Genomic DNA, 72,089 nt, shown 5'->3' with positions numbered 1-72,089 from the left:
TTAACTTTTCTATAAGAATAACTGACGATTTCTCTTTTGGAATGAGAGTAAAGTTTATCCAACCAGAAAGAAAAGTATGGTAACTACATTTCTCTCACTGATTCTCTAAGCTAAATATGCTGGTATTTCATCGTGAGGAGAAGAGTGTCTACTGTCAGGGCATCTAATCAGAGCCACAGACCGGCTGCATGCCTTAGATGAAAGCAGGACAGGATAATCATGGCCCACGGCTGAATCCAGCTACACTTAATTCTTAAATGTACTTTTGTGCCTTCTTCTTTTAACCCTGCTTCTTTTGCTAAGAATGTCATTCTCCTTTCCCCATTGCCAGAGGCGTCTGAAGCACAGTAACTCCATCTTGACTAGGAGCTAGGTAAATTGAGCCTGAAACCTACTGGGCTGCATTCCCAGATGGTAAGGCATTCTTAGTCACAAGATGAGATAGGAGGTCAGCACAAGATACAGGTCATAAAGACGTTGCTGATAAAATAGGTCGCCGTAAAAAAGCCAGTCAAAACCCAGCAAAACCAAGATGGCCACGAGAGTGACCTCTGGTCATCCTCACTGATACACTCCCATCAGCACCATGACAGTTTACAAATGCCATGGCAACATCAGGAAGTTATCTTATATGATCTAAAAAGGGAAGGCATGAATAATTCACCCCTTGTTTAGCATATCATCAAGAAATAACCATAAAAATGGGCAAGCAGCAGCCCTCGGGGCTGCTCTAATGGAGTAGCCATTCTTTTATTTTTCTTTCTTAATAAACTTGCTTTCACTTTATGAACTCACCGTGAATTCTTTCTTGCATGAGACACAATAACCCTCTCTTGGGGTCTGGATCAGGACCCCTTTCCTTAACACCATAAGATCATCACTTTTCATCCTTCTAGACCCAGTTGACAAATTGTTTCCATGAAGCTTTCACCAATTTTTAGCCATGTTAACTGTCCCCTGTACTATGCTTCCACAGCCCTTTGCTCAAACTCTTTTCAGTACTGTATTTATTACATTTATCTTCCAAACATACTCTTTCATGCTTTGCAATGTAACATATTATTTATCTAATTTAAACCTATGAATCTCCCAGTTCCCCACAAAACATGAATATCCAAAAACTCCTATCGTATGTAAGAGTGGATAAAACGTTAAAAATTGCAGCAACTCTAGCAAGTGTCAGTAAGGACATCAGCCACATGCTCATGTATCTATTGGAAGGATTGGAACATCTTGGGAAATCAATGGTTTCTCTAAGTAACACTCAGCTTCCCAGAAGCTGATCTGACAAGTATTTCAGAGAAATTAGATGTCAGATAAGAGTGCTCTAAATTTCCTGTTAACAGTTAAACCTATCTACAACCATCTCAATCCTCTTTTCCCTGCCTTTTGTAAAACTAAAGCCCTGTCCTTTGACTTTTATAACATCAATCTGTACCTGCATCTCAAATTCATTCCCTCATCCCTCTCATGAACTCTATACTATTGCTTCATTATTTTTCCACTTTGGGAATTCAACTTTGCCTCTGACTTGAAGATTCTGATCATCATTTCAATATGCTATATTATAGACAAATTTGTGCTAGTCAATACAATCATATACCCAATGTTTATACTTTGTGCTTATATTATTTGGCCACTATTGAGCATTATTCTTTAACATTACTCTACTTTATAGAAAGATCCTGCATGGAGCCATGAGATTCTACAACTATGAGTCTACACCCTCCTATTCTGCTAATGTCATTTTTTGGAAACGAATTTTTGACTGATAACCTCATTTGGAGGTTTGTACTTCTGTATGCTGTCTTTAAATACTGGTAATACCAAAAGTTTCTTCCTAGAATGTCTTCTCAATCTATATTCTTCCGCTGGTAATTTCTTCCATGTTCTCTATGCTATTTATCAAGTTGCTTTATACCTAATCTATAAGATAACATGTCCAATCACCTTCTTGACATTTCTGTTACCGGAAAAAATCCCGATCCAGACCCCAAGAGAGGGTTCTTCGATCCCCTGCAAGAGAGAATTCAGAGAGAGTTTGCAGTGCAAAGTAAAAGCAAGTTTATTAAGAAAGTAAAGTGGTCAAAGGACAGATACTCCATAGACAGAGTAGGGCATTCCTGAAAATAAGAGGAGGAACACATCCACCCTAGGTACAATGCTTGTATATATATCTATAGGATAAAAATAGATCTTGGGGAGACGTGCTCTGCTACAAGGGTTTGTAATAAAGGATTAATTTTCTTAGTTACTGTATTTTGCAAGAATTGATATTATTATCTTTAAAGCAAAATTAGGAGTGCCTTTGTTCTCCAGATGTCGGGATATCTGGACACTCCCAAGTCTGGGTCTGTTTTAGTAAACATTATGAATTTGTTCCCTTAACCGTGAACATCTAGAGGCTAGGAATGCCTCATTTTCTGGGAATGCAGCCCAGCAAGCCTCAGCCTCATTTTCCTAGCCCTCACTCACAATGGAGTCCCTCTGGGTTTGAACGTCTCTGACATTTTTCCACTTGCATGCTTCAAAGGTACCACAAATTCTACAAGTCCAGAAAGGACCTAACAATCTCCCTTTTCCTTGTCACTTCCCCAAACAGGTTTTATTCCAGTTATTTGTATCTCAGTGAACAGGACCATTGTCCATCTAGCTTCACAAGTCAGAAATGTGAATGTTAACTGATTTCTCCCTCTCTCAGCGCCTTCCTATTCTAATCTATCACCAAATCTTGTTGTTTTTACATAACAAATATCTCTTGATTTCATTCACTTCCCTTCCTCTCACTGACATCCTGTCATCCTGTGTTTTAATCTTTTTGTGTGTGTGTGAAACAGAGTCTTCCTCTGTTGCCCAGGCTGGAGTGCAGTGGCGTGATCTCAGCTCACTGCAACCTCCACCTCCAGTTGCAAGCGATTCTCCTGCCGCAGTCTCCCAAGTAGCTGGGATTACAAGTTCGTGCTACCATGCCCAGCTAATTTTTGTATTTTTGGTAGAGACGGGGTTTCACCCTATTGGCCAGAATGGTCTCAATCTCTGACCTCAGAATCTGCCTGCCTCGCCTCCCAAAGTGCTGGGATTACAGGTGTGAGCCACTGTGCCCAGCCATTTTAATCTATTTAATACCATCATTTTTTCATAAACTATTTCCATAGACTCCTCATCAGTCTTGCCTGTCCTTTTATCTTGTCTCTACACTTCAGACACAATGATAGTTCTAAGAATCTCCTAATCTAAACAAGTTAGCCCCTGCTTAAAATTTTCCTGCTTTTTATGATCCAAAAGAAAGGTTACTATTTGTAAAGTGGTGTATTCTGCCTTGTTTGAGCTGTTTTATTCTGATCTCTCTGGCCTCGCTTGGACTACTCTCCCCCAATTTCTCAGAGCTCCAGTCACACTGGCTTCTGTTCATCACATATGCCATGTCTCCTCCTACTACATGGTGTTTCTTTTGCCTGGAGCATGCTTCTTATATTTTTCATTCAATAAGTTCTCACTCACTTCAATCATATCAACTCAATTGTTTTGTTCTCAGGAAAGCTTTTTTTGACCCAGATTACTAAATCTTCCTTAGCAGTATGTCTCTTTTCTTCATGGTTCTTATCACTTTGACATGTTATATTTTTCTATGTGATCATTTAATTTATACCTAAACTCCATGAAGGCTTGTATCTACCTTTTCTCTTTATTATGTGAAAGGGCCAATCATAGTGCTTGAGGTATGGTGGGTATTCAATAATAGAGGTTGAGTGGACACATGTTATTTTGTAATTTTTAATTTATATATTTTTTCTTCCTCCCTTAAGGTCATAGATGATGAAAGTATTAATCTTTGAATTCTGACTACCTTAACAGGTACTCAAATCTACAAAGAAAACATTGAACTTTTCCTGAAGATACAGCTATTTTAAATATTTAAAAAAGAATTGTTTATTCTAGTTACAATGATATCTAACAGAAAAACAGTGAATTTGAAATGACTCCATTTTCCCTCCATTTTTACAATCGCCTTGAACTTTGTTTTCTCCTCCATTACCATTGTTAACTTCTGAAGTGCTTTATACAATTTTCATAGGGCTGCTAATGTGAAAAAAAGAAGGAATCACAGCATTAGAAGCTTATCAATTTCTTCTATCAGGCTCTTGTAAATAACTCTTTTTCATACTGGCCAAGGGTAGGGAAGCATCATTGCCTGTGCTTTTCTCCTGAGCCTATTTATTAACTAACAATTCCTAAAAAAAATTGTTGTAAAGAACTTAAGGAATTAGTTTACCTAGCCCTCACATTTTATTTTCTCTCGTTGAATTTAAAAAGAAATAATTCCTTTGAATGTTTCATAAAGCATATTAAAAAAACACAGTTGTGACTCTATAGCAAAATTGTACTTAAGTCCTGGTCTACAAAATAATCTCATAAATATTGCCCCATTGTATAATGGGACTTATAATATGCCAGCTATGTACATATTCATTTCATGAGAATTGCTATTCTGTTTAAGCTAAAAATGTTTAATGTTTGTATTGATAGGCTGAATGTCAAAGTTTTCTCAGATATTTGTAAATAATGCTGAAAAAATATTTTGACAGTCTGGACTGAAATGTGTTAATTAAAAGACAAATATTATTTTATGATTTAAATATTCACTGCTTTCTACAGCTATTATTCATTTTCCCAACAATTTTCCTTATTGAGTGGAGAGTAAACCAACTGCATCCCTGCAGTTTGTCTCAGAATGATTAAAAAAAAAAAAAAAGTTTCCAATTTGGTGTTCCCCAAGTGTGCATTAGTCAGGCAGAGTTAATGGAGCTATCTATCACTTCCAGCTTTCCTCTGTGAGCAGGGAGCAATAGATGACCCAGCTGACTCAGCTCAGCTGGTTTGTTATTCATAGGCTGACTGTAGTGCCATTGTGGTGGACTCACTTGTAGAGATCTAAGGCTGTGTTGGGCAAAGGTATCCGAACTACCACATCAACTCTAGAAGTGATTCTTGCAGATTAGGTCTTCATTTGGATGATATAGTATAAAAAAATCATTAATTATATTTTGGATGAATAAAAACCTTTAGGCTACTATTTTGTATTATCAAATTGGATTTAGTTATTGCTGTTATAGAATGGGTAGAAATGGGGGAAATATTCAGTAGTTTTAATCCATCGCTGACATCAATAATCAAACAAGACAGATAGTCAACTAGAGCATTATCAGTAGCTGCTGAAAAGATCTTCAGCCAAATTACAATGGTAAGATTACAAAAAGGGAGCAATTGATGTAAAATTTTAGATACAAGATGATTAACTTTTTCTAGTATATTTGTACACTTGTTATTTATTATATACCAAAACTTCACCTAGAAAAATATCACTGACTACTATTGTTAAATGCCAAAAGTTTGCCTTATCCATCTTTTTCAATAGTCTTCCAAGTTTGAAAGTTCAATGAATGTGGGAAAAAGTTGAGAACAAGGTTGAAAAGATATAATGAAATATACTGTTATACGCTCATCCCCCATGCCTAACTCCATATAAATTATACCATTTTCCCCATTTAAAGTATTTAATTCTTGGGTGTAGGACTTTCTGTCATTTCTTTTCTTTTCTCTAGATTCCATCATTTTTGAATAATGTAGAGATCCAGGCATGTACCATCTTTGACATGTCAGAATGATTATTTCTAGAGAACTGTCAAGTTAGATCAACTTTCATTCCTATGTTAAAGCTTGAACTGGAGTATTTAATTCAAGGACTGCCTTTTGGAATTTGACAGTATGACACTAAGAATCTAGTGATAGATGTGAGATATACACCTGGAATTTGAATGATTTACCGGATGTTTGGAATCTGAATATAAATGTTACTAAATACATTAGTTCTATTCTAATAATAAATTAATAAAAGCATTAATTTGGTGTATACTGGCTGAATTTTTGAAACACTTAAATTAGGATTTTTCTTATAGGTTGTTTTAAATTTTTGTGAAATTATTTATATTATCTATATTAAAAGTAAGTAAAATATCAGTAGTCTATAGTTGATTATGTATTGTTCATCATTCCAATAATACATTTTTTAAAAAATCATTTTGCTTTAGAATTATTTTAACTGTTGTATTGAACTTCATGTAATTTTTTTTAAAATCTGCATGTTCCCCATTTTCAAGATATTCCTCCACCTTCTGGGACAAACTATAAAAGATAGTACTAAAGGCCAACTTCAAAGGACTCTCAAACCCATATCAGTTTTGGAGGATGTAGGGTAATAAGAGTAAAAATATCAATTAGTCCATCCAAAGGTTTTATTTTGAGAAATGAGTTAAACACTTTAAAACATTAAACTTTTTTTACATGATGAATATAACAACCTAAACTGCCACTAAAATAAAGCACTCCATGGCAAAATTTCAAATATAACATAGAGATAAAATAACAATTTCACAGCTAATGTTTGCATTGTAGCAATTAGTTTGCATGATGATGTAAAAAATACACTATGAGATTCACTGTAGAAAATAAACATCTAAGAAAAATTAGTAAAATAATTTCCAGAGTTAGTAAATTCAATAAGAAATAGGGGGCCGGGCGCGGTGGCTCACGCTTGTAATCCCAGCACTTTGGGAGGCCGAGGCGGGCGGATCATGAGGTCAGGAGATCGAGACCACGGTGAAACCCCGTCTCTACTAAAAATACAAAAAAAAATTAGCCGGGCGTGGTGGCGGGCGCCTGTAGTCCCAGCTACTCGGAGAAGCTGAGGCAGGAGAATGGCGTGAACCCGGGAGGCGGAGCTTGCAGTGAGCCGAGATTGCGCCACTGCACTCCAGCTGGGCGACAGAGCGAGACTCCGTCTCAAAAAAAAAAAAAAAAAAAAAAAAAGAAATAGGGTTGCCCTTCCATATCTGTGGGGAATTGGTCCCAGGACCCCCTCAGATACCAAAATTCACAGATGCTCAAGTTAGCAGCAGGGTAGCTGAAATGTCATTCACAACAACTGACAAGGGGCTCATATCGAAACTACATACAGAATCCTTAAAAATAAATCATTGACAAACATACAACTAATAGGTTAGAAAACAAGTCAAATCCACATATTCTAAAAACGGAAATCCAAATGGCCCATAAACATGAAAATGTATCCTCTCTCATTATTCATCAACAAAAAGAAAACAAAAAAATAAAAGAAAATCACAGTAAAATACCATTAGATACCCACAAGCAAAATACTGAAAAGCTTGACTGTTGGCAAGTTTGCTGAGCAAAATAAGTTTCCACACACTGCTAGAGAATAGTGTTAACTGACACATATTCACGTTTGTAAAAGTTGACATTATCTGTTTACACAGTCCTTGACCAAAATTTGGTCAGGCTCCTACTAGTTTTCTTTGACCAGGCCTCAACCTTAGCCTACCTTTACCAAGAGTCTTGCAAATCAGTTTAGCGAGAATCCTGCCACTGTCCCTATCTGACCAACTTTGATATCTGATCATCCTTGATATCTGACCAAGCTTCCCCTCTCATTGCCTTGATGTCTAAGTTCTTTATCTGCCCTTAGGAAAAATTATATCAGGTAAGAGTAGCAAGTGGCAATTGTCTTGAATAGTCTTACTATTTTAGCAAGTGTCAGAATGCTTTATCTTCAGTGTTGGTCAGGTAAAATATCTCTGTACCCTATGACCTGGCAATTCCTTTCTAGCTATATACCTTCCAGAAACATGTGCTTATATAGACCAAAATATATGATTCAAGAATACTCATAGAATTGTTTTGGATTACCCCAAATGGAAAAACTATTCAAATACCTATCACCCATAGAATGAATAATTATGTTATTGTTTATTCAAATAATCAAAATTTTAAAAAAACACCAACTGCAAGCAACATGAATATTGAAGAATAATATTGAGCGAAAGGAGTTGAACTGTTTTTTAAACTATTGGTTGTGTGTCAATGACTTATTTTTAGGGATACTGTATGTAGTTTGGATATGAGCCCCTTGTCAGTTGTTGTGAGTGACATTTCAGCCACCTTATTGCTAACATTACATTTTTTAATGCTTTTTTTCATGAGCAGAAGTTCTTAGATTTGATGCATTCATAATTATCAATCGTTTTCTTTATGTTTTCTCCTTTTTGTCATTTTAGAACTTCTCTCACTATACAGATGTCATGAAGTTATTCTCTTTTATTAGTCCATTCATTTCCCTTTGTGTTGAAAAGACAACTTCATTGTGAATCTAGCGTTCATGCCTGTAAACCTGTTTCTAATTTCTCCTCATTCTGTGTCACTGATTTACTTCTTTATATAGCCAGTATTACAGGATTTTAATGAAATACTTGTGTACTATATCCTGAAATCTGATAAAACAATTCTTTTCACCTTGTTCTTCCATAATGGGTCTTGACTCCTCTTGGCCCTGTAAACTTTCATATCAATCTAACAACATTTTAGTTCCACAAATAACCTGTTCAGATTTTGTCTGTAATATTCTTTCATTTATATTCCAGTGTTAGAATTGACATTGGTTTTCTTGGTGGTTCTCACCATTTATTAAGTAGACTTTCACTAAATCGTCCTGTTTTATGCCCTAAACCCCCTCCTTCTGTTGTGTCCCCCTTAGAAATATATGTTAAAGTAATTTCTAAAATAATGTCTTGTAGGTCTTAGAATGTTTGAAAGTGATAGAGACTGAGATTTGTAACTCATAACTCCTTTGATTTTATCTGCCAACATAACTTAAAAGTTACTTAAAAAAGTTATATATTTAAACAATTTGAGAATTAAATTAGATGTTCATCTAAAGTAATTATTCCTTTAAACTATTATAGGTTTTTTATAGGTTTTTTCAAGCCTTTTGAGACTTATTACTGTCATCTCTTACAGACCAAATTGTTCTTTTATGTGATTCAGCTAAACGTGAACCATCAACTTCTTCTCCATTGCCAAATAATTGAAATGTTTTTGTATTCTACTTTAAGAGTGTCTCTTCAATAATACTGTGACAGAATTTATAGATATTACTAGGTGAAGATGTTTCAAAAAAGCTCAGCAAGGCCAAGTGACAGAGGAGAAGGGAAAAAAGAGCAATATTATCACTCAAGGTAGAGAGTAATAAGTAATATGACAATTTGAGGCTAGTGGAATAACCAAGTTGATAAAGTGTTAAGGATTACATGCTCTACAATTTTCAAATCAGTGAAAATAAATAATCCTGCCGTAAATAATTCAAATCTTGTAGCATATACTTCCCCTAAGAATCATTTTGTAAATGGTTTTATTATTAAGATTTTTAAATGTCTGTATAATTGTCATTTTGTCTCTAATACATATTTAAATTTTTCTACCCTTAATTTTATCATTTAAACTTTCCAGCAGCATTTCTTCCTTCTGAAAAAATAGGTTTCTCTTTTAATGATGGGAATTGGTATAAAATAGGATTTGATTAATAGAAATCCACCCTCCGTTAAACAATCATGAAATGTTTCTAATCTGTTAATAGAGTTTGGGGAAAAGCCATTCTGAAATATAACTGTGTTTAGTATTTGTTATAAATTTCTATTTCCTGCCTTTCCAGCACATTATAAAATAACTATAGTCAAGTTATTTTAAAAATGTGAAAATAATTATTTTGTTTCAACGAGAATTATTATTGCTCTTATGAACTATTATAAATGTAAATAACTCAATAAATGAACATGCCCTCTAGTAACCACCTTATTCTCATCTAGTTTCTAAGACTATTACATTTTCCTGTAATGAGGAAGATGGTCATCATAAGTATTATTTGCAAGAGCCAGCAATAAAACCCTCAAATAAATAAAAAATGTTCACTATGTTACTTACTGGTGACTTTCACATTCATTTAACTGGCAACTTATCAATTAGCTGATAAATAGATACAGTAAATATATATCTTAAATTGCAGAATTAATTTAAAAGTAATTGCATATCTTCAGGGCACCTTTAACCATAGTTAATTGCTATTTTAATGTAGAGTTACGATTTCACTGCATTTTTAATAAGGGTCCAAAACCACCTTTGGAATTTGCCCCCTTGTGACTCTTCACCAGATATTTAAATCGTTTTCTAATGATATGCATTATAAGGGGTTTAACAACGAAGGCAAAAATCATTAAACCTTCCATTTTCATTTACAGGGCTTCTCATTTCTAATCAGTGCTTTAAACCATTTCTTTTCTTTTTTTCTTGACTTTCACACACTCTAGAATAAACCTTGAGAAAACACTTACAGCTAACATTTTAGTCAGTGTTTTATGAAAATTACACTGTCTTTTGATTAAGGCTTTATTTTAATAAAGAGATTAAAACAGGAAAAAACTATGCTTCCTTATTCACCTCTCATTCTCCATATAACTTGGGCTGTTCCTTTACTTATTGAATAAAATAAAGTAATGGGGCAATCTGGCAATGGATCTAGTTTGTGAGTTGCCTCAAGAGTATACAATTTGTGGAATCTCTTTAGATAAAAAAAAGAAGAAGAATATCTTAATTTTGTACATTTATGAAAATTTGTGTTTCCTGAAATTACATAGCTGAAGTTCCTAGCAGGGCCTTGGAAAGTGTCTCCTCAAGCCATGCTCCCTGAAAATAATTCATTAGCTTCATGGTGAATCAGTCACTGTGAACAATACAACCTCTTCTGCTTCAACATGAGATCTGTGACATAAACTAACTTTCACGAGACTGGTAAATAGGGGAATGCTCTGAGTATAAAACAGTACTATTTTTGGTTATGATTCCCATATAATTTTTGTCACAAAGTTAATGATGGTTTTATGTATTCTTGTATTTGGTTGGTTGGTTTTGGTCAAGCAAATACTAGCAGCTCAATGTAAAGAACACTAGCATAGTTGAGCATAGAAAGATTGGCGGGCTGAGTGCTGTGGCTCACGCCTGTAACCCCAGCACTTTGGGAAGCCGAGGCAGGCAGATCACAAGGTCAGGAGTTCAAGACCAGCTCGGCTAATATGAAGAAACCCCATCTCTACTAAAAATACAAAAATTAGCCAGACGTGGTGGTGCTCTCCCGTAGTCCCAGCTACTCAGGAGGCTGAGGCAGAAGAATCACTTAAACCCGGGAGGCAGAGGTTGTAGTGAGCTGAGATTGTGCCACTGCACTCCAGCCAGGGCGACAAAGCGAGACTGTGTCTCAAAAAGAAAAAGAAAAAAAAAAAGATTGGAGGAATACTGAACTCCACTCAGCCAAGCTTATTCTTTTGTACTAAGGTGATTCTCCAGTCACCTTCGGTACTTCTTTTTTATTATTTTGAAATATTTAATTAACATTTAAAAATTGAATATATTCATAATGTATGATATAAATATTTGATATAGGTAAACATTGTGTAATGATTATCACAATTAGATTAATTAACACATCCATCACCACCCACGCTATACATCAGATCCCCAGAACTTGTTTATCTTACAACTGAAAATTCTTATTCTTTGACCAATATATCCCCTTTCCCCTCCCTCCTGAACCCTAACAACCATTCTTCTTCCCTCAGCTTTTATGAGTTTGACTTTTCAAGATGCCTCACATTTCAAGTGAGATCATGCAGTTATTTCTCTTTCGGTGTCTTGCTTATTTCATGGAGCCTAATATCCTCCGGGTTCATCTATGTTGTGGCAAATGACAGGATTTACTTCCTTTATTATGGTTAAATAATATTCCTTCATATATATGTACCATTTTTTCTTTATCCATTCATCCATCAGTGGACACTTAGATTATTTGTATATCTTGACTATTATGAATAATGCTGCAATAAACATGAGAATGCAGATATCTCCTTGAGGTATTGATTTTATTTCCTTTGACTCCATACCCAAAAGTAGGAGTGATAAATAATATGGTAGTTCTATTTTTAATTATTTGAGGAGCTTCTATTCTGATTTCCATAATATCTGAACCAATTTACATCCCCATCAGCATTGTACAAGGGTTCCCTTTTCTTTACATCCTCGCCAAGACTTGTATTCACTTGTCTTGTTGATAACAGCCATCCTAACAGCTGTGAGGTAATATCTCATTGTGTTTTTGATTTGCATTGTTCTGATTATTAGTGATGATTAGCACTATTTTTTATGACTGTTGGGCATGTGTGTGTCTTCTTTGGAAAAATTCCTATTCAGGATTTGTCTATTTTTAAATTAGGTTATGTGTTTACTTGTTATAAAGTTGTGTACATTTCGTATACACTTTGGATATTAAAACTCTCCATAGATTAGGTATAGAAGGAAGGTACCACGAAGTAATGATACAGAAGTTAAGAAGAAATCAATTAGGCCGATAGTAAGGGTATGGGAGTCTTCGGTAAGGCTTTTCATTTTAATGAAAAGCAGCCCCAAATTATCTTCCTCTCTAATGAAGAGCAGCCTGTAAAATTGAGCTGCAGACAGCAGCTGCGCCAATCATGTTGAAGATGGAGGCTCCATCTTCCCTTACTCTTTGTCAGCCGTGTGTGCAGTGAAGAGCAGACAAGATGGCTTCCATCACCTGGAAAGCCAATTTGCATAATAAGACTAGGATGGAGCGACCAGCCTTCCCCTTGCACTACGTAAAAGTCATACCAATCTGTGAGCCTTACCTAAATCAGACACCGCCTGCTCAAACCGGACTATAAAATCTGGCACATTTGCTGCCAGCCAATCCTTTTCCACTTGTAGACCCCTTTCTTTATGGAGAGAGCTGTTTCTCTTCCTCTTCTCTTCTGCCTATTAAACCTCTGCTCCTAAACTCCTTGTGTGTGTCCATGTCCTAAATTTTCCTGGCGCACAAGGAGGAACCCCAGGGTATATACTCCAGACAAGTAGCCACTTCACTAATAAAGGTCACCGCTAACAAGCCCACCGCTAACATCATAATCAATAGCGAAAGACTGAAAATTTTTCTTCAGTCTTTTCTTCAGGGTGCCAACTCTTATCATTTCTATTCAGTATGGTACTAGAAGACCTAGCCAGGGCAAGTAGGCAAGCATAAAAAATGAAAAGGAGAATTTAAGTTGCCTCTGTTTGACGAAGACATGACTGTATGTGTAGAAACCCTAAAGATTCCACTCAAAAAACGGTTAGAAGTAATAAAAAAAATTGGTAAAGTTTCAGAATACAAAATTAACACACAAAAGTCAGTTGTGTTTCCGTACACTAACAGCAAACTATCTGAAAAAGAAATTAAGAAAACACTCCTGTTTACAATACCATGAAAAAGAATATAGTACTTAATGAATTTAACCAAGGAGGTAAAAGATCTGTACGTTGAAAACTGATGAAGAACGTACAAATAAAAGGAAAGATATCCCATGTACATGAATTGAAAGAATTAGTATTGTTAAGATTCCCATACTGCATAATCTATTGATTCAATGCAATCCATATGAAAATTCTAATGACATTTTTCATAGAAATAGAAAAATACACTAAACATTATGGAACCACAACAACAAAGTAAATAAATAATCAAAGAAATTTTGAGAAAATAAAGCTGGAGGCATCACACTGTTGGATTTCAAATTATATTAGAAAGCAAACATAGTCAAAACAGTATAGTAGTGTCATGAAAACAGAAACATAGATCAATGAAACAGAATAAAGAGTCCAGAAATAAACCCACACATATAAGGTCAACTAATCTTTGACAAAGGTGTTGGGGATACACAATCGGGAAAGGAATGTCTATTCAACAAATGGTGCTGGAAAAACTAGATATCCACATGCAAAAGAATGAAATTAAGCCTTTGTCTTACAGTATCTTAAAAAAAATTAACTCATAATAGATTCAAAGTTTAAATGTAGTATCTTAAACCATTAAACTCTTAAAATAAAGAACAGCAAAAAGCTCCTTGAAATTGTTCTTGGCAATGATTTTTTTGGATATGATATCAAAAGCACAGGCAACAAAACCAAAGATAAAGAAGTAGAACTACATAAAATTAAAAACCTTCTACAAGACAAAGGAAACAATCAACAGCATAGAAGGAAACCTACGAAATGTGAGAAAATATTTGTAAACCTTATTTTTAGCTACTTAATTTATTGAAGTGCTGTGTTTTAGAAGTGCTTATTGCGAGTTGCTCTCAGCCATCATTTGGCCCTTAAACTTTGTAATCTAGCAGACTCAAAGTTTTTTAACACTCATTGTATTTTTATCATTTATAAAGCTTTGTATTACGGTTTAACATACACACAGAATTTCTATGTAAATGTTATAAAGACAATTAAAATTTTAAAATGAGAGGTTTAATTTTTCCTATTGAAAATAAAGGAAGAGACTTATCCCCACATTTTTTTTTCCCCTTAGAACATTTTCTTTAGAAAACCTGTAACTATTTTCTCCTCCTTTTGTAATATCTATACATTCTTTTGAAAAGTAGGTAGGCCTATTGTCAGCTTTAATACCCAAGAATTTCTTTCTCAAGGACCTGGGAGCCATCCCTTTGAAATGTAAAGATCAAGGGAGATAGCAACCCTATCTCCCTGTTTCTGTGGAAGGGTGGGAGCCTAACTTTGGTGAGCTGGGCACCGCGCTCTAAGTTGCAAAACTATCTATAATAAAGACATAAGAAATTTGTTCCTCCCATGGATAAAGTCATTTAGCTAACAAAGATGGTCACCGCAATTACCAGGTAAAGTTCAGATGAACTATGTATGACAAATGGTGCTGTCAAGACTTCCTACTTGAGCACTAGTTATTGTTTATCTTGAAAACATAACCAGGAATGGAACTGCATGGTAATAAAATGCATATATGCTCAATGGTAGTAGAAAACGGCAAACAGAAACAGCATGATTCTATATTTAGAAAACCCCATTGTCTCAGTCCAAAAACTCCAAAAGCTGATAAGAAACTTCAGCAAAGCCCCAGCATACAAAATCAGTGTGCAAAAATCACAAGTATTCCTTTACACCAACAATAGACAACCAGAGAGTCAAATTATGAATGAACTCCCATTCAAAATTGCTACAAAGAGAATAAAATAGCTAGAAATACAGCTAACAAGGGATGTGATGACTACCTCAATAGATGCAGAAAAGGCCTTTTATAAAATTCAACATCTCTTCATGCTAAAAACTCTCAATAATCTAGGTATTGATGGAACATATTTCAAAGTAATAACAGCCACTTATGACAAACCCACAGCCAACATTATATTGAATGGGCAAAAGTTGGAAGCATTCCCTTTGAAAACTGGTACAAGACAAGGATGTCCTCTCTCACCACTCCTATTCAACGTAGTATTGAAAGTTCTGGCCAAGGTAATCAGGCAAAAGAAAGAAATAAAGTGTATTCAGATAGAAAGATAGGAAGTGAAATTGTCTCTGTTTGCAGACTACACGAGTTTATATTTAGAAAACCCCATTATTTCAGCCTCCAAACTCCTTAAACTGATAAGCAACTTTAGAAAAGTCTCAGGATACAAAATCAATGCGCAAAAATCACAAGCATTCCTTTACACCAACAATAGGCAAGCAGAGAGCCAAATCATGAGTAAACTCGCATTCACAATTGCTACAAAGAGTAAAATACCTAAGAATACAGCTAACAAGGGATGTGAAGGACCTCTTCAAGGAGAACTACAAACCACTGTTCAAGAAAGTAAGAGGACATGAACAAATGGAAAAACATTCCATCCTCATGGATAGGAAGAATCAGTATCATGAAAATGGCCATACTGCCCAAAGTAACTTTTAGATTCAATGCTATTCCCATCAAACTACCACTGACATTCTTCACAGAATTAGAAAAAAGTACCTTAAAGTTAATATGGAACGAAAAAAAGAGCCCACATAGCTAAGACAATCCTAAGCAGAAAGATCAAAGCTGGAGGCATCACACTACCTGACTTCAAACGATACTACAAGGCTACAGTAACCACATCAGTTGTATTTCATTTTGGTTTCAATTTATGTTTGTTAATTAAATAAAATTGGGTATAATTTCATATGTGTATTGTACATTTTAATATCCCCTTTCATGAAATGTTTGTTCAAGTATTTTATCTGTTTTTCTTGAGTTGCTTGCCTTTAATTTTTAACTTGTAGGAGATCTTTATCTATTCTGGATATGACTTCTTTATAGTTTTTTAAGGATTTTATTTATATTCGCAATTATTTAATTGAAGCTAAATTCATATTTTAAAACTTGTTAGTATTTTATTAACTTGTATTTTTTGATAATACTCTTTAATGTTTGCATATATTTAGATCTGTCTGCCCTCTAAACAAATTTTTCCTAATTCTGTAATTTTTTAGGCACAGTTCTATAAAACAAGAGGCTTTTCTGGAACTTATATATGGTATCATAGTATAAATGTCTTTATTTGAAAATTTGCACATAAAATAACTATATATATGATCTGTCACCCAGGCTGGAGTGCAGTGATGCGATCTTGGGTCACTGCAACTTCTGCCTCCCGGGTTCAAGCAATTCTTCTTTTGCCACAGCCTCCCGAGTAGCTGGAATTAGGATTGCAGGTACCCCCCATCACGCCCAGCTAATTTTTGTATTTTTAGTAGAGACAGGGTTTCACCATGTTGGCCAGGCTGGTCTCCAACTCCTGACTTCAGGTAATCTGCCCGCTTCAGCCTCCCAAAGTGCTGGGATTACAGGTGTGATCCACGGTGCTTGGCCTGATAATTATAATGGTCTTTCAATTAAGTTTGGTTATATGGGCTAAAATTTATATAAAATAGTTTTTTATAGAAAGATATATAGGAAAAAATATATTTTTCCCCTAAATGAATTAGGAAAATAGAAGAGAAAAACAATCAGTCATTTCTGAATTATACTTTTCAAATAGTATCTGTAAACAATGATTGCTTTTTGTCAATATGTACCACTTCGTTTCCCTTATAGAATAATACTACCACTATAACCAAGTCAAAATTTTAATGAACAGCTAGCTCATTAAATTAGCATGAGCTAGTTTAAAATTGTTTATAGGAATTTAACATAGGATCTCTAACGTAACACTAGATTACCATAAAAAAACAAACATGATTAACACAAAAAGGTATGAGACTACTTCAGTTAAAGTGTGAATGGGGAAATAAATGTAATGCCACTTACATGTTCCAATTATACATATGTAAATTTAATGAATTAGTATCTGGTATCTCTTGGGCATATTACATATATAAATAACTATAATGTCATGGATTAGTTATATATAAGTGTGCATGTATGTATACATAATTTTTGTATATAGTATAGCGTTATATACATATATATGTATACCAAGTTGCTCAATTATAAAAGGTAAGAGAATAATGTGAAGTTTAACAATTATTTTCACTACTCCAAATATTCTAGAAACAGTAAAATGGTCAAAGTTTCCAGTTCAAGATAGCAGACTTAGCATATTTGCTTGTATAATACCTTCTTCTTACTAAGCTGCCATTGATGTGACATTATACATTTATAAAAAGGAAAAAAGCTATTAGCATAAACAAGGAGTAGAAAAGATCATGAATGCTTGAGGCGATTTTAATAGATCTCAGAACTGGACTTTACCCCTATTCAAGGTATCAATGCCTATGACAGAGAAGCAGAAGCTGCAGCCTAGGGTAAGTGCATGAGGGGTCTGCAGTGAAGATGGGTGCTCTAGAGAAGACCTGACCTCAGTGCTGGAGTTGGTAAGTACCCAGGACTAGACTGAGAATGGTGAGGAACAGGAATTTCTGTTCATAGACACCCCTAGCCTTTACTCATCTCTTTTCAGTACTTCCCTCTAAAAATGTGATGATCCTCACACCCAAAAAATGACTGAGAGCCTGATTTTCTTCTGAGTTAAGAATGAAGAAAGATTTCTCTAAAGAAAATGAGTGCCCTGATTTTGGACAATAAAGGCTCCAAGGTCAGGTATTGACCCAGGTAGGCATAGAAGTGCTTACCTTCAGACAGTCCTGCCTTCACAGCCTAATGCCTGTGCTCATGCTCCCTAAAGTTGAAGATTTCAGCCCATAAGCTCCACCTAAATCCCCAGATCTCCCTCTCAGCCTTCTTTTTCGGAGGAAATGTAACATGGAAACAGATCCAATAACTCATCAGGGAGCTCATACCCCTTACATCAAACTATTCACTTGTCCTATTTATTCATTTATGAAATGTAAATTTGCAATGAAGGACTTATACAAAAAAATTAACAGTTATTAAAAAGGAAGATCAAAATAAAGCAGTGGGCCTTGGGATCAATGGAAATTATGGAGAGAATATTTACAAAAAATCTATTCTAACTGTCATTCGAGAAAGAAGGTATTATGCTAATTAAAATGTTTAAAAGATACGAAAAAGAAACTAGCAGAGAAAAGAGCCATCAGCTATCACAAATATAATAAATAAAAATTATAAATAAATATCAGAAGATAAAATTTAAGTTATCAGGGAAAGCTCAGTAAAACAAACAAAAAATGTGAAAGAAAACTGAACATGGGGGGAAAAAAGTCAATCCAGCAGGTTCAATTCCCACCAAAAGGATTTTCAGAAAGAAAGGTCAGACAAAATGGATCAAAAGGGAAAATTAAAACAGTGTCTTCTAAAACTGAAAACAGAGACCTAACTAGACAGATTGAAAAGCCTCACCAAATGTTGAGCAAAGAAAGTTTTAAGCCCACACAAAGACATATCCTCAAGAACTTTTAGAATACCCTGGTTGAAAAGGGAATTTAAAAATCTTGAACAAAAAAATGTCACCAGCAACGGAAAAGAGTCAGACTGGAATCTGCTTCTCATTATTAACACAAAATATTTTAAAAATAATGAAGCAAAGCCTTGTAAGTTATGATAAAATGATGATTTGAGTTTCAATATCTATATTAAAATGTCAATTAATTATAAGAGCAACATGAAGATAACTTTAACAATCAAGTACTCAAATAACTTATACTCCATATGTTATTTCTGAAGTTACTTGAGGATATAGAGAAAGAAAACATATGGGAGTTCAGGAAAACGTGACTCTAAATATACAGGGATTCAGAAAACACTCCTTCTAACTCAGAAATATGATATCTGAGCAATAATCCTGAAGAAAGTGAATCCATCCTGGGAAAGGTGGTTTAAGGGCACTTGTGAATGGGGGAAAATTTTCTGTTTTATGTAGAATATGACAGTGAGGTGGAAAAATTTAAAGTATAGTTAAGGCACATTATTCTTTAATCAATATTCAAATAAAATAATTTGACACTGCTACAAAAACAGCAGAATAAACAGATTCATATGAAGGAAACTTTCATATAGCAATTTGTTCTTTCCAACTTTTAGGTTCAGGGGGTACATGTACATGTTTGTTACAGGGGTAAATTACCTGTCAAGGGGGTTTGAGGATTTCGTGTACGGATAATTTTGTTACCCAGATAATCAGCATAACACCCAATAGGTTGTTTTTTAATCCTCACCCTCCTCCAACCCTCCACCCTTGAATTCAAGCCCTAGTGTCTATTGTTCCCTTTTTTGTGTTCATGTGTACTCAATGTTTAGCTCCCAGTTATAAGTGAGAACACATGGTATTTAATTTTCCTTTGCTTCATTAATTCACTTTGGATTATGACCTCCAGCTCCATCCAGGTTGCTGCAAAGGCTATGATCTCATTTTTTTATAGCTGCGTGGTATTCCATGGTGCATATGTACCACATTTTCTTTATCTAGTCCATTATTGGTGGGCATCTAAGTAGATTCCATGTCTTTGCTTTTGTGAACAGTGCTGCAATGAACATACATGTGCCTGTGTCCTTAAGGTAGGACAATTTATATTCCTTTGTGTATATATCCAGTAATGGGATTGCTGAGTCAAATGGTGGTTCTCTTTTAAGTTCTTTGAAAAATCTCCAATCTGCTTTCTAGAGTGGCTGCACTAATTTACATTCCCATCGGCAGGGTATAAGCTTTCCCTTTTCTCTGCAACCCCACCAACATCTGCTACTTTCTGACATTTTAATAATAGCTATTCTGACTGGTGTGAGGTGTTACCTCATTGTGGTTTTGGTTTGCATTTCTCTCTCTCTCTCTCTTTTTTAAATTATTTTAATTGTATATGTATATGTAATTATAATATATAATTCTGATATATCAGATTGTAAGCCTCCTGAGGACAGGGACATTTTTGTTGGTCTGTTTTTCTGTTTTGTTCTCTGCTGAATCCTCTTTACCTAAAACAGTGTCTGGTATATGGCAGATACTAAATGAATATTTGTTAACTAAGACAGTGACAAGTAATCTTAGCATACTGCAGGGCTCTTTAAGAAAAGAGGTATATACATTTCATGGAAAAATAAAACACATTTTAAGAATTTATGTCTTGTCACAAAAGCCATTAATAAATCGTATCATAGTTTAATGATGCCCATCAAAATGTGAGTTGAATGAGGACTATTGAATGGTATTAGAAGTTGAATATTCTTTTCATTACAGAACACCAATAGTTAAATCTAGAATTATTGATGTAATAATATTTTAAGTACCATGACCTTATAAACCTCTAAAATAAAAAAAATCTAGATAATTAATATGTTTTACCAGGATACTAGACTAGGTATAAAATAAGAAATTCTTTTTCATTATAAACTTTTGCACTTTGATTTTTTTATCATGTGCATCTAATATTTTGATATTGAATAGGAAAAGAAGGAAAAATCAGGTAAATGAAGGCAATGAAAGCAGAAAAATCATGGGTAAAATTTTTAAATCAAGTTTTTTTAATATATTTAAGTACAGTTTGGTCTGTATCATAATGGTTGTCTTTATGGCTTGAATAATGTTTTAAATCTAAATAAATCACATTTTTAAACTTTTTCATTTTCATATTTCAACTTGACATGTGACAGAGTAAGAATGTTATTACCTTTGGAAATACGACTGCTGCTTGTCTCATGCTATTTCTACTTCTTCTTTTTCAGAGTTCCCTGAGGAGGTACCTGTGCATGAAGAACCATATGGAAGGAAATTACTCATTTGGTAATCACTGTAAGGTAATTTAATGTCATTCATTTAACATTTTCTCTAGCTTTTGATGCGGGTTATGATCTTAGGCCTGAAAATTGAGTGGAGCTGTTTATTCCTTCCTTCACATTCTACCTTGCTTCCTTCAAAGAGGACTTCAGTTTACCTAAGCAAGAAGCTAGATAAGGGATGTGAACTGACAGATCAAGCCTTATGGGACCAGTCACAGTCCAGGGATTGTTTATATCGTGGCACACAAAAGTCTCTGCATCTATAGTCAGAAAAAAAAAAAAAAAAAAAAGTTGTGTATGGCCCCAGTTTGTCTAGTGAAAAAAAAATTCTCATTCTTTGCCACGGAAAATTAAAGTGAGCCTACTCACAGAGCAATATCATCCTTAAGTGCAGAAACTTCTTACTAAAGGCAAGACCCAACAACTAGCATTCTGAGACTTAGAACTGCAACTCCCCAGGATAGCACTAAAATGAAGGCAAATAGAAGTAAAAGCTTGAATGGATGCATCTCATCCTTGCTTGTTGTGTTGACAATAAGAAATGGCAATATCCACACCCTTCTCAAAACTGAGGACATATTATTTGCCTAGTACTGAGTTCAAAGCCAGGGTTTCTTTTCCTCTTGTAAGATAACAGTACCTGCTCCAAAAAAAAAATATTCTAGTTGGTGAAAGAACTGCTAAATAAATAATGTGAACTCTGGGTCGGCAGGATCAACCAAGCATTGTGGAAGTGGTACCTCAACTAGTACCTTCAAAATAGGTAAGATAGATAAAGGAGGTGTGAAGGAAAATGTAGGCCCAACATTATGGAGAAAAAACATAAAACAAGGGCTTAGAGTAGAAATGAACATGATATATTCAGGGGGAGCAACTTAACTTGTGCTAAGAAGCAGTGAGATTTTAAAATTGCATGTATAAAGCATACAGCATTTTGAAGAGACGAGTGAGTCATGGCAGTGAATACCCTATAGGTTCTTGTCTGCTCTGAGAGCCACTCATCTGTTATGATGAAAATGTTCTGCATGTGTGTTTCTGTATAATCCTGCTTGTTATGTTTGTAGATTGATGTTAGGTTTAAAAACAGGCTCCTGGTGAGATGGAAGAGCATTATGAATCCAAGTGTTAAACTGCCAGTGCTCTTTAAGTGAAATGCTAATCTACACTCTGAATTGTGTGACTCTTAGTAAACCCTAAAGTGGGTGACGTAGAAAGTAAATGTGAGAATAGTTGAGAACATATAAAAGTGTGATAATCTGTTCTCACAATAGCTGCATGGTCTTCACATTTAGGAAAATACATGTTTAAACAAGTGTGGAAAAATGTGCTTAGGAATCAGTAATTGATTAAAACAACAAAAAAAGATGCAAATACAATTTCCTCAGCCTACTTGTAATAAAGGAAGTGAAGACTGATTTTCGGCCATCACCAGCCGAACAACCAAAAGTTCCTCTGTTGCCTAGTTAGAGCCAGAAGTGGTCAGCTGTCACACCATGGGAGCATAGACAAGAGGACCCAGGACCAATTACAATTAAGTGATTTTTTACAATGTTGAAAGGGAATCCTTATAATTCCAATTAATCTGGAAAAGCATGGATAGATTGGGTTTAATAAAAATTGCTTTAGTTAGAAACAGATTTTTCTTAGAAGTATTTTTTAATATAATTTGTTTCTTTTTCTTTCTATTTTTAGGGCGCAATATATTCGGCTAAAATAAATCTAAACATTTTCGTCAATTTTTCATCACAAGGTACCAGCGGCATGCGGTAGGCTTTAGTGATATTACAGACATCCTCATGACAATGATAATTGTTTGGAAAATAGGTGATGAAACCATTTAACTATGTTTAATTTCAATAAGTATTAAGCATCAGCATATCTTCTCACATAATTGATAAATTAATTTAAAATTCAAAGATCCTAAAAAGGTGATTCCGCTCATCTCAGACCCACCTATTCTGAAATGGCAATCTCTGCAAAGAGTTTCTTATATAATTTTTAAACTTTATAATTATAAAAATATGTTACAGTTTATATTAGGATAAAATTTATATTAACTGAATGTATATTATTTATTAATGAAAAATTTTTTAATCATAAAATAGAACTCACTATACTATATTATATTTGATAACAAGGAGGCAGACATGCTATAGCCATATAAGGCCCTTGCAAACAAAGCAACTAAGCGAAATCTTAGGGCATGTTACCATCCAAAGAGGAAGTAATGACGCAATTTTCAAAAAAGCTCAAAAAAATTTGATATACATTAGACAAAGATGAAATTATTCTGATGTATTTTAACAACCTTAAGGTATCTTCACATGAAAGTAATAAAACATATACTTAATTTTTTATTATTGTGGAAACAGAATTTCTAGGAGATAATATTCATATATTTACACATCTGATTTTATAATACATTTATTTCATCCAAAGAACAGGTTATAATTATTTAATCCATTCTCTGGCATAGACAAATCGCATGATAAATATATATTGAGAGAATCTATATTATGCTATTGATAAAGCCAAGGTTCAGATAGACCATGCCACAGATCTAGTAAATGGTAGAGTTGGGACATGAATGAAGGACTGCCAGGTTCTAAATGCTGTGCACTTTCCACTATAAAATATCTTCTTTCTCTTCTCTTTTTACCCACTTTGAAGTGTTATTCCATTATTTTCTTTACTAAAGGTAGTTTTCTTGGTTGTCATTACTCTCAGATGGGTTCTAAGACTTCTCTGGTTATCCATTACATTTAGAGTAGTTCTCATACTGAGAAACCATCTAAATTCTTTTTAGATTGAGTTTCAGTTCATAATTTTTTCACCTTTAGTGACTTTTATCTTCTCTCAGTGTTTTCCTACACTAGATACTATCATCACCTGGCAACTCTTAAACAATTAAAACTTGAACTGAAAGATTCTTCTCCCCAATTATCAACCAGCTTATTCATCTTAATTATTATCAATATACATTTTTTTCAACTGCATATAGTCCTCCTGTTCCTCGAGCCCTCCATTTTCATTCTTTATACCCCTTTCCATAATCTCTTCATTCATCATGTCTCTTAAACTTGGTGTATCATTTCAATCATTTTCTGATTCTATTTTTTTCAGTTCTCTTTTTTTCTATTGCTCTTTAGCCGCACTGCTTGAAGAAAACAACAACAATAACAACAACAACAAAAGCCTAACTTTACTACACATACACCTGGATACTAAGCACCATTAGAGATACCTGAGGATTTATGTAGATTTTTGCCAATACTAATTTATGACATTCTTCTTCACCTGGAACCTTGCAACCTTTTCCAAATTCCGTCTTCATTTCTTGCTCCTATTTCTTATACAAACTATTTAAATATTTTGCACAAGTCTCTATAAATTGCCTTAAACTCTCCTTAAATTCCCCTCTCCACTTTTCTCCCACATTCAGAAATATCAACAATAGTGTAGAAATTGTTGAATTAATGCATATTTACATTGAAATAGGAGCCATTTAACAAGATGAATCTCAACTTCTGCCACCAGACAAGTAAACTTACCTGTGTCTGCCCTGCCCTGTTCTTTAACTCTCCTTTTGCAATGGAAGCAATATCACTTACCAATGTTATGCCACTTTTTCTCCTCTCTCCTTTTATTGCTGCCCTCCTTGCTAAGGTCTATTCATTAGTGTATAAACATTAAGTTACCAAGTTATCTCATTAAAGGTCCGCAATCTGTTGGCTCTCTATCCTCTATCCTCCACCATAGCATTCTTCTCTTCAAGGTATTTTAAGAGTTTTCAACACTGTTACTTTCTTTACTTGCTCATATTCTTCACTTGAACCACAGCACCTTGACAATTGCCTCATAATCACAATAAAATTTATTTCAATAAATATTTCTCCATCTTATTACCAATAGAAAAAAATAATATTCTTTTTACTTGATCCACTGGCAGTATTTCAAATTGCCAAACATTTTTTATACAATTATCTGTCTTCCTCTAGTTTTCTTTCTAATTATTTTTCAATTTCAAATGTGGGCTGCCCATTCTGTAAAAGTTTTAAATACTTTTTTTTGGAATTTTTATTGATTTTTTAAAACTGTCACCATAGAATATTTACTGCTCATTTATATTAAATAGGACAGTGGCTGTCATATGGAAAGGACGTGGTAAATATTTATTGAATGGATGAATTAAAATTATTTTTTCTGTTAAGCCTTGCTGTGTGCAATGCCAGTCTGCTTCGGTTTCTAATGCTTATTTTTAAGTTATGTTTTGAGATGAGTTTCTTTATTTTGAGGTATATACGGGGAATCGTGTTTCTTAGATTGTATAGATATGCTCTGCTTAATTTTCTTCTCTTGCATAGTTAGTATAAAAAATAAGTGGGACTATAAAAATCTTTGTAAAAATTTAGACTGTATCACAAAAATTTATTTTCTTTTTTGATACAAAATTTTGATGAGTATTAGAACCTAGTTTTGTTAACATAAACACAAGAAGGAATGGAATTTTACATTTTGGCCTAGTCAGATTTATCCAAACTTGCTAGAATCTATTTTCTTCAATATATTTCTAGAAAGAAACCCATTCATGATCGTTTGTGATATGGTTAGGCTGTGTCCCCACCAAAATCTCATCTTGAATTGCAACTCCCATAATTCCCAAGTTGTAGGAGGAATCCAGTGGGAGGTAATTGAATCACGGGGGCAGTTTCCCCCATACTGCTTGCATGGTAGTGAGTAAACCTCACGAGATCAGATGGTTTTATATGAGGAAATCCCTTTTGGTTGGTTCTCATTCTTGCTCTTCCCTGCTGCAATGTGAGACATGCCTTTCACCCGCCATCATGATTGTGAGGCCTCCCCAGCCATGTGAGTCCATTAAACTGTGTCCACTAAACTTCATGAACTGAGTCCCCAGCCATGTGAGCCCATTAGACATCTTTTTCTTTATAAATTACCCAGTCTCATGTATGTCTTTATTAGCAGCATGAAAACAGACTAATACAGTAAATTGTTACTGAGACTGGGGTGCTGCTGTAATAATACCCAAAAATGTGGAAGCAACTTTGAAACTGGGTGATAGGCAGGAGTTGCAAGAGTATGGAGGGCTCAGAAGAAAACAGGAACATGTGGGAAAGTTTGGAACTTCCTAGAGGCTTGTTGAATGGCTTTGCCCAAAATGTCAATAGTGATATGGACAAATAAAGTCCAGGCTGAGGTGGTCTCAGATGAGGAACTTATTGGGAACTGGAGAAAAGGTGACTCTTGTTATGTTTTAGCAAATAGACTGGAGACGTTTTGCTGCTGACATAGAGATTTGTGGAACTTTGAACTTGAGAGAGATAATTTAGAGTATCTGGTGGAATATATTTCTAAGCAGCAAAGCATTTAAAAGGTGACTTGGTTGCTGTTAAAGGCATTCAGTTTTATAAGGCAAGCAGAGCATAAAAATTCAGAAAATTTGCAGCCTAAAAATGCTATCAAAAAGAAAATCCCATTTTCTCAGGAAAAATTCAAGCCCGCTGCAGAAATTTGCATAAGTAATTAGGAGCTGAATATTAATCCCCAAGGCAATGGGGAAAATGTCTCCAGGGCATGTCAGAGATTTTCATGTCAGCCCCTTCCATCCCCGGCCTGAAGACCTAGGAGGAAAAAATGGTTTCATGTGCTGGGCCCAGGGTCCCCCTATTGTGTGCAGCCTAGGGACTTGGTGCCCTGCATCCCAGCTACTCCAGCCATGGCTGAAAGGGGCTGATGTAGAGCTCATGCCATGGCTTCAGAGGGTGCAAGCCCCAAGCCTTGGTAACTTCCATGTGGTGTTGAGCCTGTGAGTGCACAGAAGTCAAGAATTGGGGTTTGGAAACCTCCCCCTAGATTTCAGAGGCTGTATGGACATGCCTGGATGCCCAGGCAAACATTTGCTGCAAGGGCGGGGCCCTCATGGAGAACCTCTGCTAGGACAGTGCAGAAGGGAAATGAGGTGCCAGAGCCTGCACACAGAGCCCCTACTGAGGCACTGCCTAGTGGAGCTGTAAGAAGAGGCCCACTGTCCTCCAGACCCCAGAATGGTAGATCCACTAACAGCTTGCACCATGCACCTGGAAGAGCTGCAGACACTCAATGCCAGCCACTGAAAGCAGCCAGGAAGGAGACTGTATCCTGCAAAGTCAAAGGAGTGGAGCTGCCCAAGACCATGCGAACCCACCTCTTGCGTCACTGGGGCCTGGATGTGACCCATGGAGTCAAAGGAAAACATTTTTGAGCCTTAAGATTGGGCTGCCCTGCTGGATTTCAGACTTGTGTGGGGCCTGTAGCCCCCTTGTTTTGGCCAATTGCCCCCATTTGGAATGGTTGTATTTACTCAATGTCTGTACCCCCATTGTATCTAGGAAGTAATTAACTTGCTTTTGATTTTACAGGCTCATAGAGGGAAGCGACTTGCCCTGTTTCAGATGAGACGTTTGACTGTGGATGTTTGAGTTAATGCTGAAATAAGTTAAGACTTTGGGGGAATGTTGGGAAGTCATGATTGGTTTTGAAATGTGAGGACATGAGATTTGGGAGGGGCTAGAGATGAAATGATGTGGTTTGGCTGTGTCCCTACCCAAATCTCATCTTGAATTATAGCTCCCATTATTCCCACATGTTGCGGGAGGGACTGTGGGAGATGATTGAATCATGAGGGCAGTTTCCTCATACTGCTCTCTGGATAGTGAGTAAGTCTCAGGAGATCTGATGGTTTTATAAAGGGAGGCTTCGTTCACTTGCTTCTCATTCTCGCTCTTGCCTGCTGTAATGTAAGATGTGTCTTTCACCCTCCTCCATTATTTTGAGGCCTCCCCAGCCATGTGGAATCATGAGTCCATTAAATTTCTTTTTCTTTATAAATTACCCAGTCTCAGGTATGTCTTTATTAGCAACATGAAAACAGACTAATACAATTTGTAGAAACCAAATCCATGAAACCAAGGTAGAATTTATTGTTTATCATTTGATAACATTTTGATTTTGAGTATACTTAATCATAATATAAAATTGGATCAAAGGTAAATTGATTCTCTAGGTACATACACGAGGGTTTTCTGAAATGCTAATATGCTGTCACATAATAAATGTTATCTGTTTCTCAAATCTCTTATGAATTCAATTACCAAGAGATACTCAACAAAACAAGAACCAAAGAAATGATTCTAGCATATAAATGCCTTCTTCAAATGAGCCTTTGTTCTTCTACAAGGCTATGGATTAATTATCATCCTTATTCTAAGCATCTGGTTCACTGCTTTGATTTAATGAAAGGTTAGTTTGACCCCACACTCAAGCAGTCTTTATAAAGCAGTAGAAATAACAATTATTACCTGGAAATTATTTATCAAAAGCAGGGTTTCCCAAATATGAAGTGGTCACTATTTATTTATAACTGACCTTCACATGCTAGATAAAGTTGACCTGAACTTTAGCTATTGCAGATATATTAAGGATACTAATTTTTACTTCAAAATGAATGCTAAATTACCCAAGGAAAAAATACATTGTTTCTTTAAAGTGTTTACATGTTAACATTTTGCTATGACCAAGTGAAAGCTTGAAGGATCTGAATATATACTCTAATAGTTTCTTATTTCCCCTAGATTAATATTAATATAGTAAATGCCAAGTTACTGGCTCTTTGGTGTCATTCTAATGCCTTAGGCACTTCTAAGAAACAGAAGTTGTGGGTTAGAAGGTGCCTGAAGAAAAAACGGAGAAATCTTTACTGTTAACTGTTCAATATTTGACTGTACATAGATATATACATACATATGTGTGTTTCAGAAACAGACTTGAAAAGATTTTTGGAACAGAATCACACTGAAAAAGAAAAATAATCAAATTAACATTGAAAGTATCTTCTCTAAGGAAGAGATGAACTTACTGAAATTTCCCTTCCCACACCCACTAGCAAAAGAAGGAGAGAAGAAGCTGCCTTTTGAAAGCCTGTGGATATTTTGCACATTCTGGATGCTATAATCTGATCCTGATTAGAAGGGAAATACCATAAAGTTAGATCAGGCGTACATAAACCATAGAGTAAGGAGATCTTGCATCTTTTCTTCCCCCCATCATTTTTGCTTGGTCTGGAAGCAGAAGAACTGAAGGATCAGAACTTGGCAGGGAGAAGCCATGAGCAAGGTACTGTGTCCCTTGTTTCATGCCAGTGTTAGCAGAAGTTATTTTCAGATAAGGGTATTAGCTAAGGTGTTAGGATAATCAGCTAATTGATGATTTTATTTGTAGTAGGAGGAGGCAGAGTTGTACCAAGCTCTCAAGTGCAGGGATATTAAGCTTCCAAGTCCTGAAACACCTGAGGTTATCTATCAATAAAACTCCCAGCAGCTAAAGGAATGTTTGCAACTCTGAAAGTCCCAGAATAAATATTGTAGTTGTAGGATGGTTGAAACTGGTGTTATTATTCTAAATGATAACTGGCTAAAAATATAAAGACTGAAAATGCCCCAGAGGTTGAGAAATCTATTTACTCATGTTTCAGGTAAATGTTTCAAAATCAGTTTTGAAATATGTTGCTCTGAAGGGAAAGCTCTATTTCTACTAACAATTAAGAACTACGTCTCTAACTTGTATACTTATATTTTGCCACTAGCAGTATTTCCAAAAGCAGTGGCAGTCCTATGTTCTCCAGTCATCATTCAGTAGCAAGGCAGGTTAGAAAGCTATCAAATTGTCTATCTATATTAAAACATGCACAGCTAGGCAAGTTACTAACAGAGTTCACAGACTCCACATTGACTGAATCCAGATAGAAAGATTGAATTAGCGTACCATTCTGTATTCAGTTATTCCTTCTTCTCTTAGCAAATGTGCGTTGAGAGGCTACTAATGCCAAACACTGCTGTAGCACACTTAGAATGCCTCCTAAGCTACAACCTAGGCAGGATTTCAATGTGCTAATTTGATGCTTCTCCTTTATTGTGACTGACTATCTTGGAACTATGTCTTATGAAGAACACTAAAGGTGGAGAGGAACAATTTTTTTTTTTTTTTTTTTTTTTTGAGACGGAGTCTTGCTCTGTCACCCAGGCTGGAGTGCAGTGGCCCGATCTCGGCTCACTGCAAGCTCCGCCTCCCGGGTTCACGCCATTCTCCTGCCTCAGCCTCTCCGAGTAGCTGGGACTACAGGCGCCCGCCACCACGCCCGGCTAATTTTTTTTTTTTTTTTTTTTGTATTTTTAGTAGAGACGGGGTTTCACTGTGGTCTCGATCTCCTGACCTTGTGATCCGCCCGCCTCGGCCTTCCAAAGTGCTGGGATTACAAGCGTGAGCCACCGCGCCCAGCCGAGAGGAACAATTTGAATGAACTCCTTGGCCAGTTCCACCTCTCTAGAGATTGTAGAGATATTACCAGCATAGGCCAGTCAGAATATCCAATGACTACCTTCATAAACAGAAAATAAACTCTTTAGTTAGTGTTAAACACAATGTATGGAGTAATATGTGTTAGCAAATGCGTTGATGTAAAAGAAATACAAGTTCTAATCAGAAAAGGCATTGAGTAATGATGATTAAACTCTGACTTGGAATTTGGTTTTATAGTCTAGTTTAAAATGAAGCAAAGTAAAGGATTAAGATCAAGCTTTCAAAAGCTTTCATAAGATATTACGAGACAAATAAAAAATTTCAAGCTTGTTTATATTCATCTAAGTCTTCTTTTTGATTTTTCTGTTTTGAAATATTAGAACATGTAATCTATTAGCAATCATTTTAGTTTAAAGAATAAAAAGAATACGCAAAGCATTCATAAATGTATTGATAAAATATTCTTAAAATACAAATCTTATTTCAGAAATAAATATAAAATATTTACTTCTATAAAAATGTTATAACTTATGTCCCTATTATGTACATTGTGATAACTATACGATCATCTTGCAAATGCGTGTATTTGAGAAATTTCATTTATTATTTATATGTTTACATACTGAATGACACATCAAAACTATAATACACATAAATCAAAGCTTTTTTCTTATTGAATAATTTTTATGTAGACTTTTAAGCCAATTTGGTTGTAAACCTTTATCTTTAAAAATTTATATTTGTGGCTATAGGTTGCACTAAATGCCTCGTTGGGCCTTGACGGAGCAATTGAGTCTTTCTGGAAATTGCTTCAAGACACTATCATAATTATTAACTTTCCTCTTCTTGTGACTCCAGCAGTCAGCATAGATCCTGTCCTTAGTAACTTAGTATTTCTTGAATAAATGAATAAATAGCAAACATGTCATTTGGTGGAATTATTAGCTCCGGAGACGGTTAGACATTTTTCAACAGATTTTTTAAAGCATACCGTGTACCACACATTGATACAACTTAGAGATATTTTATCAGCAACCCCCAAATTAGAATAAATTGACTCACTATTATTGACTTTTTATTTTATAGTTTTTAAATTACAAAGCAACAAAGATGTTTTAGCATGAGGTTACTCCACTTGAATAACTGAGATGCTGTAGAGTAAACCCGCTGATTTTTCTTTTTTTTTTCCGGTGATCTATATCTGCATTTTAGAATTTAGTAAAAGTAACTGAATGGCATCTGAAGGTTCACCTTACAATGATTCTCAACGAGGAGGCATTTTGAAACTGTCAGGGAGTATTTCGCAATATCTCACGTCTGAAAACATTTTTGGTGGTCACAAGATATTATGGGCACCTACAGAGTAGAAGTCAGGAATACTGCTAACCATCCTACAAAATGAGTATACTCCTACAACAGAGAATTATTCAGGCCAAAATGTCAATAAATCTGAGGTTGAGAACCTCTGAGTTAGAAGAAGCATTCTTTCAGGGAATAACACACTGTATTAAAAAAAAAAAAAAAAGAAGAGGCATTCACATTTTTGAGACCTCAAAATAGGGGAAAAAATTTGTGTCTAATAATGGAACCTTAATTTCTTTCATTGTTATTGCTGAAAATAACAGAATAATATTTACATATATCTATATTAAGAAAAAAATCCCAGATGACTTATACAAGTACAGGTGCTGGTACATACAAAAACTTTCAGTACAATTAGACTAGCATTCATTCACCTCTCTCAATTCAGATTCACAGTATCTCAACAAAAAATGAAGCTGTATATTTTATCTTTAGGAAGTCATCTTTGTCTCTGTTGTATCTATGCTGTCTTTTAAACAAATGGACCACCATATCCCAATGGCTTAATCCAATAGAATGTTATTTCTTGCTAAGCCAAAAGTCTAATACGGCTGTTCAAATTTGGAAGTAGCTTTATGCCATTTGGTGATACAATCTAGATCAGCTTTGTATTATGGTTTTACCATCTGCAAGATCTCAGAATATCTATTTTCAACTTGCAGAAGAAGAGAGCACAATAAACTTGCTTTTTAAATGCCCTAGCCCAGAGACTCACTCATTATTCCCACTCCATTCAATTGGTGACAAGTGGTCACCTAAACGCACCTGGATTCAAAAAGTCCTGAACAACAATGTTCCATCATTAGTTTCACATTATACAAGGAACAGGACTCATTTTTGTCTGTGTACAGCTAGTTTTCACTGCCACAATCCAACTCATTTATCCCATCATCAACTTCAAAAATCTATTAATTACTGGACACTGTACTAGTTCGGGAGACACTTAAAAATGAATTGTTCTTGCCTTCAAGGGATGTAAAATCTAGTAGGAGACAGCCTTTAATCATCTCAGAGGTTATTCCTCTAAGTTAAAACCCTTTTGTTGAAAAAATTCAGAAGAGTCCTTTGAAATACCTCTAGAGTTTGTTAGTGTAAATGTTATCTCAGAATCATTTATAGTTGTGATCTCTAAGCACATTGAATTTTAGGGAATGAATATAGGGGAAAATTTCCATAATCAGCATCTTTGCTGGAAAGTTATAGCAAGAATTTCTAAAATCAAAGAAACCTATCACTAATAGGTGTCCCTACTTACATAGAGGTAACTTTGGATTCTGATGTATTTCAAAAAATTTGCAAAAGCTACTTTCATGTTTAGCTTTGCAACTATGCAAGGAAATGTCTTTTGTTCTATATTTTGCCATTTTTTTCTGGACTTGGATAAATAAATAAAAATAAATAAAATAAAACTTGCAAATATGGCCACTTAAACATGTGTTGTACAAAGACATATGCCACATTTTACTATCCTCTGTGGTTACAAATAAATCACTTCTATTCTGCTTCAAAATCAGTCCCATCCTTTCAAGCCGGTGTTTCACAAAAGTAGTCCCTTGGGAATAACCAGTTTATTATTCTTCACTGTGGCAGAAAACTTTACCTACCTACAATAAAATCCTTTTTCCTGTCTTAATAATAGGCGTTCATTTTAACTCGGCACTTTACCTCTCAGAATGGAAGACTGCGTTTTTCAACTTCTTTATAGGATAAGTGTGATCATGTTGAGAGGTGACAGCATGCTGGCAGTCCTCACAGCCCTTGCTTGCTCTCGGCGCCTCCTCTGCCTCTTGGCGGCACTTGAGGAGCCCTTCAGCCCACCGCTGCACTGTGGTAGCCCCTTTCTGGGCTGGCCAAGGCGGGAGCCGGCTCCCTCAGCTTGCAGGGAGGTGCGGAGGGAGAGGTGCGAGCAAGAACCCGGGCCGCGTGGGGCGCTTGCGGGCCAGCTGGAGTTCCGGGTGGGCGTGGGCTTGGCGGGCCCCGCACTCGGAGCAGCCGGCCGGCCCTGCCGGCCCCAGGCAATGAGGGACTTAGCACCCGGGCCAGCGACTGCGGAGGGTGTAATGGGTCCCCCAGCAGTGCCAGCCCACCGGCGCTGCGCTCGATTTCTCGGCGGGCCTTAGCTGCCTTCCGGCGGGGCAGGCCTTGGGACTGCAGCCCGCCATGCCTGAGCCTTCCCCCGCCTCCATGGGCTCCTGTGCGGCCCGAGCCTCCCCGAGGAGCACAGCCCCCTGCTCCACGGTGCCCAGTCCCATCGACCACCCAAGGTCTGAGGAGTGCGGGCACACGACGTGGGACTGGCAGGCAGCTCCACCTGCAGCCCCTGTGCAGGATCCACTGGGTGAAGCCAGCTGGGCTCCTGAGTCTGGTGGAGATGTGGAGAACCTTTATGTCTAGCTCAAGGATTGTAAATACACCAATTGGCACTCTGTATCTAGCTCAAGGTTTGTGAACACACCAATCAGCACCCTGTGTCTAGCTCGAGGTTTGTGAATGCACCAATTGACACTCTGTATCTAGCTGCTCCGGTGGGGCCTTGGAGAACCTTTGTGCCCATACTCTGTATCTAACTGATCTGATGAGGACGTGGAGAACCTTTATGTCTAGCTCAGGGATTGTAAATGCACCAATCAGTGCCCTGTCAAAACAGACCACTGGGCTCTACCAATCAGCAGGACGTGGGTGGGGCCAGATAAGAGAATAAAAGCAGGCTGCCCCAGCCAGCAATGGCAACCCAGTGGGGTCTTCTTCCACACTGTGGAAGCTTTGTTCTTTTGCTCCTTGCAATAAATCTTGCTACTGCTCACTCTTTGGGTCCACACTGCTTTTATGAGCTGTAACACTCACCGCGAAGGTTTACAGTTTCACTCCTGAGCCAGCAAGACCACAAACCCACCAGAAGGAAGCAACTCTGAACACATCTGAACATCAGAAGGAACAAACTCCGGACACGCTGCTTTTAAAAACTGTAACACTCACTGCGAGGGTCCACGGCTTCATTCTTGAAGTCAGTGAGACCAAGAACCCACTAATTCTGGACACAATGTAACAAATGAGACGGAAATGTGGTGGAAATGTAGTGTGGCACCTATTAGATAATAGTTTCAGGGGAATGGATTCAACTCCAAAATCCATTGTTTGTCCTTTTATATTGTTTTCTTCTACCAGTCAACACCTTGGCTCTGATATCTGCATCTTCAGCAGTCATATTGAACCATAAAGATCTCAAAAGTATAGCTGTACATATGGTATCATGATGCAGTGGAAAGATAGGAGCCTGGGTTTCTGATGAATGCTTTGGATCTGCCATACCTCACCTGAACATATCTCCAAATTTGTTTTTCAGTGAGAGAAATGCATTTTATCTTGTTTCAGCTACACTGATTCATTTGTTCATTTTCTGTCTCTTATTTTCAGTTGAACTTTATCGTAACAGGTACTCATAACAAGATGAGTAATGCTGGATTATACCTATACTTTCAAGATTCCAGTTAATCTTTATGTCTCTTATAAGCCATTTTTCAGCTGCTATAGAATTGGGTGATCTTTTCTCTGAACACTTGTAGAAGTTGCCATTTTTAATACTCTACTTTATGACTCCTTTTTCTGGTTTCGGTAAACTGTTGCAGGATAACATACAACCTGAAAGGTGCACATATTATCATTGCAGAGCTCAATGCATTTTCCGAAGGTAAATATACCCAAGTAACCATTATCAGTATCCAGGAAGACCCCTTTGTAATAACTTCCAATTGCTATAGCCCACCAAAGCATAATCATTATCTTGGCTTCTATTTGTACACAGTTCAGACAAATCCAATCTATGTTGTTTAAAATATGGTATATGATTTTGAGTCTGATTTGTTTTCTGCAATACTATGTAAGTGGAGCTCTTTGCTATAATCTGTTAGTTTGTGTTCCCCAAAGTTTATATGTTGAAATCCTAACTCCACAATGATGGCATTAGGAGATGGGGCCTTTGAAAAGTGATTAGGTTATGAGAGTTTCACTTATGGATAGGATTAGTGTTCTTAAAAAGCAGGCCCAAGGGAGCTTGCTCACCCCTTCCGCTATGTGAAGCTGCAGCAAAGATTGGAATGTGGACATTCATTACATACCAAATTTCTTGGCAACTTGATCCTGGACTTCCCAGCCTCCAGAACTGTGAGAAATAAATTTATGTTGTTTATAAGCTATGGTATTTTGTTATAGCAGCTCAAATGAACTAAGACACTCATTCCGGTTTTTACATGTTGTATTCATTTGTGCATTCATTACTTTATAACATTTTCTAGTATACTGTACCACATTTAAAAGAAAAATTTACTCTAATAAACCATTGAGCTTTTTTCCCTTAGTTTGTGACTATTACAGTGCTACTACTTATATTATTTTACCTGTCTTTGGCAAAGTTGTTCATTTCTTCTTTGTTGGGTATAGCTAGAAGTGTAATTGGTGGGTCACAGGATATAGAAGTGTAATAGTAATGCCAAGCCGGGTGCGGTGGCTCACACTTGTAATCCCAGCACTTTGGGAGGCCGAGGCGGGCAGATCACGAGGTCAGGAGATCGAGACCACAGTGAAACCCCGTCTCTACTAAAAATACAAAAAATTAGCTGGGCGAGGTGGCAGGCGCCTGTAGTCCCAGCTACTCGGAGAGGCTGAGGCAGGAGAATGGCGTGAACCCGGGAGGCGGAGCTTGCAGTGAGCCGAGATCACGCCACTGCACTCCAGCCTGGGTGACAGAGCGAGACTCTGTCTCAAAAAAAAAAAAAAAAATAGTAATGCCAAATAGTGTTCCAACGTGGCTATGCCAATTTACACTCCCCACTGGTGGCCTGTAAGTAGTAATCCATATGTCTCACTGTTTATTGGGTAATCCCCATAGAAAGCTAACTAATCTAGGTTTTATTTATGTCTTCACTCTATTATGTATTGAGAAAAGGGGCACATAATTTCCATTTGCATATCTCTGTAACCTACCACTTTGGCAGTATTCAGAAATATTTGTAATGATAGCTACTGTGTTACGCTGAAAAAGTCTATTAGTTAAATTATCAAACAAAGATTGCCAAAGTTAATAAGTTAATATTAATTCGGTCATTTTTACCAGTCTCAGGATATTTTTATATGACCTGTTATTGACTGCACAGAGATACTTTAGTTGTTTAAATATAACTAATACATTTAAACAAATAAATCTTATGAAATTATTAAAATAAATTTAGTATTTTCAGGGTAATAGATAATAGATGTTTGGATATGGCATTCATGCTAACTAAAAATATATTACAAATACAAGGAAGTTTGAGCTGGTAATGAAGACATTTCTTTATATGACTAAAAGTAAGAAAGAATCTCCTACAATATAAACCATTCTTTACTGAGCCATGAACGTCACTGACCTCAGCTGGCCTAACTTGTCGCTGGCAACTTGCTAGGCTTTACCTCAGCCCTTGAGACTCGTGGTGACATTATATTACCTAGCCATCTTTGCTCTCATCACTTCTGGCTTTATATGTACATACTATAACTTCATGGCTTTGTGGTGATAGCATAGCCTTCTGGAAATGTGTAAGTGCTATGTGCTCGAGAGAGATGTTGCTCTTTGGAGTAGGAACATTTATCTTGGTGCTAGCAAGAAAGAATTTGGATCAAAAGTGGAAATTACTAATCATTAACAATCAAGGTTAGCAGATCTACAGTAGAGCTCCATACCAGGCCTATGCTGGGAATTTAGAATAAAAGGCAATGTGATTGTGGGAACATGTCATAAGCAATGAATATTGGAGAGAGCAGGACCATAGATAGAAAGCTGAGTTATTTTGGAAACTCCCTCCCAAACCCAGAACAGTGAGAACAGATACAGGGCTATCAGCAGGAAAGAGAACCTACCAGATCTAAGTAGAAGGCAATTATCAGGCCACAGACAAAGGAAGGAAGTAAGGCTCTTCCTTGGATGACAATATTCTGTGGAAGTGGCGAAAACATGGGTAGCCAAGAGCGTTGTACCAAATAATTTCAGATAGATCACACAGCCCTTGAACATGTGTATTTCACATGGCAAAGGGAGGAAAGAAAAGGAGGAAGGGGAAGAGTTGAAGGAGAGGGAAAACATGTACACTGCTAAGCACTGAGGTTAGCAAAGTGAACTCAGTATAGTTACCACCATTACAGAATTTATAGGAGAAGGCAGAATCTTATATTATAGACTATAATGTTATGGGATAAGTTTCATATTAATATTGCCAAAGGTACGCTGATAGAAAGGAAAAACATAAAAATCAGATTCAAACAAACTTGAGATTCAATGCTGAGGCTGCCACTTCTTTATTCTGTTTATCTGTAAAATGGGAAGGATAATAGCAAGCTGATAAACATTTATGTTATGATTAGAGGTAATGATCAATTTAAGTGGCCAGCTCTATAATCTTAATAAAACCTAATATTATTGTTTTAATGGTTTTTATTATCTTGTGCCAGGCACTTGTCTCCTTTACATATTTTAACTAATTTAATATTCATAATATTCACATGAGGCAAGTATGGTTAGTACGTAATTATGTATAAGAGATTTAAATCACCGAGAGGCTTAGACAAGAGACCAAGATTGTTTACTTACGAACTGGTTGAGTTATATTCAAATGCAAGCAGTATACATCTTAAGCAATTAATACCTAGTATGTTAACAAATAACAAAGTCAAGTGGGAATGCAGATGTATGTTCCACAATTCCTTTGTTTATAGTAAACTATCACAGACCAGAGCAGGTTGGAAATAAGCTTACTTAACTGAATCTCAGAACGATCAATGGTACATATAGCCTTAGGATGACTGGACTCAGAAACTTGAATAGCATATTTCCATCTCTTGCTCTTTCCTCAGTTTCCCTCTATGTGTTAATCACTCAGTGATACTTGACCTACAGTCAAGGTCAGTGCAGTGTTTGTATCTTTATTGCCTTAAGGCTGTATAGGAAAATGACACTTACTTTCTCCAACTTTTGTTTGAACAATACCAAGGCAGAGCTCTGATTGGCCAAGATTGGGTTAACGGGTTCACCACAAGCCAATGTGAGGTGGAATTTATGTCAAGAAAAGTGCAGACAGAAGGAGCAGGCCAAATAAGGTTACTGGGTTTTGGGGTGTGAGACATTTATTTGTCTTATTACAAAGTTCGAACTGAGTAAATTTATGTGGTTAGAGAGAAGGGGCTGGTGAATTCTAGGATGGCTTTGACTTCCTGAACATTATGCAAACTTCATTTTTTTCTATCATGTAACTTTAAATAAACTTATTACATTATTAATTATAGTTGTATTTGACAAATTTTAGACACCTTCAGTATATTCTATATGGCATCCTGATAGAAGGAATTTGACTAAAATGAAGATTTCTGCTTAGAAGATAGATAGGACAAGAGATGTAAAATACCTTGAAAGGAAAAGAAGTCTTAATTCTTTACAAAAGGTTATCTGAATGATTTTCTTGATTATTTCCAACTTTTAAAAAGGTACATATTATGCGGTAATTGTTCTTTTAACTACCGACACAATTAATGCCTAATGCATGAGAAATATAATTTATGGTTTTACTTGGCATGTACTTAAGCACCTGCACAGCAATTACTGGTGTGACATTTTTGTCTGCACTATAAAGCATTGCACATTTTCTCTTTCATCAGTTCAAAAATGAAGCAAAGAGCCTCGCTCCTTGGGGAGTACCTGCCCTGATCTTATCTGGTAGAATGAAAATATGATTGCCTCCCTGACACTGTAAATTATTCTTTCCCAACGCTAGGATCCTTCTGAATAGAAGTCTACACCATTAGTGTGACTCTTCTGCTCTATAGGAAGTTGTTTTACCTTTGCAATACTTAAATAGAAGAACTTCCTTCTTTTTTAAAAATTTTAAATTATATGGCAAATGAGCATCACAAAGGAGTATTTCTCATGAAATACAGGATGAAACATTTCTCCCTATTGTAATGACTAATATGAGGATCTCATTCAAATGGTGAGTGAATATCAAAACTAGAGTTAAATGAAATTATATTCATTTCTTTCTTTGAAACAAGTAGTTAAATGGCTCTCTCTGGTGAACTTTTTCTTTGGCTTTTTTTCCATTTACAATGAATTGGAAACACAAACAGCCAATAACTGTCACCACCTTAAAAGTAAAAGTGAAATCCTTGTTTGTGTGGTCTCTGTAGACATTTTCATGCCAAAGGTTGTGATTTCTCCAAGATTCTTATTATACCCAATGACCTCAGTTGCTTTTGGATGAAGTTGTGCACTTGTATCTGGTTTTTTTCTTACCTGATAACATTCAACTTCTTTTTATTTTACTTTTTATCATCTTTACTGCTTTTCTTTAATGTCACTTGATTTTTCCTTTTAGCCATTAATTTTTTTGAACTAAAACGAAAAAGACCGCATTTTTAATACACCTCAAAATGTTTTCTATCAAACTGCTCTTGTAGAACCTATTTTTCATGACACAATTGCAGAACAAACCTATGGTTAATACCTTATTTACACAAACAGAAGGCTATTATATCTGTGTTTGGTGACCTTGAAACTGTATTGTGCTCTGTGCCCTTTTTATAACCTTAATTACTGGGGAATACAGAGCTTTAAAGAAAGACTAACATTTCACTTTAACATCCACAATAATCTATTATAAAGCCAGCTAAGCCAGTCCCAAAATACAGAGAAATGTTATTACATGCTCAGCTAGCTGTCAAGGGACCATGAGTCAGTGGCTTACAGTTATCAAAAGTAACAAGGTTGTTCAGAATTTCCTCCAACAAAGCCAGCCAGCTTATGGAAGGATTAAGCTCTCTTTGATTAGAACAACTGGAACATGTCCTACCCCTTTAATTAGCATTCCCTTTTGCTTGGTGGAGGCTGGTAATTTGACACTCACATTAGGCATCTCAAGAAATGATTTGGTATATTGTCTCATTCATGAGCATTAGAGCCATGATATATACTTCTGCATCAACTAAAATTGGAGCTTCCAAAGGATTTATGTTAAAAACCCTGTAAAATCTCAAGAGTACTATGCCCCTAATAGACAAAATGTAATAACACTCTAATATAATATGTAGCTGGAGACTTGGTTAGCCTTTAGGCATAGTATATTACCCCAAGGCCATGGTCTTTTTGCTTTCTATCTTTGGGAACAAAAAGTTTTATGTCAGCTTTATTGATAATTTACCAGTTTACATTTTAATTCATACCTTAAACCATTGCAGCAAGAAGACCTCTACTTATGCTGCTGGGTTACTTAGTTGGTGAGTTAATATAATTTTTCAGTGACCACACTAAACACAGAAGAGCAGAGGCTACATAAAATCAAAGCAGGAGGTGACATGCTGCCATTCCTCCAGGAGCGCATACTCTATGGAAAGCAGATTTAGGCATAAATATCTGCTTTCCCCAGTTTACAGGCTGTTGCTACTTACACCATTCTCTTTTTATGAACCCCTGTTTGATTTGCTTCATTTTAATATACTTTCCTACTTTTTTCCATACAGTATTTCTTTACTCTCTCCTTCCCTCTACACCCCCTCTTCCTTTGAATGGGTAAGTATTGAACAGAACATTGTTCCATTGTGAAATTTCATACTGTTTGTTTATGTTATATGTACCAAAAATGATAAAAGTAATAAGCAACTTGTGGAAATGAAACCTTGTTCATTCCTATAGCTTTCAATGCGATTTGGAAAGAGAACTGTAAGAATGTGAAAGAAATGAAACAGTTTAATTGGAAAAAGGAAGATCTAATTGAAATGCTTTCATGTTTAATACATTCTATTCTATAATCGAGTAGCTGTTGCATTGATTTTATTTCTAAGGGGATAGCCTATGTTTTGCTTCTAAGCTACACAATTTAGATTTGAATTTCATATTTTCTTCACATAATTGTCAGAGAATCATATACCAATGAAAGATTGTCATATATTTTAGTCTTTCAAGAATGCATCTAAGTACTCTGGTACTTACACGTGTATACTAATCTATTCAGCCAAACATTTATGAGATGCCACTATTGATGAGTGGTACAGAAAGTATTTGAGAATTCAAATGAAATTCCTCTCTATCCTCAAGGAACAGATAGGCTAATTGTAACTTCTAATAAAAGGCACCTCACTTAATTTGCAACCCAGTGAGAAGCTTTGTTATTACCTCTTTATTTACAAGCCATAGTTCATCTTTAGTCTCAGTTGTTTTGTTAGTGTGGTTGTGTTTTGGGGTGGTTTGGGGAGAATGTGACAGATAGCAGAGGGTTTTGTTTATTCTCTAATTAAGATTCATAAAGTTGACTAGTCTTTTCTGAGAGTCTCTTCTTTCTTTATGAAGTAGAAGGTGGAATCTCAAGCTCAGAGTAGAGACATGGGTTTGGAGATATAATGAGGGTGGAGGAGGTTTTAAATGGCTGTTGTGGATAGTGGGAGCTAAGCTGATTCTGGAAACATGGAAGAGTTTCTATGTCACACCGAGAGCCTAAATTTCCAACTGTGACATTTTTCTCCAACAGCTCTGAGCATACCGGGTATACACACAGAAAGACTGAAGATTATAAATTCTCCATGCTTATCTATTGGATGAAAAAGTTGCCTAGGAGTTGTTAAGATTAAAAATAGACAGTTTAAGAAAACTGTAAGAGCAAACTCATTTTCCTGTAATAAGGAATGCCTCAAAATTGTATTCTAATAAATATTTACTTTTGATATCAGGGTGTGATGTGGAACATGACATGCCCTACTAGGCTATGACAAGCATATCTCTCTGCTGCTTTTCAGTTTTTTTCCTTAGTCTTGAACTAGGATTAACCTCAGAGGAGCGTGCACAAAATTCTTTAAAGTTACAAGTACAGATATAGTTTCCTTGTGTGTTTTATTTTTAATTCCCACTGCAAAAAATGGTGTAAGTCACCTACCAACAACAGTTCTTCCAAAAGTTACTATATAGATTTAGAATCACTAGGTGTGTGATTTCTGAAATTATTTTTAAACCTCCAGGGCCATGCATCTTTGAAGAATATACAACCTATGTTCTAACACATGGAGGCATTTTCCCCGGGCCAAAAAGAAAAAAATTACTATAGAGAACAAAGTTATTTGTTTTATACTCTAACTCCCTCGTGCACCATGTTAAGCCACTTAGAATGGGACCAGTGGGTCAGATTAGTCCTACAGGTTTGATTTGTTTCGTCCAACTAGCATTTAAAACTTTTTCAATTTGGAAAGGTTCTCTGTGGGCATACACGTTCCAGTTTATACACTGTTCATCTCCTTTTGTATTATTTTGTTTCAGATTCACCTATTTATGTTGCTTGCCTCCGTAGGCATCTGAGACAGGAAATACTGCTTTCAGACTGCATTCTACCTCATTACATGTTAATAATAGTAAGAATAAATGAGAGTGAAGAAAGTTGCTTGATTTTAATTGAATAAGGGTCATAATTTAATGAGTACAGATGATTAACAGGTTTTTTTGAAAATGTATTTCTCAGATTAATTATACAAAATAGATACTTTTATCTGCATTTTATAGGTAAGGAACTAAGTTTCATTGGGTTTAGAGTATCTTCTCATAAACACAGTCTATAAGGAATAGAACCTTAATTTAAGCACTTTGGAGTTTGTCTCATTCTAGTTCTCATAATATTAATCTGAGCTCTGCCACACAACTTAGGTTTTTGTAAGAACATTTCTGTAGTCTCATAAAAAAAGAGAGGAATTATTTTTAACTGCCCCTATAAATCTGAGGTGGAGAAATTAAGATTATATTATGTTCTATAAAGGTTTTAAATTTTATCTTGTTCAATCTTCAAACAAACTATGAAGCTTAAAGAGGTTAAATAATTGCTCAAAAGTTACATGCCACTAGGTAGGCGAATTTGTATTTAAATCTGTCCAAATGCAGAATGCTAACCCCCATAGCACCAGTGAGCTACGATTCAAGAATGTTTCCTTAGACCTATTGTCATTAAAAGAATAGGTTGGCAGATCACCAACCTATACTTTCTAATCTGGTCTTTGTCTTTTGTGATATATGAGAAATCTTAAAAAAATAAAGGAATTTGGCTTCATATGAACCAAACTTGGGTATACTTGTGATCGTAACATTTATAGTCATTATGTGCTAAATTGTTAACACAATTTTCATTGTGATTTTGTGTTGAGTGTCCTATATTTCCAGTGCTTAGCCCACAGCCTGTCAATGATTAGATATTCAGTAAGTACTTGAAGAAAAAAATTGTTGCGTATCATCAGGTAGCGTATACTGTGTATAATGACTTCCTTACTATCAGGCTTTTTTATCATTCCTAGATATTATATGCCTTATTATCAGGCTGTAAAACAAGTAATAACACTACAGATCAAGTATCAGTTATAGTCAAATGAAACAAGGGGTTTTAGATAAACATCATCTAACTAAAAATAACCTCAGATGAAACGTGTTTATTTCATAGTAACTGCACATATAGATAGCAAATTTTTTTCACATGTGTGGCTCATGATACACCAGTTCAAGAAGCAAATTCTCTCATTTTTCTTCCAGATGCAATCTCTGATAAAATTACTTTGTGTATTGAGCAATACCAATCACACTTTTCTAAAATATCCACACAAGCCTGTATGTTTAAAACATATTTTATGCCACTATTTTAGTTATTCTGTTAGCCTAAGCCTTACCAAGTCAGCATCCTAAAGTTAACTCAGTTTCTGATTTATAGCAGAGAGAAGGTTGAATATTTTGGAAGATCATATTATATGGAGCTTCTACTTTTGTTTTATATATCTATCTTGTAAGTACTTTCTAAATTAATGCTGTTTGCTTATGAAAATGTGGTTGACAAGAAAATCCCATCAGTTCCTTCTTCACTTGACCATGCCAATTTCATTAGGCAAAACATATTCTGTTCAGATTTGCTTTTGAATTTGCATCTACCTGATATCTAGCTTCAGATACTACAATTATGTTATCATATTTCAGGTGGTCAGTCTTTGTCCATTTCCTGAAAATTGACATTATTCATATATGAAATATATTTTATGAAATTCTAGATTTTTTGTAAGAATATGGTTATTGCTGTTGATAGAACTGTATTGAAATTCTAGTTTACTCACTTTCTATGTGCATGATCTTAGGCAAAGCCATTAAAATCTCTTGGTCTTTAGATTTACATCTGTAAACATAGACACATTGTGAAAATTAATGAGATAATATGTGCAAAGTAAGTAGCATAGATTTCAGGTTATACAAATAACTCAATGTTATTTTTCTATCTTCAGGTTCTGTCTTCTACTCTTCTTCACAAGGGCAAATCCAATGTTAAGTGAGAATATAAGGACCAATATCCCTTCAGAAAAATGTGAGTTAGGTTGGGAAATGGTAGGCAACAGAATTAAATAAAAAATAAAACAACAACAACTAATAATCGCTGAATGTCAACTATGTGTAGTGATTTTGAAGTTTTAGATGCATTTTCTAATATAATTACAAGACGCCTGTAGAGTGAAAATATCAATCACAATTTACAGAGGACAAAGCTGAAACATCTGTCTCCCCCAAGATCACACATTAAATTGGTAGTCATAGGCTGTTGGATTTCTATGCCTGTGTACCTTCAGTGAAAACAAAAAGTTATTTCTCTTGTCCCTCTAGATTCATAAACATCTTCTCAACAAAGAAATGGTTGTTACAGGAGAAAAAGTATTTCTGTATCTCATCTCCCCCATAAAAGGAAAAAAATATTTTTATTTGTTATTTTCAAAGATTGAAATGTTCTTCTTCCTTCTGCTCTTTCTATATCATAAATCTAGATATGATTTGTAAATAATAGCTATCAATAGAGTGACTTCTCTTAGCAGAATTCTCTAGTGACTTTTCTCAGTAAATTTAAGAGAATTTTGTCTGCTTTAAATAGCATAAAAGATTTCTAAAATTGTAAGTATTCCCAAAAGAAGAATTCTAAGGTTTAAGTGTGTCTTGTTACCATCACCTCTAGGAGGTACTTTTAGAAACTGTAAGATATAGGTAATATATATTCAGCCTTGACACTGCATAAAAATCGAAGAGACTTTTAGCTTCAGCTATGGCTGTAAAGAATTGGAAGGTTTTCATTTTCATTCTCACAAACTGAAAATCAACAATTTTTCTTTGTCCCATTCTTCTTTGAGGTCACAGAACAAACCAACACCCTCAAATCTAGAAAGACAGGCAAATGCATGGAGTCACAGTCAAGATATGCCTACAGGGAGTAAAAGGTGCTGAAACCATAAACTGGTAGAAAAACTTACATGGTACTTTTGACTAAAGTGGGAGGCTGATTGTAAACTAGTAAGAGAATGAGAAATTTGTGGGTCTGTAGTCTTGGGGATGGCATATTTTTGTGAGTTTTACCTCCAGAAACCTCATCCTGGTTCTCATATGCATGACTCTGGCAGGAGGATGGTAAGAGTGTAATCATTGTGAAACAAAAACTGAGCTCTCTCTGTAATAAATGTTTACTCTCTAGATGAAAGAACTTTGCAGGTCTTTATCCCACATGGGAGAAGGGTATTTCTTCCACTTTATCTCCTTCTATCTTCCTGTCTCAACTAAAGGGGAAATGTCAACATGTTCGAGTATTTAAAGAAACAGAGCACAGTAGCCACGGAGAAAACTAGAGTATTGAGGGAGCTGAGGGGGAGAAGCTATTCCACTGGATAAACATGTTTGAAGGTGACAGAAGTCTACTAAAGGACTGACATTTAATTGGAAGATTATATTATACTCTCCATCTTTCATACCTAAACACTACATCAACCAGGCTCCAGTAAAAATAATTGTGGATTGTAGCTGAGAAAGCTGTAGGGCACAGAATCTCTCTGAGGAGTCCTTAGGAAACCCAGAGTAAAGAGAGGAGATATAAACAAGGACAGTAGAGGAAACTGAAGTTTCTAGAACCTATAGCCACAGCAAGCATGACAGCAAACTAAAATGCGAAAACAAACAAAACCAGATCAGATACCCAAATTGTGGAAAATCTTCAAAAGGAATTTTATGATTCCAGTTGTGTAACTGGAATATCAGAAGTAGAAGAGAAATTTGAGCAGGAGAAATATATGAAGAAAGAATGGACAAGAAGTCTTCAAAATATCGACAAAAACCAAACCACAGATTTAGCAACCTGGGAGAACACTAAGCAGAATAAATATTTAAATCAAAGACCTTTAAAGTAATTGAAAGCTAATTCATTTAAAAGATCAGTGAAATTGATAAACCTCTCATCATGCTATCTAAGAAAAAATCGAGAAGACACAATTTAACAACATCACAAACAAAGCAACTGTCATCAATCCTGATCCTATAGTGCACATTGAAAGGAAAATTACAGAATGCTATGAACAATCCTATGGCCAAAAATTAATGCCTTACATGAAATGGATCAGTTCCTTGAAAGATATAAACTATCCAAACTCACAAAATTAGCAATATGTAACCTGATTATCACTGTATCTATTTAAGAAATTGAATCAGTGATGATAATCTTACAAAGAAGTAAGCACCAGGCTCAGATGGTTTTACTGGTCAATTCTATCAAACATTCCAGGAAGAAATGGTGTCAAATCTTTACAATTTCATCCAGAAATTGGAAATAGTGAGCGTGTTTCTTAACTAAATGATAAATGAAACAGAAAAAGAGCCTGGAGATAGACCTACATAAATACAGTCTACAAAATTTTGATAGAGGAACAAGGGCAATTCAATAGAGAAATGACGGTCTTTTCAACAAAGAATGCTTTGTTGAAACATGTTTTATACCTTTCACAATACAGGTATACCTCTGACATTATGTTTTGGTTCTAGACCACCACAGTGAGATTAATACTGCACTAAAGTAAGTCACATCAATTTTTTAGTTTCTCAGTGCATATAAAAGTTAAGTTTGTACTACAGTGTGGTCTGTTAAGTGTGCAATAGAATTATATCTAAACTGTATATACCTTGGTATACACAAATATATATATTATATACCTCAGGTATATCATCTGATAATTCAGTAAATCATAGTTGTTTTGTTCCTGGAGGGTCTTGCCTTGACATTGATGACTCTTGATTGGTCAGGTTGGCAACTGCTGAAGGTTGGTGTGGTTGTGGCGATTTATTAAAACAAGTCAACAAGGAAGTTTGTCACATTTTTTTGGTTTTTCCCTTTCAAGAAAGAGTTCTCTGTAGCAGGCAATGCTGTTTGATAGCATTTTATCCACAGTAGAGCTCCTTTTAAAATTGGAGTCAATCCTCTCAAACCTTACCACTGTTTTATCCACTGGGTTTATGTAGTGTACTAAATTCTTTTTGTCATCTCAACAATCTCCCACAGAATCATCACCTAGAGTGGATTCCATCTCAAAAACAACACCTTCCTTGCTTATCTACCAGAAGCAACTCCTCATCCATTCAAGTTTTATCACAAGATTGTAGCAATTCAGCGGTTCACTGTTAATGAACTATCTTCAGGCTTCACTTTTAATTCCAGCTTTCTTGCTATTTATACCATATCTCCAGTTGCTTTTTCCACTGAAATCTAATCCTGCAAAGTCATTCATAAGGGGTGAAATCAACCTCTTCCAAATAATTGTTAAATTTTCTATTTTGAACTCCTCCCGTAAATCACACATGTTCTTAATGGCATACAGAATGATGAATCTTTTCCAGAAGTTTTCAATTTCCTTTGCCAGATCCATAAGAGGAATCACTCTCTGTGGCAGCTATAGACATACAAAATGTATTTCTTAAATAATAAGACTTGAAAATTGAAATTACTTCTTAATTCATGGGCTGCAGAATGGTTGTTGTGTTAGCAGGCTTAAGAACAATATTAAGCTCCTTGTACATCTCCATCAGAGCTCTTGGGTGACTAGATGCGTTGTCACTGAGCTCTATTGTTTTGAAAGAAGTCTTTTATTTCTGAGCAGTAGTTTTCCCCAGTGGGCTTACTATTCTATAAAGAGGTATGTTGTCATACAGGCTTTGCTCCATTTCTAAAATACAGGCAGAGTAGATTTAACACATTTCTGGCAGGGCACAGTGGCTCATGCCTGTAATCCGGGCAACTTGGGAAGCTGAGGCGGGCAGACCACTTGGGGTCAGCAGATTGAGACCAGCCTGGCCAACGTGGTGAAATCCTGTCTTTACTAAAAGTACAAAAATTAGCCAGGCATGGTGGTGGGTGCCTGTAATCTCAGACACCTGGGAGGCTGAGGCAGAAGTATCACTTGAACCTGGGAGGCAGAGGTTGCAGTGAGCCAAGATCAGGCCACTACACTACAGCCTGGACGAGCAGAGCAAGATTCTGTCTCAAAAAAAAAAAAAAAAGAAGAAGAAAAATAATAATAATAATTAAAAAAAATTCTTAATGGTCTTAGAATTTTTGGAATGATAAATGAGCATTGGCTTCAACTTAAAGTCACCAGCTCACCAGCTGCATTAGCTCCTAACAAGAGTCAGCCTGTCCTTTGAAGCTTTGAAGCCAGGCATTAACTTCTCCTCTCTAGCTATGAAAGTCCCAGATGGCATTTTATTCAAATAAAAGGTTTTTTTGTGGGTATACACTGTAAATCTGTTATCTATTATAGACACCTTCATCAATTATCTTAGCTAGATCTTCTGGATGACTTGCTGTAGCTTTAGCATCAGTACTTTTTGTTTCACCTTATACTTTTATGTTATGAAGATGGCTTCTTTCTTTAAAACTCCTGAACAAACTGCTAGCTTCCAACTTTTCTTCTGCAGCTTCCTCACCTATCTCAGTCTTCACAGAATTAAAGAGACTTAGGGCCTTGCCCTGGATTGTGCTTTGGAATGATTATTTCCAATTATTAAGGGAATATTGTGGCTGGTTTGATCTTCTAGCCAGACCACTAAAACTTTCTCCAATCAGCAATAAGGCTGTTCCACTTTCTTATCGTGCATGTCTTCACTGGAATAGCACATTTAATTTCCTTCAAGAACTTTTTCCTCGCATTCACAATGTGGCTGTTTGGCATAAAAGGGCTACGTTTCAGCCTTTCTTAGCTTTCTACATGCCTTCCTTCCTGAGCTTAATCATTTCTGCTTTTGATTTAAAGTGAGAGATATGTGACTCTTCCTTTCACTTGAATGCTTATAGGCCATTGAAGGGTTATTAATTGGCCTAATTCAAATATTGTGTCTAGAATAGGGAGGCCCCAGGAGAGGGAGACAGGGAAATGGCTCTTTGGTGGTACACTCAGAATATACACATATTTATTGGTTAAGTTTGCCATCTTATATGGGTACAGCTGTTGGCTCCCCAAAACAATCACCACAGTAACATGAAAGATCAATTATTACAATCTCCATAACAGAGATAATCACAGTGAAGTGTATTTTGACATGGAGCAAATACTCATAATTTTGGAAAAAATAAATAATCGTATATCACAAAGAAATAGATTGTTATAAGGGAATACTAGAATCTAAATAGCTTATGATATTAAAAATTTAATAGAGAATATTAGGTGAATTGCCCAAACTTCAGCTCTTATAATTTGTGTGACTTGAGCATCTTTTACTTTTCAGAAGAAAATCACCAGTAAGATATAGACGAAGTTTCTTTGTTTTGATATGTTAGTTTGTAGTGTTCCACCTCTCAGAGTTAATGATTTCTAACATGCATTTAGTCATTCAACTAGTATTTGTTATGCTCTGATCTTGTGCCAGGTACTGGGAATACAAAACTGGAAATAACTGACAGATATCTCTGACCTCATCATCCTTAAAATCTATGAAATAGATAGACAATAAACAAGACAGAAAAGTAAAATATGTGGAATTTTAGATACTGGTATGTGCTGAGAAATAAAAACAATGTAGGAAGGAGAATTGAAATTTTAGGCAAGGAGGCCAGTGAAGTCCTAGATGACAAAGTGCCTTTTATAAAGAACTAATCTGATTTAGGATAAGAGGAGATGAAAGAAAGAAGAGAGGGAGGGAGGGAGGGAAGGAGGCAGGGGAAGGGAGGGAAAGGGAGGGGAGGGAAGGATTTAGTGTCTGGCTTGTTTGATAAACTGAAAGATGTTCCCTGTGGTTAAGAAGAGTACTTGACGGAGGCAGTACAAGATGAGATCTCAGAAGTAATGGAAGAGGCCAGATCTTGTAGATACTTTCAGGCATATATATATATATATATATATATTTTCTGATTTTCCTTTGAGTGATGTGGGAAGACATTGGATGGTTTTGAGCAAAGATATAACATGAGCTGGCTTAAATTTTAATAGGATCACAGTGGCTGCAATTTTGAGAGGAAATGGAAAACAAGGCAGAAGAAAGACAGTAGAGACAGTTATTTCAATAATCCACATGAGAAAGATTGTTAGCTTGTTGTAAAATGAAAAGTGGTCTAATTCTGAATTTTGAAGAGAACCTAGAGAATTTCCTGATGGTTTTGAGAAGCAAATGACAGGTGAGTCAAAAATGATTCAAATATTTTTGCCTACATGACGGGAAAGGTAAAGTTGCCATTGGCTGAGATAGGAACTATTGTGGGAAAAGAAAAAATTAAAAAGGAATATTAGAGGCTCAGTTTTGGATATGTTACATTTTGGATAATTATATACATCTAAGTACACGTAATAAGTAAAGAGTTGAATAAATGGATTTGAAGTAAAAACAAATATAATAGAAACTTAAATTTAGAATTCATCAGGACGTAAATTGATTTTAAAACCACAAGATAAGTTGAAATTATGCAAGGCGTGAGTATATGTATTTAAGATGAGATTCAAAGAGCATGGCCAAAATAAATTTAAAATATAGAAGCTAGAGAGATGGACAGTAAGTACCAATTGTAAGGTTAATGGAAAACAGGTGAGTGAGGTGCCCTGGAAGCTCAGTGGAGAAATTTTTTTAAGGGAGGAGAGTGATCACTTGAATCAAAGGATGCTCATAGGTCAAGTAAGATAAGGACTGAGAAATAGTGATTGGATTTAGAATCTATTACTTTAGGTCTTTGGTAACTTTAGTAAGAGCATTTTCTTGGCAGTGATGTAAAAAAAAGAAAAACCTGACTGGAATGGTTCATGAGAAAAGGAATTGAAAGTGGCAAGTAGAGACAATTCTTTCAAGGACATTCATAGCACAAGGAATAAAAAATATGGGATTGTAGCTGAAGAGGAAAACAGGTTAAGATAAAATTCATTATTATTATTTTTATTATTTTAATTTAATTTTGAGACTTGCTCTGTTGCCCAGGCTGGAATGCAGTGGCATGATCTTGGCTCACTGCAACTTCCGTCTTCTAGGTTCAAGCCATTTCTTCTGCCTCACCCTCCCCAGTAGCTGGGATTACAGGCATGTGCCACCACGCCCAGCTAATTTTTGTATTTTTAGTAAAGACGAGGTTTCACCATGTTGACCCGGCTGGTCTTGAACTCCTGACCTCAGGTGATCCGCCTGCCCTGGCCTCCCAAAGTGCTGGGATTACAGGAGTGAGCCACCAAACCTGGACAAAATTTATTATTTTTGTATCTTTTTATTTTATTTTATTTTTTTAAGATGGGGGATACTATGTTTGGATACTTTATTAGAGTCCCATGATCCCTGCAACAAGTTACCACAAACTGGGAGGCCTAAAGCAACAAAAATATACTCTCTCATCATTCTGGAGGCCAGAAATCTGAAATCAAGATATTAGCACGATTGCACTACCTCTGAAGGCTCTTGGAGGAATTCTTTTCTTTCTCTTCCAGCTTTTTTAATGGCTCCAGAAATTCCTTGGTTTTCTTGGTTGTGTCACTCCAATCTCTGTTTCTGTGGTCAAGTTGCTTCCTCCTATTGTCATATCTATGTCTGTTCATTTGCCTTTTTTACGGAATCTAGTCATTGGATGTAAGACCTACATGGGTCATCTGGGATGACTTAATTATTTCTGCACAGATCCTTTTTTTGAATAAGAATGTTTATAGATCTGGATATTAGGTTGTGGACATAAATTTCTGGGCACCATCATACAACCACTACAGATACTGATGAGAATAATGTGTCAGAAAGGAAAAGCTGATGTTGCAGAAGACAGATTTGCTAAATCAATATTGTTGAGAAAGCAATAGGAGATGGGAGTTAGTATATGAGTAGAGTACAGGATAAGTCTCTCTTCAGGTCGTGCACCATGGCTAACACCAGTAATCCCAACTCTTTGGGAGGCTGAGGCAGGTGGATTACCTGAGGTCAAGAGTTCAAGACCAGCCTGGCCAACATGGTGAAACCCTGTCTGTACTAAAAATACAAAAATTAGCCAGGTGTGGTGGCGCATGCCTGTAATCCCAGCTACTCAAGAGGCTGAGTCAGGAGAATCACTTGAACCAGGGAGGCAGATATTGCAGTGAGCAGAGATGATGCCACTGCACTCCAGCCTGGGTGACAGAGCAAGACTCCATCTCAATAAAAAAAATAGAAAGAACTTCTCTTCAATTTTTTTCAGTAATCTTGGTTAAGAAACAAAGCCATTGACTTACGTATTGTTTTTTTCCAGAAGAAAATATGAGACGAGGATTTTTCGTTCAAGCAATTTATTAAAGAAATAGTGTCAGGAGAGACTAATAACAAAGAAGTGGGAGAAGGACAGGAAAGGATGGGAAGTCAAGGAAAAGGGCAACTTAAGGCACAGTCCCATAGAAACTTGATTTTATTTTTATTTATTTATTTATTTATTTATTATTTATTATTTATTTTTCTGGGGGGACGGAGTCTCGCTCTGTCGCCCAGGCTGGAGTGCAGTGGCACGATCTCAGCTCACTGCAAGCTCCGCCTCCTGAGTTCACGCCATTCTCCTGCCTCAGCCTCCGGAGTAGCTGGGACTACAGGTGCCCACCACCACACCCAACTAATTTTTTGTATTTTTAGTAGAGACGGGGTTTCACCGTGTTAACCAGGATGGTCTCGATCTCCTGACCTTGTGATCCTCCCGCCTCGGCCTCCCAAAGTGCTGGGATTATAGGCGTGAGCCACCGCGCCCGGCCAGAAACTTGATTTCATAAGGGAACTTGGGAGTATAAATTACGCTGAAGAGTAACCCTGACTAAAGGAAAGTTAGCTGAACAACAACATGCATCGGTGGTTCTTTACTTGTTTTCCCTAGTGACAAATCCCTAGTACGTCTGATGCAAAACTCTCCATTAATTGGAGACAGCTCTCTGAACAAAAACTCTAGGTGCTGGCCACCTGAAGTGAAAGAACGCTGAAACCAAGGGCCAAGCAACAAGCAAACAAACAAACAAAAAGAAACAGAAGGTGTCTCAGAGGAGCATGATGCACTATTCAATACAATCACTGGCTGAGAATGAACTTAAGAGAGAAGACATTGGCAATTTGAAGAGCGAAGAGAAAGAATAAAAGAATTGTCTAAGATGGTGGGAGTCTAGCTAAGAGTTCAAACGAAAATGGACTTGGCTAATAGACTGAAACTGCTGAGAGAACTAAGAAGCTACTACATTTAAAACGAGATGAGTCACTAGGAGTGAGTTTTCCTCTAGCCACATTCATCATAGAGCAGGAAGAAAGATAGATTTAACGAAGGTGGTTGTTTTGCTAAAAGACTGTGACAAAAACACAAGGGCCAGTGGACTGAATGGGATATGAAAGAAACAAAAACGGTTTACCAGGTGGTTTAAGTTGGGTAAGACAGGAAAAGAAGACATGGAGAGTGAGGGAACAAGCATGATTTAGTCAGATTAATGGAAATAGGTTGAGAGATTCTTCAAATTGGGGCATTTGTAGAAAATAGCTAGAAACATAGGAAGTGGCAGTAGGAGAGCTAGGCATTTTCTGATTAGAAAGGGAATAAAGTTGTGGTAATGATAAAATCAAAGTAGGATCACTGAAAGGAATGGATAAGATAGAATGGAGGAAAAGATAATTGAAAGAGAGAAAGTCAGAACCCCAAGATGTCAACATGTTGACAGGAACATGAGTGTAGATATTGATATTATGAAGAATTATGACAGGAATAGTGTTGAGCTACTAAAGAACATGTGCTAAAAATTATTATCCTGGGGCTAAAATCTTCAAGGAATAAGGGGAAGTAACTCAACTGGTAAATGACTGCAATTCAAGGAACTGTGGTGGGAGGTGTAATCTGATTATCTGAATATCAAAGCAGAAGGAACAGAGAAGGGCAATATTCTAAGTGCCATAAAGAACAACAGTCACTCTACCTCCAAATCCAGCATCATGAGGACTTTGGAAAAGTCCTGTCTTGAAATGGCTTCAGGAGAAGCAGTACCATCAGAGGGAGACAAAGAAATTCAAGAAGTTAATTCAAGAAGCAAAAAAAAAGATGGAGGAGAAAAGAGGAGCATATTGGCAATTTACACTGAGTTTCAGAGGATATAGTGAAGAGTTTTTAGATGAGAGGAGAGTTGTACAAAAACAGTAGAATTAGGGGTTTGGAAATGAGGGGTGATCTGGGATTTGGGACTTTTTATTGGACTGCCACGAACAAGGAAGAAGGGCATGATGGCATTTGTTCAAAAGGACATAAGTCAGATAGCGTTAAAAGAAGTATGAGTGCTGAGTTGGAAAAGGGTCTTACCAGGATAAAGAAGGGATCTTAGGCTCCCACTGGAATAGGCTTTGGTCAATACAAAAATAAACAGAAGAGCGAAGGGAAAGTTGTGCTTTGCAGAGAGGTGATCCGAATTTTAATGTAAGGGCTCCATTTTGATGCATCCTTATGATGGTCGGCACAGGGCTCTTACTCTGAACACTGCCTCTCTCTTGGCCTTAGACATCCATCTGTAATTTGAAAAGACTAAAACAGGTTAAATTTGAGAAACTTTTTTCCCCCAAGAGAATGGCACCTGTTTTAATATGCTGTGATAAAAAGGTGCTTAACTTTATTCTTGCTAACCATTTTATATTAAATTACATATATGTGTATATGTACTTGACATGCCCTAAATTATTTTTGGCCTTTTCCCATTTTAATTAATTGGGTATTATTTAAATTTGCTATACAATTGATTGTACCTACTGACTTTCAAATCCTGATCTGGGGTTTTTCTTCTATAACTGGAACATTACCTAATGGCATTAATTTACCTAAGTACTGTAATTAGAAAAATTATCATCTTTTCTGCTTGATCCATTAATTTTGATTCTTCGCGTTAGTCCTTTTGGTCAAGTTGTTCTGCAGTGTTGGCTATCAAATGTATTTATTTTCCTACATGAGATATCTGTTAGGCTGCCTTTAGGATCCTTTGCCCAGCCTACTTGTGATTAAGGACTTGGCAGGAGGTTCTGCAACTTTTGTTTGCTCTTTACTAGAGGAGCAGTAGAAAGGCAGGGAAGGCGGTGGGCACAGTGCTTTAGAAGCAGATCTTCTGCTTGTGGGCACTACATTCTACCTGAGTATCGTCCACTGTCTGGGGCATTGCCCTGTTTCTCTACACCAAATTCCTGAACTTTGTGCTTTTGCCTGCAGGCATATGCCTCAGTGGCTATTGCCTGATACAACTTAGCAGCATACAGAGGAAACATTTCCTGGCTGCCTCTTCAGGTTAATCAAAGAAATAACCTTTTAGGATACCACTGCCTCCCTTCCCTCCTTTTCAGTTGTTTTTCTCCATGAGCCCGTAATGACAGAAATATTCTTTGGCATATATCTTAGATATAGATTCCTTCTTCAAATGAATTTTGTCTGTTTTCTATGTTTGAAGAATTCTGCACAGTTTATGAGACTCAGACTTTTCTCCTTCTTGTTTTCTAGGGCAATCATGTATTTTTGAATTTTTTTTTTGTCTCTAGAAATTTGATGTTGGGCAGGCAAGCTTAACACGTGCTTGTTTAGTCTTTGAATCGAGTGAGAGATTCTCTCTCAATGAAAAGGTAGGGATTTTGTGAACCTAAGGAAAGAGCAAGATTGTGTATCACATGGAGACATCCTAGAACTAATATGCACAACTTGATCTACCCTTCAGAGAGATTTGGGAGAATTGCTATCAAAACTAGTCATAAGCAAAGTTTCGTAAACTTATATATCAGCCATTCTCATGTCTGTACCAATGTTCTGTTTAGTGTAATTTAGTAGTATTTTATCTTCTCAGAAACATTTATTAAACAATTATGGGATAGATAAGAAAGAAGGTGTTTGTGATTGTTTCCAGTTACTAGTATGTAAATTTCTGGGGCCACTTTGGAGAAAAGAATACTGAGTTTTGTATTTGAAGTAGTTATTTAAAAAATATAATTAATAGAAGAAAAATATTAAATTACAGATTCAACTCTTTGTTTCTGGACCAGTATAGAGCAGATATGAAAAGCAATTAGGCTGCTCACCTGTCTGAAGCATTGTATATTATATATAATCTAAGGAAGTAATTTCATTACCTAATAAGCCACATTGGGAGTATATTTCTAGTGCCTGTTACCACTCTAGAATCAACACCACTAAAATAAGTCAAAGAAATAATTGTGTTTAGAGGGTAATAATACAGAATAGATTTTTTTAAATAGTAACCTTTCCTTAAAATAAAGCTGATTTGGGAAAACAATATTTCTATTTTTTCCCACTATTTTCAGTGTTTTCATAACTTCAGACCCGTTATCTCCAGACCTCATGTCCCAGGGAAGATAATAAATGCTGGGTTGAAAAAGTCATAGAAGGCTTTTATTTTCTGTCCTAGAATTTTTTAATTAAAATAAATTATTAATAGAATGCCCATGTCTTTTTGTTCTAGAGATTCTATGATCAATTAGCTACTATCAAAGATCTCTCTGCAACCAACTGTCCCAAATAAGTGACTATGCTGCTAACGGTGCTTCTGGTACTTAAGTGCTACTTTCTTGACCACTGTAAATTCAAAATATCACTAAAAACAATAAAATCGACAAGACCATTTTAATGGCAACATTTTTCATCTTTATCTTTTTTATATAGAACAGGCATTTTAACAAACAGTTAAAACTATTCCCAAATGATTTAGCTAATATATGAAATCCAGAAGTATTAATAAATATGCCCATATCGATAAATTTATCTGGATCTATTCATACCCATATGACGTATTCCTACACATTTTCATGTTTTTGACAATACAAATAAGAAAAAAAGGGGTGTGTGTGTGTGTGTGTACACATATAGCTCATATACATTTGAGGGGTGAAGTAAGCCTACCCTTGGGGAAAAGTTTGAAAAGGGACAGATGCTTGGGCCCCCACTCAGAATCTGATTTAATTGGTTAAGGCAGCAGAATATTTTAAAGTTCCCAGATAATTCGAATGTGCACCCGGGTAGGGTCTGGAGGCAATGTAAAGTGGTATGAAGTTGGACGTGAGGAAAACTGACATCCCTTTGTGAAATAATTAATTATCCTCAGGTGTGGTTACTACACAGTTTTCAGCAAAATAATCATTCAATGTGGGGAAAAGGGTTGTTTTCACTAGGAAGGGAGTCTCAAGATTGTGCATTTGGGGTATTTAGAGATTAAATACCTCTAGTACACTTCTTAATTTCCCACTGTCCTTAAACAATGTCCCAGTTTTTATACAAAAAATGATGAAAATGCTCTGAATATATCTTATATTTCAATACCACCATGTTCAGGCTCCACATCTGATATTTACCTACTTGAACTATACTATTACATGAAAAAAATCTAGTGGTTCTCTGACCATGCTTTTATTCAACAACTTAATTGAGTAATTTTCTTTAAGCCCTCCATCAAATTTAGAAGCAGCTAGCTCACATTGCAGACTTTCAAATGCATGTATTGCAACAGCCACTTGAAGTTTTTCTTCAATGGGCATTTTATTCCAAGTATCCATGGTTAATAATTTAAATAATGTTCCACCACTGTGTGCCAGAGAATACCAGTGCTTTTTCAAATGATGGTAACCAAATCCTCATTGCCTTCAAACTCTGCGTCAGGATGTCAGGAATACACTCTAATTTCTCATTTCTTTTAGTTTGTTCTCCCCGCCTGCCCCTCAATGCACAACCATTGCTTTAACAAAATAGCATATTGGTCACTATTTTTGGTTGCGGACAACAAAATTTTCTTACGCTAAATTTGTAAGAAAAGTAACAGGCAGCTTAAAGAATTTCTAGAAGTACTTAGAATTTGAATGATGCAAAGGATAATATACTTAGATTACATGCCCTATCACAACATAGAATTATTCCTGTTGGCCAAGAAAAGAATTTGACATTCCTTTGCAAGGAATCTTCTCATTTTTACTGTTGTCTGTGTACATGCTTTTGCACCTGTGTTCCTAGGAAGTTGGTAGTCGATTCTGTTTCATTGATGTTCTGTAATTTTCTGAACTTAAATAAGCATATATTAATATGTTTTCATAAATACTTCAAAAAAACAGGAAAGGGATATTGAAATAGCCTGTGCACACTTCCTCTCTCTATGTTAAAATTTTTTAATGGCAACCAACAGCAACTGAGTTACACTAACTTGAGCAAAAGTCGATTTAGTGGAAAGATGATTAGGAACCTCACTGAACTGAAGGAAGTGATGAAAAACCCTGAAGAATAGAAAAAGTATCGTTATTACACTTGACAGTTCCCTTAGCTAATACTTATGCCCTTTAAAAATATATCTACTTTAACTCTATGAAATGTCTGAATTATCCACGTGTCAGCTTAACTTTGCCATTCAATGAAATTATGAAATTATGTTTTGGTATTTCTGGTGGAAGACATTTCTTTCAATACTAAAATGTTTTAGAGCAACAGAGCTGTGATTCAGGAGAACAGAATGCGAACGATTTGGGAGTGGGTTGTTGTGACAACTCTGGGCTTGTTTGCTATCAAATCTTGCCCTTCAAAAACTGTTGTATCAAGTGGGGTTGATCTTGTAGGCATAGTTTCCAAGGATCTTCCTGGCTCATTGTGTTTCTGGCTTGATTCAGAAAATGAAATAAACAGAGAATAACTTAAAGGTAGGATTTTTTTATTTTTTACATTTTAACTTCTTTTAAATTCTGAAATAAAGTTGCTTGGACACAAGAAATTTTGTGTGGGAAACACTTTTGTATGTAATTGTTTACTTAATAAGGGATATTGGTGTTTTCAGAGGATGTATAGGCAGGGAAAGCAAATTAAATGTGTAATACATGTCTGCTCTAGAAAAAAACAACTTACTACCCCAACTATGACAGAAGTGTTCAAAGTAACAACTTGCCACAACAAAGCTGGCTGATCTCCTCAGGTTATGGTTAATTCCCGTTGGTAAACTGGACATTCAGCAATGCATGTCAGCTTCAATAAGTTGACTGCAATGAGATAGTCATTACTGTCTTTATAATTGATGCTATAGCCACCACTCTATTCATGATGCCATTGAGCAAGCTCTGGATAGCCTGCTGGAAAATAACTAAAATCCACACACAAAAAACTCTTCTTCTGCCTGACTTTGAAAATCACTTTTCCAGTGATATTATCTAGTAAGCATACATTTAGTACTCATATTTCTAGGTAATTAGGCTCAAGTGATCTGCCTTCCTCGGCCTCCTAAAGTGCTGAGATTACAGGTGAGCCTATAAAACTATGAAAATGCTGTGAATATATCCTGTATACCCTGAATATACTTTGTAATCTCAGCACTTTGGGAGGCCAAGATAGGCAGATCGCTTGAGCCCAGGAGTTCGAGAGTATCCTGGGCAACATGATGAAACTCTGTCCCTACCAAAAAAACAAAAACAAAAACAAAAAAAACAGAATTTCTACGAAACCTCTTTGAAGCCTGTAATCATTCAACTCATTGGCCTTTTCCCCAGATTTTATATATATTCTCACTATAGGCTGTTCCTCCTTGAAGATAAATGGATAATATAAATCTATCAACTGGGAGTTTTTGTTTGTTTGTTTTTCTGCCTCCATTACTGATCAGAAAATTTGTTTTAAGAAACATGGTAGGCCGGGCAGCGTGGCCCACACCTGTAATCCCAGCACTTTGGGAGGCTGAGGCGGGCAGATCACCTGAGGTCAGGAGTTCGAGACCAGTCTGAACAACATGGTAAAAGTCTGTCTCCACTTAAAATACAAAATTAGCCGGGTGTGGTGGTGGGCATCTGTAATCCCAGCTAGTCGGGATGCTAAGGCAGGAGAATAGCTTAAACCCAGGAGGCAGAGGTTCCAGTGAGCCAAGATCCCGCCATTGCACTCCAGCTTGGGCAACAGAAGAGAAACTCTGTCTCAAAAAAAAAAAAAAAAAATACGGTGGCACAGATGTCCATTTCAGTTAATATTGACATACAACAAAAAGTCATCTGTAAATCAGGATCAATCTTTTCATCCTTGGGTAACTCATGGTAGGTTGTTTAATAAAAGTATCAGCCTGGTAAAAACCAGCACTCTAAATCTGTGTGTAAACACATGTAGGATCAGTTTAGATCTGTTTCCATGTAGGTGATCTCTCTTTAATGGTGGAAGGCTTCCAGACAAACCTGATTTTGTGGCTAGGTGTAGGAGACAGCTGTTAGGATCACCTATTGTTGTGGGACTAGCTGCTAAGATTATCTAGTGCTCCGTGGTCAGGCTTATGTTTTCACCAGACCACAGTATCAGGTCACAGTTTATCCAGAAATAGTAATAGCAATAACAGTAACAAGAACAATAGTTAATTGCCCAAGATGCTATGACAACACTTCAAAGTCGTGGTGTCTCAATTGTAACTGTGACGAAAGACCTTACCTCTCTTTATATGCCTTTTATAATATAAATCCCTTAAATATTTCCTCTACTTACATTTAAAATCATCTCAGTATAATTTGTTTCTTTCAAATGTCAAACATCTAGATTACTCTAAAATAGAAAACAATTCTACTGCATTTATTCATATTATTGCTTTCTGTGTTTTTACCTATTTCCTGTAATTCCAAGATTTTTTTCTTCACAGCCTGTCTAGTGTGTATACAAATGTATATATACGTGTATATATATATATATATAAACCATATATATACACACTATATAAATGGTTAAAATGGTAAATTATATGTATATACACACATATCATATGTGTGTAGATATATATTTATACATAAATAAATATATATGTGTGTAACATAACACACAACTTATATATAAATATATATATACACACACATATAATATGTGTGTATATACATATAATTTACCATTTTAATCTTTTTTAAGAGTAGACTTCACTGGGATAAATCCACTTACATTGTTGTATATTATGAGACTCTTGGTCTTATTTAAACACTTTGTCTTAACCAACTTCATATGGCACCACCTCATTATTGTGAAGTAGGAGTGGAATTTCAGGTTCATCATTCAGCCTCTGTTGACTGTTGGGATAAGTATTCTAATTACTTTCTGAGTGGGGTGAGAGTCCTGGCCCTGCATTAAGCTTCTCCTAAAACCGCGTGGGTTCTGTGGGGTAAGAGGATCCCATCAGTGCTCTCCATGTGGCCATCAGTGACACCATGGGAGGAATATGGCCTAGTTATTGCTGTGATGTTGAAAGTCCTGATTGTATAATTGGCCTCTTCTGACATCACATCAGAGTGTGTGGGAAGGGATGCCTCCTTACTGGTAGGTAGGGATGGAAGTCCGGCTTTCCCATGCAGTCTCTGTCATGCCTTGTGAAGTGTAGAGGGAGCAGATGACCATGTGGATTGGATGAATGTTTCTTGGTTCTCCACTCAACCTTCTTTGATACTATCCTAGACATGTGGGGGTATCTCCTTACAGCCTATCAAGGTTGCAATTATGAACTTTCCATTAGGCTTTTGTGAATGAGAATGAGGTCACAGATTTTTTTCTGTGTCATTGGTGACAACAGAAGACTTCTTATTTGAAAGTCTTCTGTCTTTTCAAGCTGCTTATTTCCACAAGAGAATAGAATTTGAATAGAATGGGGTTTTTGTTTATTTGCTTGCTTGCTTGCATTGGTGTCCTGTGTTGCCCTCTTGCTCATTGTCCAGTCTGGAGTATATGAATTAAAAAGAAAAGAATGGAAATTCACCCTTGTTATATTTCTCTGATACCAACGTCCCTTGCTGATCCGCCATCTTCTCTTTATGCTTCAGAGTCTGCTTTTATTTGTTTTATATATAATGTCCCGGGTTTTAGTTTTACTTAGCAAGAGAAATAAGGAAAATTATGTTTTATCCACCATCTCAGAAGCTGAAATAATTTGTATTTATATTTTTTATCATTTAAATCAGTCTGGCTTTGGGGAGATATTTGAATAAGTTAATGATTTTGTGGAGGTTTATCATTATATAGACAGTTATATGTATTGAACCCTTATTTAAAAGAATATTTTTCTATGCCTATTATTTATTAGCTCAGTTACACTTCCCACACAACAAAATTGAGGTTCAAAGACATTAACCTACTTGCCCAAAATTACACTGCTAATAAGTGTCAAAAGCAGGATATAAATCTGGAGAATTTGCCTCCAGAGCTGTTTTAATTGCTTCTCTCTACTGTCTCCCCTAGTGTGGGATGGATTGCTACAAGTCTTACACTGGTCAGGTGCCCTGCCATGGACTGATAAGTGTCTCTTAAAGAGCAATATCAGTTACGTAAAGAAGAGAAAGGAGTGTTGCTAGGAAACCAAACACAAGAAACTCTACACACAGATCCATGTTTAACTGATGCCATGATTGGATCACAAAACTTCATATTCTTAATCTGTGATTCAACTATTGACTACTATATTCCTTAGAGCACATTTTCTCCTATAATTTACTATCCTTTATATAATTTCCACTTCAATTTATTAATGCATACACTTGTAACACAAAGATTTAAAATCCCAACCAACTATGTATGTTACCACTAAACCGTTCTAGATTAAATGTGACTATATCTATAATTCTATACTACTATATTGGTTTAGTTTTTAGAGAGAACATTTGAAAATTAGGAAGGCCACTTTGACTTTTACCAAAGATGACATTATTCTGTTATAGCCAGTTATTTATGGAACCTCTGTGACTGTTTCAATAGTTCCTTTTAGGTTTTACACAGCATTATTTGTAACAAACAACAAATGCTAAATACTTAATACAATTTACAGGTAATTGACATTGCTTTTTTATAATTGTTTCTGAATTTAATTTTATGGGTTTTTTTAATCCAGATTATTTGTTACCTTTTTTAGTAATTATGCTTACATTAACTTTAAAATTTATTTGATGATCCAAAAATAACAATTATTAATGCCCTTACCTTGAGTATCTGCTAAATCAACTACTCTGTTGGGTTATAGGAGACTGGAAATAAAGACATATTTCCTTGAGGTTCTTTAAATATACATGCACATAATATATATAATTATGGGTATCAATATAGATATTGACATACATGAAATTAAATAAGTAATTTTGATATTGTTACTGTATGTATATAAGTCTGTGTATAAATATATATATATATATATATATATATATCCAAGTAATAGAGCACAAAGTTTACATCATCTGTTTGTTGGACATAAAAATTATGATATAGTAAAATATAATATGATTAAAAATAATATAATATGCATACCATATTATGCATACTATATGACAAAAATCATAATAGGAATAGTTCTAGATTGCCATGAGCATACATGTACACAAACACACACACCTATATATTAAACAAAAGAACAGACAGTTTTTTATTTTCCTGTGAGGGTGTTTGATACTTTTTTTGGACAGAATAAGCTAGAACTTTCTGAAAACTTATGTATGGTAAAGAATTGATAAGACATGTCTTAAAGAATCCCTTTGCATCTTTCTCACACCTTTCTTTTTTTAGCTCAAAACACTCTGTGTGTTATATCTTCCCCTGATATAGAACTTTGAGAGTTGGTGATAGGTTTTAAAATCATTTAAGTGTATTTGAGTGAAAACAAAAGAAAATCTAATAGTGGTATGGGTAATTAGGGCAGTTTTGCTTATGTCACAAAATATCTAAAGTAAACAATTCTACCTTTTAGTCAGTGCCTCAAAAATGTTGTCAAGTACACATACTTTTTTTTTTTTTTTACAACTTGCAGCAACTTGTTCTTATTTGCTTTTTATCATCATAGAAGCAGGATGGGTCTTAAAGCTCCACAGCCATGTTTTTATACCAACATTCCAAGCTGGAAGGAAGTGAGCAGGCAGAAAACAGGAGGTCTGGTTTCTATGAGTTAAAAAAAAATTCTCCATATGCCTTCAAACATTTTTTCTTTATATTTGAAATGCACATTTCCTTTTGAGCATATTCTATTCTCTTCCATGAATTAAGTTTGTAGTTTTAAGACATAGGCAAAACTATTTAAAGTTGTTTCATTATAGATAAGTAACCAGTAAGCAAAGAGTTTGTTAGACTTCGGCAGAATTCATAGGATGTGTTACTTATAAGATAAGTAGTTAATAAGTAGGATAGGTGTGTGTCAAACACAGATATACAGGGATGAAAGGACCAAGAGATGTTTAATCTTTATGAAGCACCTGTGTACTAAATATTTATGATATACCAAATATACATGTGATTCAATATATGAGTCTCAAAATATTTGGGCACTTAATATTCACGGGGTCTTATTTGGCCACACATAGATAATACACATTCTAGTTCCACATTTTCTCTGCCAAAGAAACACAAATACATCCCATAGCTGTTCATCAAGATGTTTGCCAAGCTTATACTTTGGTCTATGTCCCTGTGTCTCTCCAGTGGATCAAATGTTCCTGGCCCAGAACACCTTTTGTCTAATGGCACAGTTGCTAGAAATCTCAGCTCTGGTCATCATAACTACATAATCAACAGGAAAAATTGCTGTGGCAGGGTAAAAGACAAGATGTATGAACACTCCATGCACCCAAGATTCAGGTAACATGGTCCTTCTATCTTGCTTACATCCTATTCTGTGTTAGCTTATCCCACATCTTTCCCCTTTCTTCTCACTGTGTTTTACTCTGATTTTTATAATCTCTGTGATTTGAGGCACTTTAAGTTGGTTTGTGAGCCTTTCTGTTCCATAGCCTCTGGTATAGGATGCCTTCTTGTATATGTGGAGGCTACTATTGTATCAAGAATATTTCTCACATAAAAAAACACATAACTGACCAGAAACATATCCCAGAACCTCCCCCAGTGACAGGAGAGACTGGGAAAGGAGAGATCTGGCAAAGGAAACCCATTTGCCAAGACTGGCTTATATTCAGTGAAGACATCCTCTGCAATGGGTTAAATGTTATAGAACAAAATTGGAAATCTATTAACAGGAAATTAGAGTGTTAATGGCTGGCAATCAGTTTTTGCTTCTGCCATAAAACTGTCAATTTCATTTCTAAATTTATGCTATATTTTACATGTAATTTTTTCATATAGGAATGAAAGGAAAATTTGAGTAATAATTCCATGCTTTTGTAGATGAGGAAATATGAGCAAGAAATTGTATAAAGAACTGAAGCACACAATAATTATAACCAAATTAACACAAACACAACTATTTTTGGAGTTAGCTCTGTTCCTTTATATATATTTTTATTTTTTCATAGTTTTCTGAAGTGTGATACCTTCATTGTCCTTGAATGTGATAGGGACAGGGCAAAGCAAGTAGAATAGACATAGACATCTTCTCTGCCTTCATAGAGTTTATTGTTTCAGTTAAGTTAGAAAATGTGAAAGCAAATATGTAAAAGCATAATCATCCATGAGATGCTGGATTTGTTCATAAAGTCTGAAGTTTAAAATAGGGATAAAAATAGCTTACAGTCTTTTTTTAAGAGTTGATAAAATACCTAGCATCTACCCTATATTTTGGGCAAAATCAATGGGTAGTTATTATCATCATTATTAATGCTGCTGCTATTGGTCTTAATAAATTTCAATATCCTGGAATGTATGCAATTTACCAAGAAATACAAGCTTACCCTACTATAAGAAACCTTAAACTTACTACATGTCATTTAAGGTACATTTATTAGTCATTTATAAAAAATTACTTTAGCATTCTTTTCAAATAAGCTACCCTGGTGCATTTAACATAATATTAATTTGCAAAGCTGATGAGCAAGAGCAAATGATTTGGGTAGTAAAACTGTAAAAGAAGTGTGTGGACATTTAGTAATTGTGCTGAGGGATTAAGGCAATTATAGAAAAAAAATCAGGCTAAAACTGCTATTGAAGAGGATTTTTGTAACATTTATTATTCAGATGACTCTTCTAAAATGGATAACTGCTCTGACTGATTATTGTTCAAGACTGTTTAATTTCTTTAAATGACTTAATCACGGACAACTTCATATAGAAGTTTGGATTTCAGGTAATTATTGAAGGAGAAAGGAAAGTTGCTTGGCAGAAGATCTCAGTTTCAAATTAGAAATAAAATGAGAACAATAAAGCATGCACCATGAAATCTCTCTCAAGGTTAATGATAATTCAGCTTTAGGAACTAGGTATTCAGACATGACCAGCTCTTCGCATGTAAAGTAAGTGAAGATTCATCTTGCGTGCGTTCAGTTACTATTTATTACTCTTGTTTTACTTCGTGGAAATCCTCACACACTCTTGCTCATCCACCTCCATTTCATGTTACTAGTGTCAGTCTTCCGCTATGACCCGCTTGCTCTTAGGATGTTTAAACAAATTGATGAGCTATCTGGTTTAGCAATGAGTCCTAAGCTCCAATAGTGAAATGGACCTCCGTATTTTCATCAAATGTATTTTAAGGTGAGGAAGGAACATGTTTCGTTTGGTTTTGTATTTCATGAGGAGAAAGTGAGAGGGAAATGGCAAGAATTTCCAGAGCTTTGAAATTAAAAACTTCTAGGTGGGGTGCCCATATGTCCTAGTTTGCCCAGAAGAGTCCTAGTTTACTTTCGTTGTTCTGACATAATTATTCATTGTGTCCTATTTCACATTCAAAAATGTCATTGTTTGGATGATAAATTACATGGCCAACTAATTATAGAAACATAATTTATTTATTTTATGCTTAAAATTAATGAATCATTTGGGCAAAAAAAATTTTACTCAAATATTTTTAAATATCTAAAATATATATACATATATATTGCATATATATGTAAATACACACGCATATATATTACATATATATGTAAAGCTAATATATCATTTTATATATCATTCTTCACACATATGTTTATAGAACTTTCCCTTACATCTTTTTCTTATGTAGCAAGATTTACATATAAGAATAACTTTCCTAATTTCTCACTTTACAAAGAAAAGTAAATCACCCAATTTCAGGTGTTTTCCACTGAGCTATAGATTTTTACATGTATACGTTTAATTTTAATTGCATTACGGCATTATATAGGAGATATATAGATATATTCAATAAATAAATATTGTAGCTACAAAACCAAAAAATAATTCCCCAAATTTTAGGGTGTTAACGTAATAGAGGTTCATCTTCCATTCGCGAAAACCCCACAGCAAGTTAGTAACCTCTCTAGGACAGCTCCTTATATGTGGGAATTCAAGAATCTTATCTGTATCTATCTTGTGCCTTCACAATCAGAACGTGAGAGTTCCAGGATTGTGTCAGGAGAGGAAGAGACAGTATGAAACATTGTGCAGGATGTTTTTATTGTTCCTGCCCAGAAGTGACACTCGCCTCCTCCACCCATGGTCCACTGTCCAAATCTAGGCACAATTCTGGTATCAAAAATACCTTGATCACATTATTACCATGACAGAAAATACCCACTCCCCATGGGAGTCAACTCCAAGTTCTCTCAGTTCCTGCATCCAGCTCAGGAGGCCAGAATCTCTGGTGACACACTGTGGTCTCTACGTCAAGTTAGATGTAGCTCCATTAAATTATCTGCCTCCATATAATAAGCATTCAGCGCTGAAATAAGAATAGAATAATTTCTGTGAACACTTCAATTCAGAAGGAGAACAGGAAACACTCCATCGTCATTGATTCACAGCAATTCTTAAATCCCTTTGGACAGTATTATAAACGGTCTCTGATACGGAGATGATGAAGTCACTTTGATTAATCCTTGATTCTGCTTTCAAACCACTATTTGAGCCACAGATCTAAAGTCACACTTCTAAATCTCTTTATCAATTGCTTATCAAATCTGACATCTTGATCCCTTTTGTTGGTCTCCTATATGTCTTATTTCCACTTAGTTCTGAGAATAAAATAAACATTAATTATTCATTATTTATTTTCCAAAATCTCACAAATAGTTGTTTTCTATTATATTATAAAAATATTAAATTTTACTCATGCAACTGATAAGCATGGTTTTGTAAATTATGTCTCCTCAAAGCTGGTTAAATTATTGTGAAACTCTTCTTTCTTAATAGAAATCTTTTGACAGGTAGGAATTTTCTAATGTTGCAGTAGATTAGGCTCATTACTTTCATTATACACCAGGGGTATTTAAAAAGTAATTTTTATGCATGTTAAAGTAATTATTTTTTACATTTCCATTAAATAATTGTTATTTAATATAATTCTAACTAAAATAATCTATATGTGTGTAGGTTTTTAATTTGGGAGGAAATAACACTTAAAACTAAATTTAAAGAAATTAACATATAAACATCATGTAGTGTCCTTTTTGTTTTATGAGTTTTATTGCTCCTAATCTAGTATTTCAGTTAATTTCTAACATATAATATTTTTGAGTCTCTTTCTAGTAGCCATACAGGAGTAATAACTTATTTAGCCAATGAGTGACACTTTTGTCTTTTAGTTCTTCATCGATGATGTAAACTGGTTTTTGGTGTCAACATTCTGCCAATTTCATGACTCTTAATAATTTTAATTCCTATGTTGAAATCACCTTCGTCAAAATTATAACTGAAAAAATTATTGCAATGAAAGGAATCTGACCTAACCAACTCCATCTTGCTTCTAACCCCCAAAAGTCCTTGTTCATTCCTGGGAGTCTGCTAAAGAAACTCCGGGAGGAACTTGGTTTGTAGTTTAGCTTTGAAACAAAGATAACAGCCCTCTCCTGAAACAAACCCCTTTCCTGCCTGGGGACCAGATTGCTTTTACAGGGGTAACAAATTTGCCACAAGATTAGAAAATATGGTTTAGGAGTTATGCAGCTGGAGGCTGAAAGGCTCTGAACCTCCCCAATTTGCTATTGTAAAACCTATTCACTAATGTAAAATCTATTCACTATTGTAAAATCTATTCACTATTGTAAAACCTAAGATTAGTGCTTGAGCTATTTCACAGACCCTGTACTGATGGATCAGTCAGTATTACACAGATCAGTAAACTGGCTCACATGGCCTTGTGGCCCCCAACGAGGAACTCACTCAGTGCAAGAGAACAGCTTTAACTCCCTATGATTTCATTTCCAACCCAACTAATCAGCACTCTGCACTTTCCAACCCCCTACCCACCAAATTACACTTAAAAACTCAATCCCCAAGTTTTCAGGGAGACTGATTTGAGTAATAATAAAACTCCAGTCTCCTGTACAGCCAGTACTGCATGAATTAAACTCTTTCTCTATTACAATTCCATTGCCTTGGTAAATTGGCTCCATCTAGGCAGGGGCAAAGGAGTATCCATTGAGTGGCTACAATGTTATCATTCCTTTTTTTTTTTTTTCTGGTTTATATCATTAATGAGAATTATAGTTTTGTTTTTCCTTTTAATAGTATTTTTCTCCAGTAAAGTGTTACTGAAACACTAGGGGTTTGGTCTAGGTCCTGCTGCTCACTACACAGAAAGCCAATCACTGAGATGACAAGTATTGCCAAGGAAGACGGTTTTAATCAGGTGCTGCAGCCAAGGAGATGGGAGCTTTGGCTCAAATCCATCTCCATGACTGACTAAAACTAGGAGTTTATACAGCAGAGAAGAAATGAAAACAGGAGCCAGGGAGGGGCAAGGAAGCAATCGTGATGAATGAGGAGTCCAGCATCTCATTGTCTGGATGTGATGATCTCCTGAGTTTCAGTTATTTGATTCTTTTGTTTTGAGAGGCCTGAAGAGCCCTTCCTAAGGAAGAGAACTCAGATAAAACAAATGTAAGTTTCAAGCTTTAAGAACACAAGTGTCAATTTTTATGTTTATTCCAAAAAAACTATCTATGGGACTATTGGGTTGGCTTCAAAAGGAAAACTTAATTTCAGCGACTTAAATTTGAGTAGCTTCTGGTCTCATTTAATTAATTCTGCTTTTAAGCATAGCTTGTCATGAATGTTTCAATAACACTGAAAATACTGTCTATACAAATGAATCATACACAAACGTATTCTTAAATACTTGCTGAATATCAGACCAAACCTGTAATTTATTTTAACTTTTCTAAGGATGTCTTAAGATATACTTCTCTGGGTTATTTTTTAAGAAATATTTTAAGAATCTCTCAGGTAGGAAGAAAACTAACAGCTATATAACCATCTTCACAGTTGATACTAAAGAGATTATTGATAGTAAATAGTGGTAATGGCTTGCATTCATTCAGTGCCTTCTCTAGAGTGATTACAGGGCAACTGTGCTGAGACTTTATCATTTAATCACGACAACCACTCAAAAAGTTGGACAGCGTAACTTCACTTTATAGATAAAGAATCTAATACATAAGGATGCTCTGTAATGGACAAACAGAATAGAGCTAAAAGACAGAGACAGGATTCTATTGCAGTTTTTTCCTGAGTCCAAATTCATTCTTCTTAAACTTCACATATAAAAGTTTGTATCGTATAGATCCATTGGACTAAGCAAAGTGCTCAGTGCATGCTGTGGGCTTAATAAATGGAGTTTGGTTTACTAGAACTGAGCAAATCATACATATCAATGAGTGTAAGTTCCAACCTAGAATTTAGCAAATATAGACTAACTTGTCTTCTAATTTATATTAAAAATCAATGATAAATTTGCAAGAGTCTTTGGAATGAAAAGAACTTTATAATAAAAGTTAATATTCTTCTGTGTTCTCTAATGTCCTTCCTGTAACAGTCAAGGGAATAACTGCTTTTACAGAGCTACTGTTCTAAGGCTGTTCTGTGCCTATAGACAGGCTTCAACAGATGATTGTCTGCACGTATTTGCCTGGGGGAAGCTATTGAATGTCAATGCAAATCAGGGCAGTTTCCTCAACTGTAGAAAGTTACTGGCAGGAACCTTGCAGGCATAGGTATATTTTAAGACAAGGGAGCTGTGCACTGTGCCTATAAGTTTATATTACCAAATAACTAAATTTGACCTTGATGTCAGTTATTTTATAATTTCTTTATAATGCACTTTGTTTAAAGCATATTAATAGGAAACTGAAAATGTCAGAGATTGTGAATATAGTTTCAAACATACTTGTATGATTTAAAAACATAAACGTTACTTTGCTAGCATTATATTATTTGACCAATGTGAATACAGAAGAGTTAATATAATAGTTATAATAATAATGATGGTGTGC

The sequence above is a fragment of the Hylobates moloch genome, unplaced genomic scaffold, assembly GCF_009828535.3.
Source record: "Hylobates moloch isolate HMO894 unplaced genomic scaffold, HMol_V3 SCAFFOLD_4, whole genome shotgun sequence".
Taxonomy (NCBI): Eukaryota; Metazoa; Chordata; class Mammalia; order Primates; family Hylobatidae; genus Hylobates; species Hylobates moloch.
Note: the sequence above shows the minus strand (reverse complement) of the source record.